General features: G+C 42.5%; 1 protein-coding gene, 1 non-coding gene and 1 pseudogene across 2 annotated transcripts; 2 read left to right on the top strand and 1 right to left on the bottom strand.

Moving 5' to 3' along the window:
- The first annotated feature begins 2,846 nt into the window (after window positions 1–2,846).
- On the top strand, window positions 2,847–2,953 carry LOC115872419. The gene has a single exon (XR_004047825.1). It is a non-coding gene; the product is annotated as a U6 spliceosomal RNA (small nuclear RNA).
- An 8,665-nt stretch (window positions 2,954–11,618) lies between these two features.
- Window positions 11,619–59,716, bottom strand: DESI2 (desumoylating isopeptidase 2). The gene is made up of 5 exons (XM_004699957.4): window positions 59,566–59,716; window positions 34,961–35,033; window positions 31,859–31,952; window positions 29,513–29,654; window positions 11,619–15,054 (listed from the first exon to the last, which is right to left on the bottom strand). Exons 1-5 carry the CDS (start codon window positions 59,605–59,607, stop codon window positions 14,821–14,823), a joined length of 585 nt encoding a protein of 194 aa, XP_004700014.1. The 5' UTR covers window positions 59,608–59,716; the 3' UTR covers window positions 11,619–14,820.
- Window positions 32,560–34,577, top strand: LOC115872340 (annotated as a pseudogene).
- Window positions 59,717–72,089: the final 12,373 nt, after the last annotated feature.

The raw sequence follows: 72,089 nt of genomic DNA, 5'->3' as shown, positions 1-72,089 counted from the left end.
CCCCAGGATCCTTCCACCTGGCGGCTGCAGTCAAACTGAGAGCAGGATGGAGGGACTGAATGAGTGGCGTCAGCAGTGGTATTCACTGCCCTTGGGATGTTTTCTTCTTTGATGTGAGATGTGACCCCCTCATCCCACATCAACGTGAGCACCACTGTTTTTATCTTTTGTTTTCAGGCATTTAGGAATCCATGTAACCAAGAGTGGGGTTCGGGAAGTCCAGTGCTGGACTTTAATAGCAAAGGGCGGGTTTTTAAACTTCTTCCTTCTAGTCATTAAAAACCTACTAATGACATTGGCGGTAGAGGGTTATGCTGTGGGCTGCCAACGACAAGATGGGCAGTTAGAAATGCCGAGCAGCTGTCCCGGGGGCAGAGGAGGTTTTCTACTCCGTACGGAGTCACCGTCTAGAAAACCCAGAGGCGCTCTACCTCGTCTTGGAGGTCACTATGAGTTGAAATGGACTCAATGGCAGTGAGCTTGAGTTTGGAATGATACTCTGGCCCCGAAGACTTGTATGGATGAAGGCAAAATCTTAGAACTGGCAGTGCTCGAAGTTCTCCGAAAGCTTTACATACTGAAGCTATTGGTTGCTACCATCTCTGTCTGTACTCAGACCACTCTCCTCTCCTACCTTCTTTCTGACTCCAGCAACACTCAGTGTGCAATAGAGGAAAGGCGGCGCTCAGAGGAATGGGCCTGCACCCCACATGATGGTACTGCAGCTGAGGTGGCTGCAGTGTTCTGGGTGGTCCAGGTGGCAGGGGTCCTCGCTCGGACCTACAGTCAATCTCAAGTATCACAATCCGGCCACTCTACTCATTCTGTTCGTTGTGTTGGCCGGGGAGTGATGCCTGGTTCCCGGGCAGCAGCCTAGGAGATGAGACGAGCAGGAAAAGCAAGACATAGGCCAGAATGCTGCCCCCAGGCAGGATTCTCTGTATCCTGTGACTTATGGTTAAGTGCATGTGGCACTGTTAGAGCCTCTTTATTCGTGCCCTCGCCCACATACCTTCAACTACTCTAGTCTATAGGTCTGTGGTGAAGTGAGGTAAACTTTAGACTGCTAATCTCAAGATCAGCGTCTCAGATGAACCAGTCTTTGCAGGAGAAAGACCAGGCTGTCTGCTCCAGTAGAGAGTCACAGACTCTGAAAACCCTAAGATGTAAGGCAGTTCTCCTGTCTTTTAAAGGACACTATGAATCAGAATCAAATCGGTGGCAGTAGGTTTGGTTTTTTGCACCAGAAAATCCATTAAGCCACATGGCTAGCCAGTCCCATCCTATGCAAACCAATCTGGTTACCTTCCCTACAACTGATTGGGCCTGGAAACCTGTGATGCCTGATTAAAAGTTGTTTTATACAGCACAGGCCAGTTCAATTATTCCTGCATGGAGGTGGAAGCTAAGAGACAGACTCAGGTAAGCGTTGGACTGCTAGCTTCAAAGTCTGTGGTTCAACCCACACTACAGGAGAAGGATGACGCTGTCTGCTCCTGTAAAGATTTACAACCTTGGAAACCCAATATAAAGTCATGGTGATGAAGGTAAACAAGCAGCCATCTAGCTCAGAAGCAACAAAGCCCACATGAAAGAATATATCAGCCTATGTGATCACGAGGTTTCGAAGAGATCACTGAAAACAAATGGGTGCACAAGCAAATGTAGCGAAGAAAGTTGATGGTGCCCGGCTATTAAAAAGTATAGTGTCTGGGGTCTTAAAGGCTTGAAGGTAAACAAGCGGCCAACTAGCTCAGACGCAACAAGGCCCACATGGAAGAAGCACACCAGCCTATGAGATCACGAGGTGTCGAACGGATCAGGTATAAGGCATCATCAGAACAAAAAATCTCCCCTTGCAGAGGGGTCTCAGGGAGGAGACGAGCCAATCAGGGTGCGATGTAACAACGATGAGAAATACAACTTTCCTCTAGTTCCTAAATGTTTCCTCCCCTTGCATGACATAATTTATAAATTATCAAGGGCTCATGGGGGGTGGGGGGAGAATGAGGACCTAATGCTGGGGGCTTAAGTGGAGAGGAAATGTTTTGAGAATGATGAGGGCAATGAATGTATAAATGCGCTTTACACGATTGATGTATGTATGGATTGTGATAAGAGTTGTATGAGCCCTTAATAAAATGATTTAAAAAAAGATGCAAACACTGCCAAAAAAAAAAGAACAAAAAATCATAGTGAATGGTGGGGGGAGTGCGGAGTGGAGACCCAAAGCCCATTAGTAGGCCACTGGAGATCCCCTTGCAGAGGGGCCTCGGGGAGGAGATGAGCCAGTCAGGGCGCGATCTAGCAACGATGAAAAATACAACTTTGCTCTGGTTCCTAAATGATTCCTCCCCGCCCCCACTATCATGATTCGAATTCTACCTTGAAAGTCTGGCTAGACCAGAGGATGTACACTGGTACAGATAGGAACTGGAAATACAGGGAATCCAGGGCAGATGATCCCTTCAGGACCAGTGGTGTGAGTGGCGATACTGGGAGGGTAGAGGGAGAGTGGGTTGGAAAGAGGGAACCGATTACAAGGAACTATATGTGACCTCCTCTCTGGGGGATGGACAACAGAAAAGTGGGTGAAGGGAGATGTCGGACAGGGCAAGATATGACAAAATAATTTATAAATTATCACTGGCTCATGAGGGAGGGGGGGAACGGGGAGGGAGGGGAAAAATAACCTAGTGCCAGGGGCTTAAGTGAAGAGCAAATGTTTTGAGAATGATGAGGGCAATGAATGTACAAATGCGCTTTACACAATTGATGTGTGTATGGATTGTGATAAGAGTTGTATGAGCCCCTAATAAAATGATTTAAAAAAAAAGTCACGGTGAGTGCTTGCTTTGGCAGCATATATACTCAAACTGGAACGGTACAGAGAAAATTATCATGGCCCCGGTACAAGGATGATATGCAAATTTGTGAAGCATTCCCTATTTTTAAAATCCCAAAGGAATTCTTTAAAGAACTGGAAAAACGAATTACTAATTTCATAAGGGCAGGCAAAAGACTTAGGATAAGCAAAGAACTTCTGGAAAAGAACAACTAAGTAGGAGGCCTAGCACTGCCTGACCTAAAAACCTACTGCCTAGTCACAGTAGTCAAAGCAGCCTGGGACTGGTACAACGAGAGAGACACAGACCAACGGATCAGAACAGAAACTCAGACATAAATGCATCAGCCTACGATGATCTAATCTTCGACAAAGGGCCTAGAGAGATTCAATGGGAGAAAGATACCCTCTCCAACAAACGGTGTTGGACAAACTGGATTTCCTTATGCAGACGAAACAAGACCCATACCTTTCCCCATGCACAGAAACAAACTCACGATGAATTAAAGACTTAAATGTAAACCCCAAAGCTCCCAGCATCATCAATGAGAAAGCGAACAAATTTAAGGGTCCTATTGCAGGGCATACATAGACTACTAAGTATAATGGAGGAGAGACGCAGCAGAAGACAAGATAGATGATTGGACACGCTGAAATTATATCCCCTATGCACTTTGAAGACTTCACCAGGAGAGTGAAATGAAAGGCCAGATTGGGAAACTTTTTTAACCAACGACTCATCAGGAAAAGGGCTAATTGCTAAAGTCACTGTGGGTTGGAATCATCTCATGGCCGTGAGTTCTAGGAGAATATGAAATAGCTGAAGGCCCCATTGGCACAGTGGTTAAGTATTAGACTGCTAACCACTCGGTCAGCATTTCGAACCCACCAGCCAGAATGCTCCTGAGGGATAAGATGAGGCTGCTTGTAAGCCTGCTCATGATTCACAGTCTCAGGGACCTGAGAAGCAGTCCGACTCGGTCCTATGGGACATTCTCAATTGGAATCTCTACCCTTTACTATCACTATGACTCAAAGTTGGCATGGGCGGTTTTGTGTTTTAAACACTGCACCAAAGGCACTATTGAATAACGTGTAAGAAATTCCAACTATCGATGAGTAATGTTTGCTGGGCTTATTTTTTCATAAAGGTGAGAGCCAAACTAGAGGATAATCACTTATCTTACTGTAACTGTGCTTTTCTGCTTTGACTGGTCATTCCATAGGAGGAGCCCAGCTGGCACAGTGGGCTGCCAGCCTTAAGTTCCGCAGTTAAAAATCACCACTCACTCTTCGGGAGAAAGATGAGGCTTTCTGCTCCTGTGAAGGGTCACAGCCCCGGAAACCCCATCTAGGGTCTCTGTGACTCAGAATCCACTCCTTGGTTTGAGTTTCTGAGACTAAATCTTCACAGGAGTAGACCGCCTCATCCTTACCAGTGTTAGGCAATTTACCTAGTCTATGTCTGCAACACACACACACACACACACACACACACACACACACACACACACACACGTCCTGAAGTGCCAGCTCTGTTTTATAAACATAAGACCATGTAAATGTTTCACTTATTTAAGGACAGGTGGCTGACCTGTGTCCTTTGTCTCCCTTATTTGACTCTTAGATTTCCACCCCAAACCTTATATTTTTGGTAATGCTGTTGTCCTAGGATCTCTGTCTCCTGGCTCTTGATGGCAAAGGACACCTCTCAGGCCAAGGGGTATGGTAGCTGCTGGTGGATTTGTTGGGCAATAAGCTAGTCCATAAACCAAAACCAAACCCATTGCCATAGAGTTGATTCTGATTCATGGTGACCCTACAGAACAAGGTAGAATTATCCCCGTGGGCTGCTGAGATGTAACTCTACATATCTCCTGTGAAAGCCCAATTTCGTGAAAATGTGAGCCTTGGGTGCAGAGATTGGGTGTCTCCCTTCTTCCCTTTAAGCCAAACCCATTTCCATCAAGTGACCCCAACTCATGCTGCCTCTGTGGGACAGAGTAGAACTGCTCCGTAGGGCAGAAATCTTTTCCTAGATTGCCACCTAATTCTTCTGTGGAGCGCTGGTGACCTTTCTGTTAGTCACCAAGCAGCCACCAGGGCTCCTTCCCTCCAGGCTACGGGTTCTGCAATATTCCACATCGATAACTTTTATCTCTGACGTTCCAAGGCTAGGAGAGTAATAGCATGTGCCTTGTTCTTTCCACATCTGTCTTCCTTGAGATAGAGACATGGTTTTTTCAGAAGCAGTGCTTTATTTTCAGTGAAGTGTTTTCTGGTAGAAATATTCCAGAAGCCTGTCTCTCTTTCAGTGGATTGAGTGGGCTGCTTTGTGTCCGCTCCCCCCCAAAGTTATATCGACGTCTTCACCACTGTACCTGTAACTATAAGCTTATTGGGAAACGAGAAGAGCCCTAACAGCACAAGAACTAAGCTCTCAACTGCTAACTGAAAGGTGGATGGGTCAAACTCGCCAACTGCTCTGTGGGAAAAACACGATCGTCTGCTTCCAAGGAAAAGGTCACAGCTTGAAAACCATGGGAAGCATTTCCACTCTGACCTATAGGGACTGGACTAGAAGGCAAAGGGATGGGTTTGGAAATCGGGGGTTCTTTTGTTATGTTTATGGGGCAACATCCCAGTAGGGTGGATCTTAATCTTGTCTTCTGAGTGGCGCCTTATATCAAAAAGCAGAAAACAGTCCCACCCCCCCCACCCCCGTCCCCACACGGAGAAGCCACACGACAATCAAAGCAGATGCATCTGGGAAGAGAAGAAAACAAAAGTCAACAGCAAGAGAACATCAAAGATTGCCCGCAGTTACCAGAAACCAGGAGAGAAACCAGCGGAAATATGGTGAAAGAGGGGCATGTCTCGTTTCATTCTGGACAGTCAGCTGTTGCCACAGGGATCCCACGGGCAACTGCACTCATCGCGCGTGGATACACACTCTTTGGAGCTCAACATTCACTTCACATACTACTTTGTAAGAGAATCCCTCACTTCCCCCCCCACCCCAATCTCAGCCATTGCATCGCGCTTTCAAAAGATCAGTAGGGTCACCCCGTGAGTCAGAGTCATCTCAGTGGCGGCTGACAACAAATGCTGGTGGTAAGGTCAACTTTCTGAAATTTGGGTGTTGTAATAAAATTGGGCTTTTAGAGAAGGAAAGGGGGATAGACGGTGGATAAATAAAGAATGATATTTGTTGCCTTATTGCCATCCAAGCCAGTTTTTTTGTAGCTTGCTTGACAGAGGATTTGGAGCTAAAACCAGGCAATATGGTGCAAAGATAGACTACAAGAGCTCCATGAAATCTGAATGGGTGCACAGCTTGGCCTTCAAAGTCAGGAGACCCCGGGACATTGCAGTCCTGCTGGCAATTGGTTTTTGCTAAGCGGAATCTCACTCCTGGGTCCTCTGACCCACGTGTGGTCGGAGGATGCCCTCACCTATTGGAAGCCTCTGGCAGCAGCAGGACAGCTGTGTGAGTCTGGGTACTTTAGAGAAACAAATCCACAGAAACTCATGTACGAGAGAGTTTTATATAAAGGGTAAGTGCGCATCAAGAAAACATCCCAACCCAGTGCTGCCCAAGCCCACAAGTCCAACATTAACCCCTATGTCCCACACCAGTCCACAAGGTCCTCCTCCATCTCACAAAACTCACGCAATGATGCCAACTGCAGGAGGAAAGTCGAGTCAGTGAACGTGTAAGCATCTCAGCGCTGGCAGGGGTCACCACACGGCTGCTCCAGCCCCCAGGGCTGCATTGGGGTAGGTCATGTGGCTTCTCCTTGGGGATGTCTTGCAGGAAGTCAGCCTTGACAGCTGAAGCAGGGAACTGGCTAAGGCAGCTGCACCCTGGTGCGACCATCACAAAGCAAGAGACCCGAGAACTAGAAAGGCGAGGCTCACTGAGCCATTTATCCCTCAGCCCTTCAATTAACCGCACATGTGTTTATTGGCCAAGTTGCCACAATAAACTACCTCAACAGCCGTGTCAAGCAGGGTACAGAGCTGCCAAGTCTTCCACCTACCAGGCGGTCCCCATTTGGCCTACGGGAAAGTCTCTGCCTCAGATAAATGATAAGTGACGGCTGGGAGATCAAAGAGGACCCAGCCTTAACTGCTGGGGCCCTAGCTGAAATGAGCAGGCCCCCCCAGCCCTCGTAGAGCGAGGCTCACATTCTGCTGGGCACCTTATGAACGGTTTGGCTTTGAAGTTACTCAACCTGCCCAAGTCTCAATCCTTCATCTATCAAATATAGCGATATAACCAGGCTAGTATGAGGATTATGTGAAAAATACAAACAAGGAGACCCGGTCCACTGTAGCTGCTCCGTGAACGTGCTCCTCCTTTTCACACGGAGCCCCAAACGAGAGAAAAAGCAAATGCTTTGAGACGGGCTTGAGTGAAGTCTGCAGGCTCTTTGGTTTACTATGTATTTTGCTAGAAGCTGGGGACTTTTGCACCTCAGAGCGTTCCTTTGTGTCTCAGCTTTGGAGATGCATGCAGTGAATACGGGCACAGAGAAGGGCTCAGCATGCTTTGTTGACTTTCCTTTAAGACTCTCATTACTTGGCCAAAGAACTTGAGCTAAAAGGGCCCCAGCGTGGAGACTTAAACAAGTGCAGAAAGGAAGCCTTCCCGTGTCTGCTGACTTACCCCCTCCTGCTGATGTCTCCCCAAGCCGGGCCACAAGGGCTCTGAAGCTGCTACCGGGTCACTGGGCCTTGCTTGGGGGGAAAAAAGCTGCCCTCCCTCCCTGCACCGTGGCATCGGCCCCTGAAGGAAACTGGGGGTTGAGGGGAAGCACCACCGGAGTTGGGATGTTCTCCTGGAGGGGAGGCAGTATCTGGATCACATAAAAGGGAGCTCCTCCCCACCTGGGGGAGGGCAGCTCTGAGTCAAATGGTCTGGGTTTGGAGGTAAGGGAACAGACTAGATCCACTGAGGGCTGTTTGTCTCTTGCTCTTTGATCATTTTGACTGAAACAAACTTTGAAATTTTCCATTGAGTTCCCTTTCTAGAATGAGTCTGGGGTGCAGTGCATCTTGGCACATCTAGCCACAATCTTTGCAACTCCCACCCAAAGATTTTGTGGAAGCATGTAAATAGGAGGTATGGGATTCTAACATGAGGATTGATTGGTTTTTCCATCCCGTTTGGTTTCAAAATGAGAGGCAGCATGGGGAAATCTCACTATCATTAAGAAAGAAGAGCAGGAGTGGAGCATCTTTCAGGCCTTCCAATCCTTGTGCGGAACCTCTTTGGTCTCGGGAGCAGAGCACTCTGATACCAGAGTTGGGGTGGAAGGGGGGGAAGGAGAGGTGGGGGTGGGACTGGGAGAGGCACAGTGGTTGTGGCAGTAGCTCTTGGTTCAGAAGAGGATTGGAACAAGGGACATCATTGCAAATGTCAGATGGGTGATGGCTGAAAGAACATACCAGATAAAATGTTCAATTTTCTGTCTTGGAAGAAGTACAGCCAGAAAGTTCTTTGGAAGAAAGAATGGCGAGCCTCTGTCTCATGTACATTGCACATGTTGTCAGGAGAGACCAGTCCTTGGAAAAGGACACCAGATTGGGTGTAGAGGGGCAGGGAAAAAGAGGAAGTCCCTCGACAAGAGGGCTGCCAACAATGGGCCCAATCAAACGTTTAAGAATAATTCTGAGGATGGCGGCAGTATTCTGTTCTGTGGGGCATAATGGTTTCACGCTCAAAACTTACTGCCATTGAATCAATTGATTCATAGCCATTTTATAGAATGGCGGAGACTGCCTCTGTGGATTTCAGAGGCTCTAACTCTTTGTGGGAGGAGAAAGCCTGGTGGTTTTGAACTGCTGACTTTGTGCTTAGAGTGGATTCATCTCTTTAGGTGGAAAGGGTAGCACTGGTTGCTGGAGTGGTTCAATGGAATAGAGGGGCTCAATGTCCTCATCTTTTGGATTATCAGCCCATATGTCCCCATCCAAGTTTCAGGGTCCCATTTCTTCCCAACCAATGCCCTTACTACAACATCAGTCACCTTTCAAGGTTGAGAATTGTGCAGGCCAATGGAGTTCTGCTTCTTGTCTGGTAAGACTCATGATTTGGTTTTTAGCAAGATCAATTGTTACTATAAGAGATAAGACTCTCTTAAAAAAAAAGACTCTCTTTCTTGACATTAGTAGCAGCCTTGAGGGTTTTTTTAAATTTTTTAATGGGCACCTAAGCCAGCCTTCGGAAGCTCTTTCTTTCCTTTACCAGTTTGTGTATTTTAAGTAGTATCAACCAACCAGCCAGTGTCCCTATATTATCCTAACAAAATTGTAGAGAGCCTCACTTCTCACCACAATGTCATCCAATAGTGGTGCAAGTTTGGGTATAACTTAGCCACCTCCCACTGTGGATCAATAGCACCCTCTTTACTAATAGTGACAGACCTATTGCATGATCAGACAGTTCCTAGTACCTTTTGGCTTAAGCAGACTTGAGAACAATTTAGAAAACTCCTCTTTATTGTTTGTTTTTCTAGACCCTTGTGGCATCATGGTTCCTTATTGGGCTGCAGTCTGAAAACCCGTGGCAACTCCACGAGAAAGATGAGGGTCTCTACTCCCATACAGTTCGTCTCAGCAACCCACAGGGACAGTTCTACCTGCACCAGAGGGCCCCGAGGAGTCTCAGAATGGAGTAGGCGGCAGGCAGGGAGTTTCGTTTTGAGAGCACCAGTCTTGATACTCGGGTCACTTGGTACTCAAGCGCACGAGAGAAGCAGAACTGGTGCTGCTGCCATTGGGTGGAGTCTATTCGGTTGATTCACAGGGACCCTGACAACCGAACCGAAGTGCTGCCTGGTCCTGTGCCAGCCCCACAAGGGTTTTTCTATTTAAGGCCCCTGTGGCAACCCATTTTGTTGGCTGGGGTGGGGTGGGGGGTGGGGTCGACTTCCTCTTTTTCACTATCCTTCTACTTTCCCCAAACATGCTGCCCTTTTCCAAGGATTGGTCTCTTCTGATATGTATAGCAAGGAATGGCTTGCAGTTGTAGAAGTGGCTACAAACCCGTATTCAGGTCTAAGTTGAAGGCTGATTCCTGTCGTTGCAGGGGCTGACAAACAAGCGGCGGGAGGAGGAAACAGGAAGATTGTAGAATGCCAAGCTGAATGAATCCTATGAATATTTAGCTGAATGAATATATTGGCCAAATACAATCTAGGTCAGCAGTCCACTCTTGACTCCTGGGATTGGCAGGTGATATTAACAGCAGGTCAATGAACCAGAGGCAGGATCCAAATCTAGCAAAAGCTAGCTTATGTATATTGCTAGTCTACACTGAGAGTAGGCCAGACCCCCAATGAAACCACCCATACCATCAAGACGGACCAGATGAACTGCTTGGCTACTTCACAGCTCTCAGCGTGGAGTTGAGGACATTGCTCAATCATGAGAAGCCTGCCCCACCCAAGTTCACATAAAACCTAACCATCACAGCGCTAAGAGCACTGTGGGAAGATCAGCTAGTTCAAATACTTTTCCATGCATCTTTTAAACAAGATCTTAAGACGACTAAGGACCATTTTGTGAAATAAATTGGAAATAGGCCCAAGCTTTGGTTTTACCATTCTGCTCCAGAGAACAATGCTTAATTAATCCACACTGCTTCGTGCTTCGGAGGGGATCTGCTACCTCAAGGCAGGGGTCAGCTCAGGTTACGGCAATTAACTTTTGCAATTCCAAAGTAGTAGATTTGATAATTTCCTCAAGACACGGGAAACAGAACACGGATGCTTATTAGAAAACCATTTTAAGGAAATGTATGAGTACATTGATGAGAAAAAGGCCAGGAAAGTTGTGAGGTATTTCTCGCCACAATGACAAGGCACCTGCTGCTCATTTGAGGGGAGCAGGGCTAGCCTGAGAACTGTTAGGAAAGCTTCTCCTTTGGGGCCCCTACAGCCCTGATCTTGCCTTTCAGTTGTTTTGTTCTGAAACTCATAAAACTAATGAGGAGCTGTCTGAGCCCCTGGAGGCTGCCCCTTTGATGTGGTGCAAATCGAGTGCAAATATTCTTTGGGGAAAGGCTAGAGATGGAAAAACCACTTTCCCAAAGATCTAGATGGAGGATATGTTGAGAAAAAAACCAAAGCTTAACTTTTTGACATACTTAAGAAAAGCTTCTATGATGGGGCAGGACGAGGCACTGTTTTGTTGTTGTGCACTATGGGTGGGAACCAACTTGACGGCACAGAAACGTTATAGCAAAACTGAACACGAGGTTCATACTCATGATGTTATTCTATTAGTGGAGGGACATATTCTTGGTTAGGTAATAACCAGCAACAAGGCCAGTGGAAAAGGCAGGGGGAGAGCAAGTAGGTCACGGTGCTAAGCTGAAGCAGAACACTGCTGGAAAGTGCGGATCGAAAGTGCGGATCCCAGCCACCCAGGCCCCTTCTGCTCCCGTTGTTTCAAAATGGGAGAGAAGGAATTTTCTCCCCTCCCAACTTGCCTTCACTTCCAGAAGCCGAGGCTGCCACTGCTGCCTGTGAAAGGGGTACAGCCATGCTGTCTTTGGCCGACTTTAAGATGTTGACCCATCAGCTGGGAGCTCAGAAGCAGTGCATCTGGGTACACGGTCCTGTGAATGCAGCGTGGTGGCAGGGTCTGGCTGTGTTCCTGTTGTGCAGATGAGATTGTGGGGGGTTAAAAAATACACCTGCTTTGCCTACCACAAATACCCAACAGCTGCAGTCTCCTGGAGATCATTAAACACGAAAAAACATTTCTTATAAAAGTATTATTTTTAATAAATTGATGTATTTCAATGCTGTAACATGATAGCCCAACGCTATTATCAAGGTAGCAAAAAATGAAGATTCTGGTCTTTTTTTATATAAACACTATGAATGACAGCATTCTTGCATTCAATGTCACAAGAAATTATCTTCAGCTTTACGAAGATTCCTTAGCAGTTGATAACACCTTTCAAACAGTGAAGATGTATGTGTATTGACTGGTAGACAATGACAGTCTAATAATTCAGCTGCACTCTAAAACCATACTGAAGAGACGGGCACACAATGGCAGTATAGTTATCTTGCTGAATAAAACAAGTCTCTTAAACATGATTTAAAGAAAATACAGCATGTATCAAAATTACAGCGTATTTTACAGAAAAGGAACCACAGAAATGACAGAGATTAGAACCCTGAAGCAGCAAATGTGTTTCTACCCGTTTTGTGATGGAAGAAGCCATGGATTTAGAGTCCTGTAGTTGTCTGTAGTGTTGAGTCTCCTCCTGCACTGATGTAGTAAATGAACTGCAACCAGAACTCCCTGCTTGGTACAAATGCTGGTGAAGGGTAACTTGCACTATTGCCAGGAGTCGGAGCAATAGCTGGCTGGATTTCAGGCATCGAGTGGAGGCTCTTTACTACAATCCCACAAGCCACACACCTTCCAAAGTGAATGCCAGCAATTTAAGGTTTACGACGAAACAGAAAACAAGGGCATTTACAACAAATGAGCAACCAGCAGTTTCTGTCCAACCCACCATGATAAATATCTCATTTGTTACAACTACAAAGAGGACATCTGACTCCATCACATCACAGTCATTCTGATGACTGAGTTTTTGAGATTTTTCTTAGCAGAGATTTGAGTTGAAAATAAGATTCCATTCTTCCAAAGGCAAAGAAAAGCTGAGTAAATGCTGATTAATTAAATCCATTCTTAATTTTGAACTGTGGAAGAGGATTAGATTTGAATGAGACTTTCTAAAGTTAAATCAACAACAACAACAAAACACTTATTTCCCAACTTAGATATAATTAAATTGCAAGGAACCTTCATGTGTAATTTTCTCTACTGATTGTTGCTAGATAACTGGTCAGAGGCCGCTATTGCTACTAGGAGCCTTTATATGATTTTTAAATTCCAAATGACACAGATGAAAGTAAATACAACAGATCTCATTTGTGTGCTGAGTTGCTGGATTCGGGACAAGGATGGATGAGATGTTGTTATTTACCAAAAAGTGTCTAACTAATGGCTACTCCTTTACATTTGTCAGTAGCCCACCTTTAAATTGTATATAATTGAATTAGAAAAAGATTATAATCCACACATATATGGATTACATATATATATCCCAAGCAAATTGCACCAGATACTTCTTATAAAACCTTGGTTTGGGTGATATGATTTACAAACAAACAAACAAAAAACCAACAACCTTACTGCTGTAGGCTTTTGTGTTTTGTCCTAAATCTCATTTTCAGATCTGAATTAATTCAATTTTTCATAAAGATCACATTTTTTCTTCTACATTTTTAAAACAAGTGTACTGTCCCTTAAAGAGACCACGAGTGATTTGAAAAGGTGTTCCTCTGTGGACACGGACAGTCCAAAGCACTAACTAGGTCACGTGGCTTCGTCTTCCTCAGGCCAGAGATTATAACCCAAGGTTTATTTTCCCCAGGAACAGGGTGTGCTTAAAGTAGATGAAGGAATCAAAATTAGCTTATGAAAAAGTTAAAAATGCAGTTTTCTGAAAGATATGTATATTTAAATAGAGCAAACAATCTAATATAGAAGTTTAAATAAATGTAGATGATTTTAAAACTGACAATATATAAAAAGTTAAAGTCACTGCCTTGGATAGTTTATATACTGCATCCAATAGTTTATATAGGACATTCATTTTTAAGGCAGAAGAATCTAATTTTACATATAATGATTTGATTCTTACATCTAAGGATCAAATTGGGAGCAGACATATTCCTTGATAATAAGCACTTATCTGGGGTGAGAATTTCATTCTTAGTATATATGATAAAGGAGATGCATTTGAGAGAACATAAAAAAAAAGATGAATACTAAGACACACATAATGGTTTTCAATGAGACTAACCATTCTATTTTTGCAGTGAAACTACTCCCATAACCAATGAAAAAACGGATATATTCTTTCTGATATAGTACATTAAAAGTTTGAACTATCAAAGAGTGATCAGTTTGGAGTGTGTTACTTTAGACTCTGGTTTTCAAAACCACTAGTGTAAAGGCAGCCTGAATAGTTAAAAGCAGCTAAATGTCAACTCACACTGCTTTGTGGAAGGCTACCACTTCGGTTATTTCTACTCCATCAACGAAGTTCTGTGCGGGGAAGAAATCAACTTTTTTTTTTGAAAGAACCCCCTCTCCACCATGCCCACATGTGCAAAAATACTCATCAATGATTAGAAAGGATATCCTTAAAGAAAACACATCGTAATTACAGACACAAGAACGTCTCAAGACTACTGGGGCGGACGACTCTGGGATCAACCTGCCTGGTAGACGGGAACCCTGGGAGATGCGCTCACGGAAGGGAGGGCGAAGAACGGCGTGTGGGGACCCACTTCTTGCAGACCAGGGCCTCAGGCCCTCAGGGCTGTGTGTGCTCCTTGCGCCTTCACCTCGGTCAGCGTGGCTCCCTGAATCCTGGCGCCATTATTGTTAAGAACAAGCACAGACAAGAGTCCAAAAGACAATTCTTATGCAGGTAATGGTGACTATTAATGGTGTAAAGTACCATTTTGTGTGCCTGTTATTTACGATGTAGCTCTGGCAATTGTCAGGAGTGTAGAAAGCTAACCTGCCTACTACTGAAGACGTAAAGATGTTCTTCTTTCATGGCGGCAGGAGTCCATGCAAGATCTGTAAACAGCGATACAAAATACTGTAAACATAACAGAGTTTGTATAAAACAGAAGAAAATCCAAATTTACAAGTGGGTAAAAAAACAGAGGGTGGCTTCATACAGAGTTCTCCCTCTTGCGCCAAGTGATATTTTGATTACAAATATAATCCTGAGCTGAAAACTGGGATTGGGGGAGAACCATCTTTGCATACAAAATAGCCAAAAGATGCTTTACTTTTTGTTTTCCTCTAGTGATATCCAACTGCCAGAGACAGTTCTGAATGTGTGACTTTGGAGACATTTATAGTTTAGTGTGGTGGCCGGGTCTGGGGCCTGCCACGCTGCTAGCCATGGCTGACGACGTGGCAGCCTCCTCCGCTTCTTCCAGCTCCTCCTGGAGCTCCTGGCTGACGCTGGACTGGAGGGCCGCAGGGGTCAACCACTCCTTTGGGAGGCAACTCTGTAGAAAGGGTATACAGGAGCTGAAGTAGGCGAGTCGGTTGATCCAGCGAGGAATCTCTTTCCCACAAAGAATCTACAGAGGAAGAAAAAAAGTTTTGGTTTTACCGTGTAAGAGAAGTAAGGTCATTTGGTCTACTACCAGAAAATAAAGGAGATGGGTATTCAGAAAAACCTCTAGCTTCAGGCCTTTGATTCTAAGTCACCATTCTGCGTAGGCACAGTTCCTGGAGTCTCTGGAGCCTGGGATAGCTACTGTCTGCCTGCTCCTTTCTGAGCTTTCTGAACAACCTTTGTCAAGTTGGTCGCTTTTGGGTTTATTAAATGAACCTAATTCTCTTGGTTCCTTTCTTTCTTTGATCCGTGCAATTGCTTTGAGACACATGTAAAAAGACGGAGCAGTGCAGAAGGCATTCTGAGCAGAGTAACTGAAGCTCTTGGCAGTTACAGCATTCAAATCTGGGTGATTTCCTACCTGCAATTTTCCCTCTTCAAAGACTCATTTTCTATGTCCCCCAGTCTGCGTGTTCCTGTTCCCCGGCCTGCACCGCACCACATTACCCCACCTGGACCCGCTTTTCCCAAGGAGCCCACAGTGCTCCAGAAGGAAAGCCCTGTCTACAAGGGGCCTGCTGGTCCATGACTCCAGTGCACAAGTGGGGCAGTGGATAATCTTTCCAGCCTGTATCTGGGAAAGATCAAAATGGATGATCTACTGTGTTCTCCATTCACACCGATGCTGTCAGTAGGGCACTGGAGCACTCTGTCGGATTTCACATAGTAAGCACTGGCTCTTTCTGGATCCAACTTTACTTTCTTTGAGCCTCTCTTCTGGGAACGAGACTGCCCCTGCTTTGTGCTTTTGCCCCACCCATGCCGAACCTACCACCACATGGTCTAGAGTGCCATCTCAGTTGATGACTTTAGAAAGAGGTTTTAAACTGTTCTTTGTCCAAAATTTACCTAATATTTCAATAAAGTGGCTTCTAAATTCACAATGTAATCCCCTTAAAGGTTTACCCCTTAATACTCATCACTACATTTACTGTAAGTCTAAGAGGGTTTCAGAAAGTTCTTAGAAAAAGAAGTTGAAAGATGATGTAAGTTTTGGACCCCCCTTTGAGGTCTCTGTTTTCCTTTTAGGAAAAGTGCCGTGGGTTGGCTCACTTTGAAGATTTTAATTACGTTGTTTACTGAGAACTTACCACATTCCTAGGGGCACGGAGAAGTACAGACAGACAAGACCATGTAAGTAGGTGAACAAGGTCCAGGAGAAAGGAGAGCTAGGCCTACACACTCAGAGACAGCTCTGTGCCTAAGAAGCAGGCCTGTGCCCCGTGGATGAACTACTTTGATGGCAGAGTGCAGACTGACCACAGCACGATCTCAAAGATGTGCATGCTACAACAACTAGCCAGGCAGGACGGTGCTTCAGTGAGACCCTTGGGAGGAGGACACTGTGAGCGCAATGAAAGCCACTGAAATGTCCACCTAAAGTGCGTTCAAATGGCAAATGCTATGCCAGAAGTACTGTAGCACAATTAAAATACAACCCGCAAAAAATCCCCAAACATGAAAGTATGTACCACCATGCCACCTTGAGCTTACCCTACAGGAAAAGGTATTATTTCTTTTTTAAAGTCATTTTATGGGGGGCTCATATAACTCTTAATACAATCCATACATCCATCCATGTGTTGAGCACATTTGTTGCCATTATTAGTCTTTCAATGAAAAATATTTACCTGAGAGTTAAGTCCCTCTAGCCATTCTTTTAGTATCACCTAAGAAGTGAGCATGATCTAAGAATACTTTCAAGGGGTAATAAAAGCAGAAGCAAGAGTTGTGGCAAAAGCATCCAGTGGCCCGGCTATCAAGACATTTAGCGTCTGGGGTCTTAAAGGTTTGAACTCAAACAAGTGGCCGTCTAGCAGGGAAGCAAATAAGCCCACATGGAAGAAGCACACCAGCTTGTGGGATCATGAGGTGTCGACTGGATCAGGCATCAAAAGATCCAAAACAAACTATACTGATGCAAAAGAGGGGGGTTGGAGAGGAGACCCAAAGCCCATCTGTAGGCAATTGGATATCGCCCACAGAAGTGGTATAAGGAAGGGATGATTCAACCAGGGTGCAGTATAGCACTGATGAAACACACATCATTCCTCTAGTTCCGGAATGCTTCATCCCCCACGACCATTTCTGGCTAGAATACATATTGATACTGATAAGAGCTCTCAACACATGGAATTCAGGACAGATAACCCCCCAGGAACAGTAACAGGAGCAGTGATATTATGAGGGAGTGGATGGTCAGGAAGGGGAAAGGGTAAGAAAGGGGAACCTATCACAAGACTGGATATATAGTAACCCCCCAACCCCTGAAGGGGACGAATAACAGAAATGTGGGTGAAGGGAGACAACGGACAGTGTAAGATGCGAAATAACAGTAACAATATATAATTGATCAAGGATACACAATAGGGGGAGAGGGAAAAAAGAAGAGCTTATACTAAGGGCTCAAGTAGAAAGAAAATGTTTTAGAAATGATGACAACTTATGTACAAATCTGCTTGATGCAATTGATGTATGAGATGTTTTAAGAGCTGTAAGAGCCCCCAATAAAATGATTTTTAAAAAAGAGCGTGGCAAAGCAGAGCAAGGCTTGGCTCATATTGACTGAGGACGTTGGAGAGTTTTACATAGGAATAAAGATCTCAGTTTGCCCTTAATACATAGCTGTTTTCCAGAAGAGGAATACAGTCAGATAATGAACATCCCCGTATTTCTTAACCAGAGTGTTTAAAGTGGTTCTTAATCAGGAGTATTTAAGTGACAGAAGGCACAATGTGTTTGTCAGTTACAGAAAGTGCATGCCCAGGACCTACCCCTGAAGACTCTGATTCAGAAGCTAGGAGTATAGAGGTCTTGGCTACGATGTTTCACAATTTTGATTTTTAATGAAATAAAATAATATTTGTTTTCTAACATCATGTTATCTAGGTATAGAAATGCACCAATTAAACCCACTGTTGGCAAGTCAATTTCTTTTTTTTTAAACATTTTATTAGGGGCTCATACAACTGTTATCCCAATCCATACACACATCAATTGTGTAAAGCGCATTTGTACATCATTCTCAAAACATTTTCTCTCCACTTAAACCCCCGACATTAAGTCCTCAATTTTCCCCTCCCTCCCCGCTCCCCCCTCCCTCATGAGCCTAGATAGTTCATAAATTGTTATTTTGTCATATCTTGCCCTGTCCGACGTCTCCCTTCACCCACTTTTCTGTTGTCCGTCCCCCAGGGAGGAGGTCACATATAGTTCCTAGCAAGTCAATTTCTAATGACAGTAACCCTACAGGACACAGGACTGCTCATGAATGGTTTCCAAGATGCTAACTTTTCCAGAAGCAGGCTGCCACATCTTTCTCCCTGCAACGGCTGATGAGTTTGATATGATGCCCATTTGATTAGTATAAATGGACTTAAAAACTTCTTAAAGAGTTGCTGCTTTCAGTTCTTTTGAGTATATGAGGGAAGTGAAAAACAAAAAACAAAAATACCGTTGTTAGGATTCTAGCTTATGCACACACAAGTGTATTCCAACTCGAATGCGCTTAAATACTTGTCTGCCACTCGTGGGTGATGGACTGCAGACAAGTTCTATCAATGATAACATTTGTCATAGTCTTGTGAAGGGTACCTTCACATAAAGAAAAGGTTTTGTGCTGTGGTTAAAAAAAAGTGAGTTTGAGATCAGGGTCAGCATCAGAATTTTAAAACAAAACTCAAATGTACATTTTTCTCAAATCACTGAAGCTTTGCAACAAATCACTGAAGTTTATGGGAATGCTGCCCCACAGGAAACAATAGTTTTCAGATGGATCCAATGTTAAGAAAGGTGGGGAAGATGACTTCAAAGATGAGCCAAGAGAAGAAAGATCTATTTTCCCCCCTTTTTATATCATTTTATTGGGGGCTCATACAACTCTTATATCCATCCATCCATCCATCCATCCATCCATCCATCCATCCATCCATCCGTGTTAAGCACTTTTGTACATTTGTTGCCATCATCATAAGAAAGACCATCTTAATGAATGAAGAAAACGTGACCTAAGTCCAGAAACTGGTGAAAGAAGACGCCAAAACACTGGCTCCCAACCCTGTGGGTCGTGACCCCTTTGGGGGTTGAACGACCCTTTCACAGGGGTTGCTGAAGACCATTGCAAAACACATATTTCCGATGGTCTTAGGAACCTAGACACCACTTCTCTATCCGTCTCCAGGTGGGCCCACCAGCCCACATGCAGATAACGCCCACATACAAGTACCCAGCATAAAGACTGTTACCCATGCTACACCATGCTTCAAGACAAAATTTCATTGATTTGTCATTAGAAATAAATATTTCACAATATATAATTACATACTGTTTTGTGATTAATCACCATGTTTTAATTATGTTCAATTTATAACCATGAAAATACATTCTGCATATCAGATACACACATTACGATTCAGTAGCAAAATTACAGCCAAGAAGTAGCAATGACAATAATTTTATGGTTGGGGTCACCACAACATGAGGAACTGCATGAAAGGGTCATGGTATGAGGATGGTTGAGAACCGCTGCCCTAAAATTACCTCTGTTGTAATAACTACTGAAGTCAGGATCTCACATGATTTGGCTTTTTTTAAAAATTATTTTATTGGGGGCTTGTATAAATCTTACCACAATCCGTACATACATCCATCGTGTCAAGCACGTATGTTGCCATCATCATTCTCAAAACATTTGCTTTCTACATTGAGCCCTAGTTATCCCTCCCGGTATCGCCACTCTCACCACTGGTCCTGACTGGCTTTTCTCCTCCCTGCAATGCTTCTGAAAGGGGATGTCCACTTGCCTACAGATGGGTTTTGAGTCCCCAATTTGCACTCCCCCTCATTCACAATGATATGATTTTTTGTTCTTTGATGCCTGATACCTGATCCCTTCGACACCTCGTGATCACACAGGCTGATGTGCTTCTTCCATGTGGGCTTTGTTGCTTCTGAGCTAGATGGCTGCTTGTTTACCTTCAAGCCTTTAAGACCCCAGACACTTTATCTTTTGATAGCCGGGCACCATCAGCTTTCTTCACCACATTTGCTTATGCACCCACAAAATGATACTTTTATTGAGCACAAGCAATATGGAAATAAAGAGTTATTTCCAAATTACCTAATCAAAATAAACAACCAACAAAAAACTATTGGAATATTTGATTTTGTAAGAAAGAAAATAAAACCCCGAAAGAGATACAGAAATCAAATAGCAAATGAAACCTCAACAAACTGATTCAAAAAAAGAAATAGACCAGATAATTAAAAACTCCCAACTAAAACAAGTCCAGGGCCAGATGGCTTTACCAGAGAATTTTACCAAGCATTCAGACAGGAGATGACACCCATTCTACACAAACTATTCCAGAAGGGAAAAGGGCAGCATATTCCCAAACTCATTTTATGAAGAAAGCATTATTAACCTCATACCCAAACGAGGAAAAGGCATCATCAAGATAGAAAACAAAGACCAACATCCCTCATGGAACACACATGCAGAAATCCTCAAAACAAAAAACACCCACTTGCTAATAGAATCCAATAATAATATACCATGATTATGTGGGATTCATACCAGAAAAGATCAGTATTAGAAAAACAATGTAATTTACCACACATTAACAAAAGAAAAGAACCGTGCCGTCATATTAATCAATGCAGAAAAGGCACTTGAAATATCTGAAGTCTCTTCCTGACAAAGACAGCAAAATAGGAAGAGAAAGGAATTTTCTCAACATAATAAAGGCAATGTATGCAAAGCCAACACCAATATCTTGCTCAAGGAAGAGAAATTGAAAGTATTCCTTGTGAATGGGAACACGATAAAGGTGCCTCTTTTGTCACTATTCTTATTTAACATTGTGCTAGAAATCTTATCCAGAGCTTTTAGACGATGATGACAACAACGAAAGAAAACAGGTTGGAAAAACGTAAAACTATTGGCTTGAGTGGAAAGCAGATGTTTTGAGAATAATGATGGCACCAAATGTGCAAATGTGCTTGACACAATGGATGTATGTATGGTTAAGCGATGTACGAGCCAATGATTTAAAAAAAGAGCGAAACTATTTGCACAGATATTATGATTTTATATGTAGAAAATCTCAAAGACCTGCTTACAAAATGTTGGACATAACTGAGAGATGGCAGGATATAAGATGAACAGACGAAAATCAATCAGATTCCTGTATACTTACGAAAAGAGCTCTAAAACCCCCAAGCCCACAATGACTTACAAAAGCCATACAAACAATGAAATACTTATGGATAAACCTGACCAAAGAAACAAGACTTGTAGGAAGAAAACTATAGAACACCATGCAAGAAACCAAGAAAGATCTACATAAATGGAAGAAGATTCCATGCTCATGTGAAAATGTCAGTATTACCCAAAGTAATCTATAAATACAATATAATTCTGATCCAGATCCCAACTTTGTTCTTAAAGAGCACCAATTCTCCTTATTCACTGTCCAGCGTTTACATGCACATGCAAATGAAAATACTTTTGCTTGGATTAGGCACATATTAGCCCTCAAAATGATTCAGTGAGACTATTAAATAAGGTGCTGTGGCCCATGAAGAGAACTGTTTGCTAATGATGCAAATGGAGTGCAAGGAACCTTTCTGAGGGGCAGGATCAAGGATCATGCAAAAATCACATATGAAACCCTAACAAGAAGACCAGTCAGTTTCACTATCCTACTAGGCTTAAAATGGGCAGGTAAAAGGAGCCCTGCTGGTGCTGTCAGGTAGGCCAATTTTGGAATGCTAAACTAAGGTTCTTGGTTCAAACCCACCAGCAGCTCCATGGGAAAAAAATAAGGCTATTTACTCCCCAAAAGATTTACAGTCTCAGAAACCCTGCGGAAGGTTGCTATGAGCCAAACTAACTCAATAGCAGTGGGTTTGGTTTACCCACAAAAAGAGATGGGAGTAGAATGTGTCCTTTGGACACAAGATCCCTGTGGTGGGAACTTCCTAGACCCAAGACACAAAGACTTATTGTTGCAGCAGGGCACCTCTGTGGATGTTAAGTGGAGCTTTTAAACACTTGTCTGAGCAGGTCAGAGGCTGGACTGACTCGAGCGGCCCGAGTCTGCTACAAGTTAGGAATAGCAAGCAAGTGGAGAATCGAGAATCCCCTTGTTTAAAAGCAGAAGCCCACCTGCACAGATTACTTAGCGCACAAACTACTCCCACTATTCTCCATGACTACATTCCCCTGGGTGAGAAACCGTTAAATACTCTAGGAAATGTTCCCTTCAGGAGCAAGAAGCCAACCACAGCTGTCCTTCAGAGGCAACTGGCCACAACTGAACTTCAGGCATGTGCAGGAGATACGACCTTGTCCTCTCACTGCCCAGAACAATGGAATCAAATAATCGAAAATTGCCATGACTGCATCACCTGGTGCTGCAAAATGGTATCATTTGCAAAGTGAAGGGTCTGAGGTCACATCCATGCAAGACGCAGCACAGCACCTCCTGAATAACGCATGACTCCTTATGAATGTGTAGTTCTTGCCCCAAGTTCTTACAAATAGAATTTGTAAATGTTTACAAGTGTAACTTTTTTGTTCTCAACTTTCCCAAAACGTCACCGTGTATGAGCAGTGTCTTTTGCTGAGAAGAAATTCTCAGTGGTTCCTTGCTAACAAAACATAAATCTGCCCGTGCCTGCTTTTAACAATCACAGTGTTGTCTCTCTCTATTGTTATCAAAGACAGGCAAGGACCTTTCCAGTCTGTAGGCACCCCCAAAGGGGGTGCCCCTACTTGGTAACAAGTCTAAGAGGTCAAGGAGCAGCAAGAGGCTGCCAGAAGGCATGGCTAAGAAGAGGCGGTTCAGATCCTGAGTGAGTTTTTCCTGATCACGAACCGTAACCTGTTACTTACCTAATAAAGCTCATAATTATAAGTATTGTTTGAGAGTTCTGTGTGACCACTGCAATAAATTATCGAACTCCACAGAGGCACTAGCGAGTGCTGAGCGGCAAGGCTGGTGTCCGAGGGGTAAAGAATTGGACTGTGGAGGATATCTGATCTACGATGCCTCGGTGAAATCCGTTTCAGGTTGCTGACTGTGACGCTCCTTCTCCATTGTGAAATCAGAGGTGGTCACATTCCACTGCTGAATGAGTTTTTACAGAATACACACAGCAAAAAATGCACCATTTCAAGGGCTTTCACATGTACACTTAATGACAGTGATTACACTTAAACAGGTCCAGTAGATTCCTTTGGAAGCCACTGTTTTGTGGAATCTTGTTTGGGAAGGCATCTTAATGAAAATGAGACAGGCATATCTCGAAGAGAACTATGTACTGATTGGACAGAACTGTTTGAACAGTCTTTTTGGAATAAAGCTGTTCATGTGTGAACTAGAGAGACTGCAATATTTTTTGACTTAACCATCACAAGCACATTAAAATTTGAGTACTGATATAGAAAGAGACTAATATGAATTTTAAAATTTGATTTCTGAAACAAATTTTAAAATTTGATTTATGGAGTACAAATTCAATAAATGTTACTGGAGTTATTAGGTTTTGATAAAAACAAAAACAAAATATGTGGATTAAAGATCAAACCATTAAGAGCAAAATGTGAAAACCTTTGGAATACTGGATAGAAAAATCTCTTTATGACCTGAGTGGGGAAGAAATTTCTCTTCAATTAAGTCACATAAGAACAAACTGTAGAGGAAAAGATTTTACCACATCTGAAAATATTTAAGCTGTGCAGTTAAAAGACACCACTATGATGTAAAAAGATAGGTGACTGAAATAGAAACAACAGAATTAATATATAAAATATACAATCAACTTCTAAAAAGTTAATTTAAAATGTAATTAATCTCAGAGGAATTATGGGCAATAAATACTGTCCTAAGTAAGCAACCCACTATGAGGTCTCTCAGGACTCAGCATATAATCATATGAAATAGTTTATTGTGCCAGCCTGGCTGATAAATACAAGTGGGATTAACTGAAGGGCAGAGAGATAAATGGTTTGGTGAGTCTCGCCTTTCTTGTCTCTCGCTCTTTGATCATCGGGCCAGTGTGCGGCTGCCTTGCTTGTCCTGTGTCTCAATTTAAAGGCTACACTACCCGTGGGACCCCTAGCCTGTGGACTGTGTAAGTTGAGGTCCCTTTAAGACATCTCTGGAGCTGGGGGCTGGCAGTTGGTGACCTGGCTGGCAGTTGGTGACCTGCCTTCTGATTGGCTGCTGTGCTGACATAGCCTAGCTCTCTCTATAAATAGAGGAAGATCTGGCAGCAGATCGGACTGGAAGGACTGCTAGTCTCTCACTTCTCTCTCACGGCAGTGAATTGAATTGAGCCATTTGTAGTGCTTTATAATTTAACTGTTTCTTTCTTGTATTATATATTTAACTGTATATGATTTAACAGTTCATTTCTTTTTATATATCTACTTATCTTTATAAATAAATATATTAAATTATCAGCAGTTTGGTTTTATCTCTCGAGAGAACCCTAACACATCATACTTACAGCTATGATTTACTATAGTGAAAAGATACAAAGCAAATTGTACAAAGAAGAAAGAGACATAGGACAATATTCAGAGAAAACTAGACATACGCTATTGCTTCTGCCTTCTTCTTCTAACATGTAAGACAAAAGGTGTGTATCCCAAAGGAATCAGGGAATACTCTCAATTCTTCTAGCAACGAGCTATGAAACACATGTGAAACTGTCTTCTAACAGGGAAGGTCCATGGTCTAAATGCTCAAGGTTTTTCTTGGGATCTGGTCACATAGGCACTAAAAAGCTAGACTCTCAGAAGGCCATGTAGTAGTTAGCAATAAACCGTGCTGTTTGCACAGTTCAGCTGTGAGTCACTTTTACCAGTTCTAAGAATAGTGAGAATCTGTCATAACCAATGTCCCTCCTACTAACCAAGAGCCAACCACCACGTAAGCAAGCCTTTCTAAGGACAGTAGTCATGTACCTATTGTGTTAACTCATTTTTGCATATAAACCAATTTATTTTTTGAACACTGGCAAGTAAAAGGAAAGACTCAAGTATTTATCCTCCTTTCCTCTAAAGATTATGAGGCGGCACCAAAAAGTGTGTAGTAAAATTGGAATTAAAAGATAATGGAGTTATCTCCCACACTTTCTGACCCAAACCATATTCACTGCCACTGAGTCAATGCTGACTCACAGCAACTCTATAGACAGGGTAGAATTGCCCCTGCAGGTGTCCGAGATTGTTTACTGGAGTAGAAAGTCCCGACTTTCTCCCACGGAGCTGGCCAATGGTTTGAACTGCTGACCTGGCGAACTGCAGCACAACACATAACTACGTTGTAGCACTTCCTGAAGCCCTCATGTATATCTTAAGATAAGCTAGCTTATGAGTTTTCTTGAAGTCTTGATTCATATACGCTATTACAAAATTATGAAACAATCAAGGAAACTCGAACATTGTACATTTGGATAATAATAAGGAATTAATGTTACAAAATAACCTGGTATTCAAATGGTGTGTGGTGATGTCTGATCTTCTCTACCTTCACAAGGAGGGGAAAGAGAACCATCAGTATTAATCATGCCAGGCTGACTCCTAGGCGGATGTCAGCAGTGTTTCTACCCTCTAACCTTTTCCAAGTCTGATACCAACCATCTCACCAATGACACTATTTCTCTGCTAGGATCAGTAATTCATTGGAATAGCCACAGAGAACTCAGATAATACATTTATGGAGTTTATTGTGGAAGTTCAGGCTACAACTCAAGATCAGAAACAACTGGGATACAATTCTTCAATTAGGACAGCCTCTTCTCAGCCACATCCATAGGCAGGCCCTTCTCTGGAAAGGCTGGTGGATTTAACATGCGTAACCTAACCCACCACACCACCAGGGCTCCTGGAGAATAGTCACAGATAACACACAAGTGACTGTGATTGTTTCAAGCAGACCTCTAATACCATTAACATTGGAGTTTCATATAATTTACAGGTATTAGCATATATTTAAAAATCTCCTCCCCACGCACTTAAAAATGTAAAAAACATTTTCAGTTTGAAGACCATGCAATCATAGGTGGAGGGGGCTCCCGTGGGCTCACAGACTAGCATTTTATCTACCCTGTAGAAGAGGAAGCACCTCACATGACGACGGCATGATGTTAAATGATGATTTTCCGGAAGTTTAGCACATGCTGAACAAGAAAGCATGTGCCAATAATCAACTATAATTAGATAGGATTTTGCCTGTTTGCAAATGATTACATATATACACTTCTGAACAATGCTGTCACTGATGTAAACTTGCTGTCAGGTGTCACAGAAGTAATGTTGACTTACACAGACCCCTTCGACAGAGTAGAGCTGCCTCATGGGGACTTCTTGCTAATAAATATTTACAAAAGCAAGTCATGTAGCTTTCTTGTGTGAAGCCACTGCGTGGGCTTGAACTGCCGGCCTTGGGTAGCAGCCAAGTGTTTAACCAGTGTGCCAATAGGGCTCTTTAGGCTTACTAGGCAAGTTTAAAAACTTCTTATTGTGATTTGCGCGAAAGTTCAGAGAGCATATCAGACTTCCATTTAACAAGACATACACATATTGTTGTATGCCACTGACGACAATCCCTCATCTCACTTCCTGCATGTCTCCATTTGCCCTTCTGTATGCCCTCTGAACTTGGTCTTTGGGAAACTACTACTCTTTTTAATCTTGAATGGTTGGTTGTTCTAACCTCCCTGCTGTTACTGTTGATTTTAGAGGCAAATTGATTTTTGGACTAAGAATTGACCCATAGGGCTGAGTTCAGTTTCCAGTTATAAGGGGATTAAAGATTAAGGGCCAAGGTCTTAGGGATTCCAATGACAAGACTCTTTTCTAATTAGTGAGTTTTGTTCCATACTTCTCTTCTACCATATTCAGAACCTTTACTGTGATCCCTTTCAGGAGACATTAGTGACAGCTTAATATCATATAGTTCTTTAGGAGCCCTAGTGGCATAGCGCTGGGGTGCTCACCTCAAGATCAGCAGTTCAAAACTACCAGCTGCTCCAAGGGAGAAAGATGAGGCTTTCTACTCCCACAAAGTTACAGTCTCAGAAACCCAAGGGGCAGTTCTAACCTATTTAGGGTCACTGTGAGTCAGAATCAACTCGAGAGCAGTGAGGGGATTTTTGTTCTTGTTTTCACGTAGCTTGAAGGCAGAGGTTAGGTGGTTTATTACTTCTCTGGACTAACTTTTTTTCTATGCAACTTTAAGTTTCTTCATTCTTTGCTCTGATAGAATATTCCACCTTATTTAGTTACTTCACTAAGGCAGGATGCAGACTATTTTCTTTGTAGGGTATATTATGCCAAACGACCTCAGTGTTCTCTGAAAACAGGATCCTGAGCCCCAGGTCCACCCAGTGACCTATTACCTCATGGTTTTCATAACTTTGCCCCTGCATGCTCTACTATACTCTGAGTAGCAAATGTAAATACCTATGTGGAATTATCCTGTCAAACCTAAGTATATCCATGGGTGCAGTTCCATTTGCTTTCCCATACCTATTCACTTACATGCCTATGCATGTATCTACTTGTAGATTAGTCATTACTGTTATTACAAGATAGTGTATGTAACCATTATTTCCCACGGTTGCATTTAACGCTTGTGTTCCTCCCAGTCCTCCCTTGATCATTTTGTGCTGACCTCATTATGGTATGTGGCTGTACCCTCCACCCAAGTTAGCATACTCAAATGTCTACCCTCTAGACCCTGCTTTACCAACTTCCTTTTCGTCCTGGGTAACCACAAAAACGTTTCCTTCTGTGAAAAATTTTTGACTCTTAGAAATTTGTCCTTTAGTGATTAAGAAATTTCACTCAGCATAATTTCCTCCAGGTCCATCCACATTATGGATTAAGCTTATCTCACAAATTCCTAAGTAATACCGAGATACTGCTAATCCACCACTGCATTTGAAAGCCATGTTGCACAAGTTGAGGGAAGTAAAAAGGGTCAGGCATTTGTGGTGCAGCAAGTTACTTGATAAGCTTCTTTTAGCTAGTCTTTGTAACTCTTACCAGAATGACTGGGTAGGACCATGCAAATAGGGTATATGAATCTCTAACGTGGAAAGTTGGTCAGTTTTGTTACCCCACTTTAAAATGAGCCACCTCAAAAGCAGGAGTGGAGGGCTCTCACTACTATCAAGAAAGGAGCACAGGAGCATGTTATTTGGGCCCCGAGATCACTGCATGCTCAGTCTCCTCTGTTCAGGAAACAGGGCTGTGACCCTAGGGAAGTGGTGAAGAAGTGTGGGAGTAAAGCCAACAGCACCAAGAGTGCGAGATTGGCCTAAGGGTCAAGAAAGCTGACTATATTCAGGCAGGAGCCTCGCTTGCAGAATAGGTTGTCTCTAGGCACTTAATTGGGGGAACCAGATTTGGTGACCCAGAGCTAGAGCTGAGCATCCTCTGGCTGATGATGATGGCAGAGTGGAATGCCCTTTGGGTATTTATTGGTAGCACTAAAAGAGCTGGGCAGAGGCCAAGGTGCTACAGGGCCGAGAGGCTGAGTCATGCCTGCAGGAATGACTGAGAAAATGGTGTCCTGACTGAAGAATTATATCCTGAGCATTTCTGATCCTGAATTGTAACTTGTTAACTTCCCTAATAAACCCCTTAATACAAGGTATTGTCTATGAATTCTGTGTATCAAACCTAGCAAGTAAGTAGAGAGCCTGGGGAAGGACAACTGGTATCAGATTTGGTAAAGAAGGATGGAGGATGGAGGCGTGTCTGACTTCCTGGTAGGAATCAGCCATGGACTGATGCTGAATTTGATGCCCTATTTCCCTGTGAAGCCAGAGATCAGACGCTGCCTCCAAGCCATTCTTACAGTACCTATGATGCCAGCATAGGTCTTTGGAAACCTTGATACTGTCACCGCAACCATCTACTAGGAGTCAGAAAGCAGACAAGCTGTTTGATTAAGCACTGTTTTTATACCTTTTGATTCCTTTCCCTATTTTCTTTTTTAGTCCAGTTTTGCTCTCTTTTATTTGGGATTCAAGAACTGAGAAGGCAAATGCATGCCTGTGTATACAGGTTACAAAATAAAATTTCGAGATACTAGACTCGTTAATAAGTAAAAGCTGGGGGGAAAAATCAGGGTGGACTCTAAAATTTAGCAAAAGCGAATCTTAGTGGTTTACAAGTATCGTAGGTGTTTCTTTTTTCTTTCTTAAGTGAAAGTTTCAAGCTATTTTTGAAAAAAAGTGAAGAAACACAATACTAAATTTTACATACTGTAAAAAAATCCGGGTGAAAAAAGTTAAGACTGAATATAGCAGTATAAGTAATACACTTCCGTATTTAGTTGCCATCAATTAATATCCAGTATTTATTTGCAAAACATTTAGGATGAAATTTAATTTACCTCTGATAAAGCTGAAGAAAAGTGATTGCAGTTTTTGTGCATCAAATGATATGCATTGCCTTTGTATTCTTTTCCCAGTTCTTCTACAATTTTTTCTATATCATCTTCTAGGAAGTCCGTACTTCCTAAAACAACAGCTTCTCTTAAAAAAACAAAGGAAAAAAGAGAACAATGCTGTGTGAGCGTTGAGCATTTATAATTATGTTTCAAAGAATATTAAAATTGCTTAACAAAGCAGGGTTAATGTAATAAGTAAAGGAGATACATTTTTCCACTTCAATTAGTTTCGTTTCTGCTTTGTTGAGGGCAGTGTGCGAAGGAAAAGTCCTTAAGCACACTACTGGTAACATCAGTTAGTTTCACAACGGTTACAGTATTTTGGTCACATTAACAGACAGTCAGACCTATGATGCAAATATCCCAGCTTAACCATGCTCATTATCAAGGGACTGGCCATCATTCTGTTAGAAATAACATTTTTAAGTTATCTGCTTCTGTGCAGCAGGAAGCTGAAATGGTCAGATTGGACTAATTTCTTTTTAAAGCATTATCAAAGAAACAAAGAACATGAAAACTACCTTGGAAACGTAACAGGCATTATTCAATAAAAAGTGGAAGCTTAGTTAGATACAAGTTAGGTATACAAGGACACAGAAAGTACTGAGAAAATAATTTTCTCTAGTAGTCTAGCTAAAAAGACCTAAGAAGTGAATTCAGGATAGAGTTACAGTACTCCAGTGTGCAATTTCAGTGGTATAATAAGAGAACCAGGGACTAAAATGTTAAAAATCGGTAGCTCTCTACTGAATTCAATTGTATAACCGTACCTTTAATTTTTCACAACAGTTTTTAAAAAAAAATTAATTATTTTATCGGTGCGGGGCTCTTATAGCTCTTAAAACAATCCATACAGCAATTGTATCAAGCACATTGTTCATATGTTGCCATCATTTTCAAAACATTTTCTTTCTACTTGAGCCCATGGTATCAGCTCCTTTTCTTTCCCTCCTTGCCCCATCCTCATGAACCCTTGATACATCATACATTATTGTTATTTCCATATCTTACACCATCCCGTCTTCCTTCACCCACGTTTCTGTTGTTCTGTCCTGCGTGAGGGAGCGTGGTTGGGGGTGGGGTGGGTGTCACATCATTGCGATCGGTTCCCTTTCTCCCTCTTCTCCCCCTACTTCCCCCCTACTCTCATATCACTACTCCCATTACAATTCCTGGGGGCTTATCTGTACTGGATTCCATGTGTTGAGCGCTCTTATCTGTACCAGTGTACATGCTCTAGTCTAGCTGGGTTTGTAAGGTAGAACTGGGGTCATGATAGTGGGGTGGGGGTGGAGAAGCATTAAAGAACTAGAGGAAAGTTGTATGTTTCATTGGTGCTATATTGCACTTTAGCGGACTCGCCCTTTCCTTGTGACCCTTCTGTGAGGGGAGATGTCCAATTATCTACAGATGGGCTTTGGGTCTCCACTCTGAGCCCACTCATTCGCATGGCTGTGATTGTATGGGGTCTTCTGATGCCTGATATCTGATCCTGTTGACATCTCATGATCACACAGACTGGTGTGCTTGTTCCATGTGGGCTTTGTTGCTTCCCTGCTAGATGGTTGCTTAACTTCAAGCGTTTAAGACCCCAGATGTTACATCTTTTGATAGCCGGGTACCATCAGCTTTCTTCACCAAATTGCTTATGCACCTATTTTTTTCTTCAGTGATCACGTCAGGAAAGTGAGCATCACAGAGTGACATGGCAGGTTCTTAATGATTATTACCCCAAAAGTTCCTTTAAACCTTGTTCAAACTAAGATTGTATAGATCAATTTGGATTTAAATCTTAATTAAGAAAATATGATTATTAGTATTCATCTTCTGGGTGTTATTTTCTACTGATAAAGTTTCAAAAGACCCTCAGATCTACACACTTTAGGTTTGCTTATAGTTGTACCATGACATTGGCAGACTATAATAAAACTTTCCTCCTCCTCCCTCTAAATAGGAGTGTTGGAAGGGGAAGAGAGCCTTATAAAACAAGTCTTCTGGAGAAGGTAAAACACTTTAAAAGCACACAAACCACCGTATAACAGGGTCTTGAATGAAAGCAACAGACCAGATTATTTCAATCACTTTATTTGGCTGATGCTTATCTTTATAAAATAACAAGCTTAATTTTAAAATAAATTTTGATTTTAAAATACAGTGTCAGCAACAAAAACAGCATTTACAAAGCATTTCAACTTGCTGTAATATTTAAAAAAACTAAAGGATTAATGTTATATGCCTGAAAATAAGCTTTAGCATCTTAGTGCAATAGAAATTCTCCACCCTACTTACTTAAATTTAAATGTTTCTCCTAGTTCAGAAGCATTTCCTGGGGAAATTTCAAATATTCCAGAAAAAGGGTAAGGGTGGCCACCATAAGCAAATTCTGAAACGAGAAACTCATGATTTTTAGTATGTAACGTACACTTCCAACACAATGCCAATTAGCTTTACTAAATGAGGACAATAATATCACCTAAATAGGATTCCGTTTACAAAAATGTGCTCCCAAACTTCTCATTTCCCTGTTCCTGGTATAAAACAATGAGGCAAAAGACCTGAAAGTCAAATCCTGAAAGAGCCTCCAAGGTAATCTTGACAGCCCTACATTCTCTATGGTCACACTGCCAACAGGCGGGTGAGTGGCACATAGAGGCGAATGCAGTCTCTCTGCAGACCTACGTCAAATTAGGTAGGTGGTCACTGTTCAAGTTATAGTGATCTAATGTCAAACTCAAACTTTACTGGGGAAAATTACCTAAGAGCAGTTGAGCTTTTGTGGTTTCTGAGATGAAGAGTCTTGAATTATCTTTGGAATTCATTAGCAAACACAGTGAAATGAACTACATTTCCTTCACTCCAGAAAAAGGGAGCTTCTAAATGAATATACTCATATACAGTCACCCACATACAGACCCTCTGTCCCACCTAGCCAATCTTTTCAGCAAGGAGGGAACTTACTGGTGGTAAGGATTCGAAGGCTCTGGGAAGGCATGGGTTCACTAAACACTCTCAAACAGAACAAAAATGGAGAAAGCTTCCAAGTCAGGAAGAATGAAAATTCTGGCCCTAATCCTGGCACCTCACTGATACGTAGAAGTGGCTAAGAAGAATGGGCAGTTATAAAGAATTCAAACATTCAATTAACCTCATCACCTAAGATTTATTAAGCATAGAATAAGACAGCAAAAATAAGGCAGATAAGTTTAGGAGGCGCGGCTACCACAGATGCCAGAACCACCGCTAGATTCCAGGCACGCAGAATCATCAGCGAGCCAATTGCTGCTGCTACTGCTTATGGCTTAGACAACAAGGTTGGTGCTGAAAGACATGTACTGCTTTCTGACTTAGGAGGTGGCATTTCTGATTTGTCAGTCCTCCCTATGTCAGATAAGGTCTTCGAGGTATAATCTGTAGATCGAGGCACCCATTTAGGTGGAAAATGTTTATGAGTAAACTGTCGACCATTTTACTGCTGAGTTCAAGCACAAGCATAAAAAAGACATCCGTGAGGATGAGAGCTGTACTTTGCCTACAAACTGCTTTAACATGTGGAGTGTGTACACTCTCTTTCAATACTCAGCTAATACTGAGATTCTCTATAGGAGGCAATCGACTTCTATACCTCCATTACTCATGCCTGATGTGAAGACCTGAATGATGCCTTTTCAGTGGCATTCTGACCCGGTGGAAACAAGCCTCCAGGTCAGACAAGTCCCAGATCAATAACATGACATTCTTTTGGTGGGTGCCTCTACCTGAATTTCCAAGACTCAGAAACTTTTCTTCAATGGAAAAGAATTAAACAAGAGCATCAACCTATTGGGATTGTTGCTTTCAGTACGGCTGTCCAGGCAGCCATCTTACTGGGAGACAGATCTGAAAATATTCGAGATTTGCTGCCCTTCGATGTCACTCCTTTTTCTCTTTGTATTGAAGCTGCTGGAGGAGTCATACATGTTCTCATCAAGTATAGTATTACCATTCTTACTGTGGTAGTTATATAATCTCGTGTTAACTTGAAGGTATAAGAGTGAAGGCGTGGAGTTTAGCTTGTCAATCAGGTCAGCCTGTTAACGCCTCCTTGTGGGCGTGGCTTCTCATAAGGAGGGTCCTGGGAATCTCCCCTTTCTCTCTGCTTCACCCTTGCTGTTGATGAGCCACATGGAGATTTGCCAGAGCAACGCTGAGACCTGTGAGAGCCCTGTAATATTTTCACTGCCACTGGATCCACAAGACTTTGCACCCACCAGCCTGTGATGCTACTGCATTCTGCATCTGCATTGTTGCACATGACTGCACTGAATCTGAAGAGGGACTTATGGACTACCATTGCAGTTATGGACTTGATCTGGACTGGGCCGGGATGTTTGCTTGATATAGAATTACTTCTTTAACACAAAGCTCTCTTACACATACATGTATCACTGAATTCGATTCTTTAGCCAACTCAGCCTAATACACCTACCAAGAATGCACAGAACTTCACAACCGACGCTGACAACCAGCCCAGTGTACCGATTCAGTTTATGAAGGTGAATGTGCCATGAGGACAACAACCTGGTTGGCAAGTTTGAGCTCACTGGCCTACCTCTTCTTGCACCCTGTGGTGTTCAGTGTTCATCAGATTGAAGTGCCTTTTGATATTGATGTTATTGGCATTCACAATGTCTCTGTTGTAAAGATAACATGATTGCCATAATTAATGACAAAGGTCACTTGAGTAAAGAAGATTCTGAATATATGGCCCAGGAGCTGAGAAGTAAAAAAGCAGAAGTTGAGAAATAGTGGGATAAGACTTCCTTTGAATCTTATGTATTTAGCATGAAAGTACCAGTTGGAAGTTGAAATGCTTCAAGGCAAGATCAACAATGAAGACAAACAGAATATTCTTGGTACGTGTAACGAAATTATCAAGTGGCCTGGTAAGAATCGGGTGGCAGAAGAGCCTTTGATCATCAGCAGGAAGAGCTGGCGGAAATCTGCACCCACTGTTAGCAAGTTGTACTAGAGTGCTGGAGGCACGCCGGGAGGAAAGCTTGAGGGGCTTCCCTTTTGGACCCACCATTGAAGAGGAGGATTAGGCCAATAAATGAGAATAGATGCTTCGCATTGTTCCACAGGAAGATTTTGAAGGACCCACATTTATAGCACATTGAGTAGCAAATTTTAAAAGGTTTAAGTTGCTATACCAAATTTCTGGGTATTCTCAATCCTTGAGGATGGAATATGTACACAGGGAAAAGAAGTAAAGTACTTACATAATTAGTAATGTATTATAAGTGCAAAATGCAATGTGTTAAAATATAGCTGTATTTTTAAAAAAAGGTTATAGAGTCATGGCTTTTTCCCCCTTCCTTAAAAGAGGGGGGGGGGGGGGCTGTGTATACATACCTCTTCCATATACTTCAATTCCTGAATGGAAAACTCCAATTCCAATGGATGAGGTGTATTCGTTCATCCAGTACTAAGAGAAAAAAAGGAGGAAAGGACTCAGAATACCTGCTCAATTATAACTCCCCAAATTTCACTGTCATTTCACCATTTTCAAACCCATTTCTTGGTATTTTTCATTACTGCTCTGAAACTCCAATGGTAATGGAGAGCACCTATCTCTGATTTTGCTTATACCACACCTATTTGGAATGCTGTTCTTGGTCTAAATGAATGTCTCAATTAGTATACAAACATAGTACTAAGGGTTTGGAGTATAAGCCATAAAATCTAAACTGGGTTAGATACTGGGGGGAAAATTTTTATTTAACCCAAGCATGATACACAGGTTAGAGCAATTTTCTTATTCTCTGGGAAAGATATTAGCACAAGTGGTTCTTTAGTATCAAATAGAATTTTCCTCAGCGAGAAAAGTGACCTTTTGGTAGGGTGTGTGTGTATGTTGTGTGTGTGTAAGGAATACAGAAGGAAGATAAAGCACACAGGCAATGGAATTATGGAAGATAATTAAAGGATAAAATTAATATAATTAAACCTAGAAGAAAGTAAACTAGTTAACAGTTCATAAAACACATAGGTAACACAATAGTGTTACAAATCTATTAGATTTCTCCTGGGTTGGGAGGTAAAAAAACCCTATTGCAAAGCAGTCTATTCTGACTTATCAAACCCAATATAGAGTTTGTATGGCTGTAAATATTTTTTTTTAATTAAATAATTTTATTGGGGGCTTGTACAACTCTTATCACAATCTACACAAGCATCCATTGTGTCAAGCACTCCTGTTTCCCTCATCATTCTCAAAACATTTGCTTTCCATTTGAGCTCCAGGTATCTGCTCATTTTTCCCCTCCCCCATGAGCCCTTGATAATTTATACATTATTATTATTTTGTCATATCTCACACCATCCGATGTCCCCCCCTTGTCCCACTTCTCTGTCTGTCCCTCAGGAAGGAGGTTATATGTAGATCCTTGTAATCTGTTCCCCCCCTTCTCCCCAACCTTCTCTCTACCCTCCCGGTATCGCCATTTTCACCACCGGTCATGAGGGGATCATCTGTCCTGGATTCCTTTGTGTTTCCAGTTCCTATCTGTACCAGTGTATATCCTCCGGGCCAGCGGATTTGTAAAGTAGGATTGGGAACATGATTTTGGGGGGGAGGGAGAGAAAGCACTAAAAACTAGAGGAAAGTTGTGTCTCATCATTGCTACACTGCACTCTGACTGGCCCTTCTCCTCCCTGTGACCCCTCTGTAAGAGGATGTCCAGTTGCCAAGGCTGTAAATCTTAACAGGAACAGATAGCATCATCGTTCTCCCCCAGAGTAGCGGGTGGGTTTGAAGTGTTGACCTTGCGCAGTCCAATGTTTGTAACCCTGCTAGAGTTCCTTTCTCCTAAATTAGAGGGTGGATAATTTCTTTTTATTTTTTCTAAGTCTATTCAAGTCTTAATCTAGGTTCTAAACCCTTAACCAGTCTTCCCAAGGTTCAAACTTCCTCAGGCATGGAAAAATGCACATTCTCATACATGGCTGAAGGAAGTATTAATGGGCAAGGTGCCTTTCTCCTAAAGTTTACCTGGAACAAAATTTAAGCAGTAATCAACATGAAACATCAACAGATATTGGACATAAACATTGACACATTTTTATTATATTAAACTATATACTGCTGTTGCTGTGTGCTCTCCAATGCATTCGGACTCCAGAGTAACCCCAAAGCGGGGCAGCAGCAGACCTGTCCCACAGGGTTTCTACGGTTGCCATCTTTGTAAGAGCAGATCACCAGGCCTCTTTTGCTCAAAGAACTTCTGGGATGAGCTGTCAACCTGAGCACTTTGTACAACAGGGATCTCTCCATACTTTACATAAATGAGACCAGACGTAGTAACACAGGGAGGAAAAAGCCCCAGTCATACAGTCAAGATCAGTATGACAATACACATACACACACAAACACACACACACAGCCTTGCTATCTGAATCTTTTAGGCTCTTGAGTTTGGACAGACAGAATTTGGATGGCAAGTCGGAAAAGTAAAGGAAACTTCATTGGAATCAATATGACTTGTTCATAGTGCTCTTAGTGTAATGATTGTGAAATTATTTTCTATATTTTACAAGACAGAACAAACGAGTAAGTGTGCTTATGCTGTCGAGTCCCAGCGTTAACAATGGGTGAGGAAAAAGTGAGGAAAAGCCCTGTGGTACTGGATCGTAATTGCAGGCCTTTGTGTGAATTCAAGATTTAAAAAAGAAAAAATATAGTTCTCCCCACTGGAGTAGAAGCAATTAACATACTAATTGTCCAGAGGGTTAAGCACTGGGCTGCTAACAGTAAGGTTAACAGTTCAAACACACCAGTCGCTCACTGTGAAAAACATGAAAGCCCTAAGTAGTACACTCTGTGCCTACAGGGTCATTTTGAGTGGGAATTGACTTGATAGCAGTGAATTTGTTATTTGCTCCCTCAATATACTCTCTAGTAAAAGGACTCCTTGGAGATCTAGCTGATTCCAGGTGGTAAGTATAAAAGAATGGAGACATGAAAAAATTGGACAAGATTTGGACACTTTGAACATAAAAAACCCAACCAAACCAAAACAATGGACAAACAGTAATGGATTGTAGAAAATGGAATAATGATCAAATAAAAAACCCCCAAAACCTTTGAGTTTATAGCAATACTAAGTGGGGGGGGGGGAATATTTCCCAGAATGGCAGCTAATAAATACATACACGATGGCAGTTTAGATAATCATCATTTTGCAGCCCCCAGTTGATTTAAGCAAGGATCACCAATGGGTGCTGTAATGGAGTACATATTCACATGGTCTCAAAGTATCACCCCATATTTTACCCACTGCCAGCTACTTCACTCCAACTCATAGAGACCCCATATAGAATTTCTGAGGCTTCGTGAATCTTTATACGGGCAGATAAGCTCATCTTTCTTGCTCAGAAAGCTGGAGGGTTTGAGCCACGGGTCTTGTGGTTAGCAGTCGAACACTTAAACCACAGTGCAACTGCTTCCCCTGAATTACAAGGGTAAACGATAGCTTTGACAATGAAAATAATGAGAGAGAAAGTAAATCTAATAGATCAAACTGAGTACCATCAATGGTTGGAAATATGAAATATAAATCTCAGGAAATAGATAAATCTGCATTGCAGGGCTTTCTATAAGGAAAGTTGTCTCGTCTCAAAAATGCCAATGTCATGAGTTCAGAAAAAGAAATAAAGAAAAAAGGCCAAGAAGAGCGGCTTTATTTTAAGAAGCAACGAAAAGGCAATGAGTGAAATGACTGCTTTTGGACTTTTCACAAGGCACAGAGAACGTTATTGGGACAACTGGAAAAAAATCAAAGATTATGGACTATATGCTTGATATTCCTATACTAATTTAAAGTTTCTTGGGTGGGTGCAAAATAGAACTATGGTTAGGCCGAGATGGTATTGGGAAACATGCTGAAATATTTAGAGATGATATGAGTACTGCTTGTAATATATTTTCTAATGCGCACAGGAGTGGGTGTGAGGAAGCAAATGTGGCAAAATGTTAGCAACTGGTGAATTTAGGTAAAGGGTTTGTATAAATTATACTCTTCTTTCAAATCTTTTCAAGGTTAAAAAAAATCCACAGTAAACAATTACAGAGGAACTCTGTACAGGGAACTACAGAGGATGGGTTAGTCCTTGTTTTCTTACACCCGAAAAGACAGAGGAAAAAATATCATCATAAGTGATTTTTTTTCTTTTCTTTTTTCCCTAACCCTAATCCTAACCCATCATAAGTGATTAACCTGCAAAAAAAATTCTGCTGGTCTTTTTCCACTCAGTGATTTCAATGGCAGCCAACTTGTAGGAATTAAATTGCTTTTTCAATTGAGAAACCCCATTGTCTGTTCTGTTTGCAACCAATAATTTGGTCTGTATATTGCTGATTTTCTTAGCAACAGCAAAACAAGTGTTTTTGTTCTGGAAGAAGACAGCTCTATTTAAAGTAGTCTTTTCTCTTTTTACAGCATGAGCTCCAACTCCTCCCAAAGATAACATTTATTTAACTTAACATGCCATGTCATTTAATTTTCACAATACCCATCTCTTTTAGTTGATCAGTAAACAGCCCTCTGGAAGTACTTTATAATAAATTTCCATAATTTAAATCCAAATGTTTTACTAGAACACAGAAAAGGTTTCCATGAAAATAAGGCTTATAATGACTTTTGACCAAAGGGTTAAGAAAACAGGATAAGGATATACTTGTTAGAATGAGAATTCTAAATTCAAAATTCTTATTCTTTCTCCTGTGAGAAAAGAAAATACTTTCTTCTATGTTTATGGGGTCTATGGTTGCAGCTGTATTTTGCTTAAGTAGTTGTGTTAGGAAGGGTTCTCTACAGAAACAAAACCAGACACACACACACACACACACACACACACACACAGTGAGAAGGAATGTAACAGCTAATTGGTCCACACAGCAGTACAGAGGGTTCAGTTTAACTTTCTTCCATGGAACAGTTAATATACTGAAGCCCCAACTCATGTGGGCTGTGGCTGCTGGGTTCAAGGTCAAGAAAGCAGGCAGCCGAGTCTTCCCTTGGACAAGGCAAGCAGTCTACCCACAGGCAGCAAACAGCAGGGTGGCTCACCAACAGTCAGTAGCTCGGGAGTTTAGCGAAACAGGCCCCGATAGGATATCAAACTCAAGCAATGCAAGGCGATAGGCTCTACCAGCCTCAAGCTTGAGTGATGTACATACCAGCAGCGTGGTGAAGCAGGTCTCAAAGGAGCCACTAGCTCTAGTGACAAGATACATGGATTGGCTTGGCCCACAGGTAGTGTAGATCACAGGTTAAAGCAGAGAACTAGCTAAAGCAGCAGCACGGTGGTCCAGTCACCAGAAGTAAGAGAGAGGGGTAGGGACCTTGAAGAACCATTTACCTCTCTGACCTCCAATCAAACTGCGACCTGATTAATCCCACATGTTCCTATTGGCCTGGTTGGCACAATAAACCTACCTATCACAGTGGTACACTTCTTCATTCTGATGTTGCCTTATATTCAAGATTTTACATTCTTAAAAAAGGAGGCGAGGGGATGTTTTGGCACATTTTAAGAAGTGGAGAATGGGAAAAGAGAGAAGCTTAAAATAAGAAATGTACTATCTAAGAATTTAGCTAGTCCTTTGGAGTTCACGTGACTGAGTTCAACCATATATAATGGGCTCAAACAACACAACGATGACGAGGATGGCACAGGACCAGGCAACACTTCCTTCTCTTGTACCAGGGCCATTATGAGTCAGACCCAAGCCTATGTACCTAATGACAATGCCATACTCGTAGGAGTTTTGACCTACCCCTGTATCACGATGGCAAAGGAATGAAGCTGGACAGTGACTATGAAAGAGCCTCTTTTTACAGGGAGTGACATGATGAAAATGTTTGAAAATTGACTGTGGTGATTGTTGCACAACTCTGAGGATACTGAAACTCACTAAATTTTTCTACACTCTCAAGTGGGTAAATTGTATGCTATGAGAGTTATATTTCAATAAAGTTGCTTTTTAAAATGTGCTATAAAATAGAAGCAAAGGATCTAATAAATAGCACCAAATGGCAGAAAGGTATAGTGTTCATATCAATTTTAATAAGAATGAAAATAAAATCTATAAAGTATGGGTGTGAAACTCTTAGCCAAAAAGAAAAAGTTGAAACACCAGCAGGCCAAAAACATTAAAAAAAAATTCTTAATGATACAAAAGAAGGTCCAATTAGATTCTACAACTTAATCCCAATTAAAGATCTTGAAATGGGTTACTTAAAGTCAAGAACTGCATTCTGAATTTCAGCCAGCTGTCTTGGAAAATGTGCTTTCAGTTACAAAGGAAGCAGGATATATAAAGGTAACACATCACGCAAAGCAGAAAAACACCGCTAAGCATTTCTAATTTGGTCAGCTGTGGCCTCTTCCTGTATGTACGAACACCAGTGCACCAGGGAGGTTGGTGGGTTTGAAATGCTGACATTGCTGTGAGCAGTCCAATGCTTACCTGACAGCGCCAGCAGGGTTCACACTGGTTTTAGTTGGGGTTTATTTGGTACAGTCAATAAGACATAGCGATAAGAACCCAACCAAAAATAAAACCAGCTGTTGAACTAGATATGATTAAACTTAGAAGACTTCTGCTGGATGTTGTTAGGTGCCATCGAGTCAGCTCTGACCCAGAGACAGTATGCCCAATAGAAGGAAACACTGCATGCACACCCCCGCACCATTCTCAGGGGTCCCTCTACGTCGTGGGCTCACTGATGCAGCCGCTGGGTCAATCCATTTCATTGAGGACTTTCCTTTTCTCGGTCCCCACCCCCCACCCTGCTTTAACTAAACATGATGTCTTTCCTCCAGGGACTGGTCTTTCCTGACAGCATGGGCACCGTATGTTAGACAAAAGGCTTGCTGTCCCTGCCTCTAAGGAACACTCTGGCCTTACTTCTTCCAACACAGATCAGTTTGGTCTTTTAGCAGTGCCTGGTACTTTCAATAGTCTTCTCCAGCACAATTCAAATGCATCGATTCCTCTATGGTCTTTCTTATTCAATGTCCAACTTTCACATGCATATGAGACTGCCATGGCTTGGGTAAGGCACACCTTAGTCCTCAAAGAAACATGCTTGTTCTTCAATAGTCTAAAGGGGTCTTGTGCAGCAGTTTTACCTAATGAAATGTCTTTTGATCTCTTGACTGCAGGTTCCATGAGCACTGATTGTGGATATAAGCAAAACCGAATCTTTGACACACTTTAACTTTCTCTCCATTTATCATGTTACCTATTGGTCCATTATGTGAGGATTCTGGTCTTTTTTAATTTATTAATAAATCATTTTATTGGGGCCCTTACAGCTCTTATAACAATCCATATATCCACTGTATCAAAATCATTTGTACATATGTTGCCATCATCATTTAAAAAATATTTTCTTTCTGCTTGAGCCCTTGGTATTAGTTTCTCTTTTTTCCCTCCCACCCTCCACCTCATGAACCCCTGATAATTTATAATTATTATTTTCATATCTCACACCGGCCACTGTGTCCACCACCTTTCCGTTTGTCCTCCTGGGTGCGTGTGTGTGTTACATGTTGATCATTGTAGATGGTTCCGTTTCCCCCCCATCTTCCCCTTACCCTCATGGTTTCGTTACTCCCCTTGCTACTCCTAAGGGGTTTAATCTTAATCTGTCCTGGATTCTGTGTCGAGAGCTCTTCTCTTTACCAGTGTACATGTTCCAGTCTAGCCGGATTTCTAAGATAGAACTGTGGTCATGATAGTGGGGGTGGCAGCGAGGAGGGGGAAGCATTAAAGAACTAGAGGGATGTGTGTGTTCCCTTGGTGCTATGCTGCACCTTGGCTGACTTGCTTCTTCCTTGTGACCCTTCTGTGAGGGGATGTCCAAATCTAGACAGATAGGCTTGGGTCTCTTCTCTGACCCCCATCATTTGCATCAATATATTTGTTTGTTTGGGGTCTTCTGATGCCTGATACCTGATCCCATTGACACCTCATGATCACACAGGCTGGTGTGCTTCTTCCATGTGTGCTTGCTATTTCTCTGCTAGATGGCTGCTTGTTTAACTTCAAACCTTTAAGACACCCCCCCCCCCACTTTATCTTTTAATAGCCAGAACCATCAGCTTTCTTCACTACATTTGCTATGCACCCATTGTCTTCAGTGATAGTGTAGGGAAGGTAAGCACCACAGAATGCCAGGTTATTAGAACAAAGTGTTCTTACCTTGAGGGAGTACTTGAGACCCATCCCTATTAATATATATATTTACATATGTGCATGCCTGTATTTGTACCTCTACACGTCTTTTACCTCCTGCTTCTTTCCTCTATTTTTTTTTTTAACTTTCCTTCTGTCCCACTATCATTTTCGCGCTTCATTCAACTCTCAGTACTTTCTCTTAGCTACATTGCATTTGATCAACCCCACCAGGCATTCTACCCAGTCCTCACCATTGATTTTTACATCTCTTATTGATCCCCTGTCTCTGGGTTTGTTGGCTCCCCACTCCCTTTCTCCACGTCTCTCTCTCCTATGTACCCCCGGAGACATTGGCCCTGTTGTTTTCTCTTTGGGATTGGTTGTCCTGCCTGTTATATGGATAGACATGATTTTGGTCTCTTGACATTGAGTTGTAATCCTCACTGAAGGCTGCAATCCCTGATCTTCATCAGCAAGTGCTTCAATTCCTCTTCAATTTCAGCAAGCAAGGCTGTGTCATCTGCATGTTACAGGTTGTTACTAAGCCTTCTTCCAATCCGGATGCCCCACTCTTCTTAATACAAGCCAGCCTTCTCTGATGATTTGCTCAGCATACAGAATGAATAAGTATAGTGAGAGGATACAACCTATTGCACACTTTTCTTAATTTTAAACCATTCCCCAGTTTTGTTTCCATTACTTCCTCTTGATGCATGTATACGTTCTGCATGAACACAACAAAGTGTTCAGGAATTCCCATGCTTTTCAAGGTTATCTATAGTTCGTTAGGATCCACACAGTGGAATGCCTGGGCCTAGTCAATAAAAAGGTCAAGTACAGCCTCGTGTTGCTTGTCTTAGCCCTGACTCTTTTTTAAAAAAAATCATTTTATTGGGGGCTCGTATAGCTCTTATCACCATCCATCCATCCATCCATCCATCCATCCATCCATCCATCCATCCATCCATCCGTGTCTAGCACATTCTGACTCTTTCTTTCAATGCCGCTCTTCCATAGACACATGTGTTAACTGAACCAGTATGGATGATTTAGGTCTCTATCTGCCACTGACAGAAAGTTAAACCCAAAACCCCACATTCAATGTGACCTGATAGGACAGAGAACTGCCCCCTAGAGTTTTGAAGACTGTAATCTTTATGGACGTGGACTGCCATATCTTTCTCCTGTGGAGCAGCTGGGGGTTGAACTGCTGATCTTTGTGGTTAACAGCCAGTGATACTTAACCATCAACCATACCACCTAGGTCAGCGGCCAAGTAGAAGGCTAAATAAAGCACACAAAAGCCATTGCTGGTGCTCAGTAGCATGTTTCTATTTCACACTTTTGAAAAAAGGCAAAACAAAGAAACAAACAAAAAGCCCCAAACCCCACCAAACTCACTGCCATCAAGTTGATATTGACTCACAGCAACCCTATCGCAGTAATGAACACAGAGGAACATACATATGAATTGATACAGGATGACAAGTTTGAAGCGGCTATAGGGGTGCATGACAATCATTTACAGTAACTACTCTGTCTATGGGGATGAAAAGAAGAGTAAGATACTGCGACTGCCCTCAAGTTCACTGTAGAGTGAGGGATTTACTGAATGAAACCAACAGGTGAAAGAGCAACAAGTCAGATCAAATGTGGATTGAAATGTGATCATTATTTCCTTTCTAGTTAGTTTTTTAAAAGCAATAAACTTCTAGGAGCCCCGGTACAATGGTTAGATACTTGGCTGTTAACTGAGAGGCTGGCAGTGTGCACTCATCCAGCAACTCTGTAGGTGAATATTTTGGACATTTGTATTATACCCATGCCAACGCTGTAAGGCAGTTCAACTGTCACATGGGGTAACTGAGCTGAAACCAGCTCTCCATCACCTAACTGCCTATATGCAGATGGAAGGAGTGAGAGAAAGAGATATATGAGTAAATTAAAAACGACACACTTGAAAGCATGGCATCAAATGGTGAATGGCAGAAGTATTTTACTAATTCGCCGGAAGCTTAGAAGGGAGACATTGTAGCATACTCATGTGCTACCTGGAATGAAGCAGTAAAGGGGGAGCAAACTGAGGAGGCAGAAGAAAAAGCGTTTTTTGCATAGTTTAAGAAACAGTGCAGTGTAGGGCTGGACATCAGCTTGGGGCCGGGGCAGACAGCTCCTTATGTGTTATAAGGGGTAAGGTACTATACAGGGTGGAACTGGTGTTAGGATGAGAAATTTTCCTTCTAATTGCTTCTCATCAGTTGATAGCAAAAGCTGATGAAACTATGAAATATTGTAGTTGTCTTAGAAAGTGGGAAAGGCAACAGAGCCAGAGAGCATTTAGTGTCCTCCTGCAGTTTGTGGTCACAATTTTAAAGTAAGAGTAGTCAGCATGACTTTTCCAGCACATTCAGCAACTGTGGTATGAAGTAGACGGAGAGATGAATTAAACTAGGGCTGCAAGCTAAATACAGGCAGTGCCCAAATTATGAACGATGCTGCTTTAGAGCTGAATTTTTAATTAAAACCAGAACAGTTAGGTATAATTTGTATCTAAAATACCAGGGGGCTACAAACTGTTTGGGGCCAAAGCACATGAAATTGTAAAGAGACGGTCTTTGTAACAGGTGGTGCTGCCAAAACTGGATATTCATGTACAGAATGAACATACTGTATATAAAAATGCAATCAAAATGGATCAAAGATCTAAATGTAAAGCCTAGATCTGTAAAGATCATCAACGAAAAAAATATGCAACAACTTTAGGGGTACTGATGCATGGTACACGCACACTATTAAGCAAAATGAAAAACACAAAGTACAAGACAAATTAGATGGCTGGGATGTCCTAAAAATTGGACAATGTGTATAAGAAGAGTTCACCAAAAATGAAAACAAACAAACAAAAACCCAGACCAGGGGAAAATTTTGGTAATGACACATTGGCCAAGGAACTAATTTCTACAATTTATTTAAAACGTCAACACCTCACCAAGAAAAAAGATAAATACTCCAACTTAAAAATTGACAGAGAGCATGAACAGACCAACAAAAAGACATTCGAGCAGTCAATAAACAAGAAGAAATATTCATGATCATTAGCCATTTGAGAGGTGTATCTCCAAGCAACAATGAGTTTCATCTCACCCCAGCATTAATAGCAAAGTTGAAAAAAGGAAACCAGAAAACAGTAAGTACTGGTGTGGGTGTACAAGGACTAGGCCCCTCAGATCCTGGAGCTGGGACTGTAACATGGTGCAACCACCGTGGACAACAGGATGGCACTTCCTCACAAAGTTAGGAATAGAAATGTTGTCCAACCCAGTAATACCTCTACGTGGTATATACCCTAGAGAAACAAGAGCCACAATACAACAGACAGACGCATAGCCATGGTCATTGTAGCACTATTCACAATAACACAATTGCTAGAAACAACCTAACTGCTCAGAAGTGGAAGAATGGACAAATAAAATTTTGTTGCACACACAGTAGATACTACCTGTGATAGTTAGGTTTGGTGTAAAATTGGTGTAAGTTGGCATAAGGTGCAGGTCACAGCGTGATGTGTCTCCTTGAGGACGGGGCCTATTTCACATCTATAAAGTAATGCTGTGGAGAGCTGGCTCCTCTTCGTCCTGCTGGCCTGAATCCCGCATCTGGTTTCCTGGGACTTGGGACTGATGGTCCCACGTGAGCCTGCTGACCCTTGGAGCTGTTGGCAGACTGCCATGTTGCCTGCTTTGGATTCCCTAGACTCTGCAGCCTTCCTACCTCTTGCCCAACGCTAAGAATCGCAAGTCAGGAAGGGCACCTGTCCCACAGACTAGGGCTTGACTGGGCCTACTGCTCTGCGGCTATATGGGCCACTTTCGCATTATAAATGTCTTTCTTGCACACATAAATGTTACAGGCTTTGTGGCTCTAGAAAACCCAGTCTAACACTCTCCCAAACCAAACTCATCACCATCAAGTCCATGTTGACTCATATGAATCCTATGGGACAGGGTAAAACTGCCCCTATTGAGTTTCTGAGACTAACTCCTCACGAGAGCAGAAAGCCCCGTGTTTCTCTCATGGCATGGCTGGTCGTTTAAAAATGCTGACCTTGCAGTAAGCAGTCTAACACATAACCACTACATCACCAGAGCCCAGGGTGTACCAAATCAAATGTTTGAAAACCCAGGACTGCCTAACCAGGACGGGAGTCTCACAGATCCAGAAGGAGAATATGTAAAGAACAAAGGAAGCAGTACGTAAGAGCGGTTGGCCTCACAAAAACTCCCTGGAGGACTATTGGGTTCAAACACTTATCGGACAATACTAGTGGAATGAACTTGGAAGTTAGGTAGTATGCTTTACCTGAAATCAACAGTGTTAGAGGGACCTTCCAGATCTGGAATATGACAATGAGGGTGTGTGGAAAACAAGAAAATTTCACATGAGGAAGTCAAGGAACTGTGACAGGTAATTAAAATAAACAAAACAACCCCTCCCCCAAGCCCTAAGTGCCATCAAGTAAATTCCAACTCATAGCAACCCTATAAGACAGGGTAGATAGGACGGCCTCTGTGGATTTCGCTATTTATCATGATGTTACCTATTGTCCAGTTATGAGGATTTTCATCTTCTTTACATAAAGGTGTAATCTATACTTAAGCCTGTAATCCTTGATCTTCATCAGCAAGTGCTTCAATTCCTCACTGTAGCAAGCAAGGTTGAGTCATCTGCATATTGCAGGTTAATAAGCCTTCCTCCAGTCTTGATGCTGCATTCTTTCTCATACAATCCACCTTCTCTAAGAATTTGCTTAAATAAGTATGGTGGGAGGATACAATCCTGACACACACCTTTCTTGTACTGCTCCTGGATCCATGTACAGGTTCCACACAAGCACAATGAAGTATTCTGGAATTCCCAATCTTCATAAGGATATCCATCATTTGTTAAGATCCACACAGTTGATCACTACCACTAAATACACTCCTGATAGCATGCACAAAGTACATGAAGCAGTCTCACATCCTTGCTTCCAAGAAGCATTTTGGCCTGTACTTCTACAAATATAGATTTGATTTTTTTTTTCCTACTGGGAGGTACACGGTAGTCTTTAAAGTTACATCTTTAATTTGCAACACTTTAAAGAGGTCTTTAGCAGCAGATTTGCCCAATGCAATAAACCTCCTTTGGTTTCTTGACTGCTGCTTTCAGGGTCCCTCCCGAGAAGCCCTGGTAGTGGAGTAATTACACAATGGGCTGCTTGCCTTGACTGTGGGTCCACGTAAAATGAAATTGTTGACAACTTAGACATTTTCTCGTTATCATGATGTGTCTATTAGTTGTTGTGAAGATTTTTGAAATCTACACCGAAGGATGTAGACTGATCTTCATCAGTAGTGTCAAGTCCTCTTGACTTTAAGCAAGCATTATCTGCATAACAGACTGTCAGTGAGCTTCCCTCCAATCCTGCCGATGCATTCTTCTTCAGGTAGTGCAGCTTTCAGCTTAGAGATCAAATATGCACACTGAAAGGATACAACCCTCATGGCATACCTTTCCTGATTTTACTATATCTATATTCCTTGTTCTGTTCAAATAACTGCCTCTTGGTTTACGTACAGGTTCCACATGAGCACAATGAAGTGTTCTGCAAGTCCCATTCTTCCCAATGTTATCCAGGGTTTATAATCTACATAGTTGAATGCCTTTGCATAGCCAATGAAATACAAGTAGACATCTTTTTGGTATTCTCCTCTTTTAGCCAAAAACCATCTAATGTCAGCAATGATAGCTCTCATCCTCTTCTGAATCAGCTTGATTTTCTGGCAGCTCCTGTCAATGTACTGCTGCAATCGTTTTTAAATAATCTTCAGAATTTTACTTGCAGGTGATATTAATGACATTGTTCAATAATCCCTACATTCTCTCATGTCACCTTTCTTTGAAGTGGACACAATATGGATTTCTTCCAGTCATTTGGCCAGGTAGCTGTTCTTCTAAATATTATGGAACAGACTGAGTTCTTACAGCATTGCATCAGTTTGTTGAAGCACTTCAGTTGGTATTTGGTCACCTACCAGAAGCCTTGTTTTTTGCCAATGACTTCAGTGCAACTTGGATTTTGCTCAAAACTATTAGTTCTTGACATGTTACTACTAGAAGTGGCTAAATGCGGAACAATTCTTCTTCATAGTGACTGTGTATTCTTTCCACCTTCTTTGATACTTCCTGCAGAGTTCAATATTTTGCCCATAGAATCCTTCAACATTGAGACTTATTTTTTTCTTCTTTCAGTTTGAGATATGTTGAATGTGTTCTTTCCTTTCGGTGTTTTAACGTCCAGTCTTTGCACATTTCATTATAATGCTTTTGTCTTCTCAAGCTGCCCTTTGATGTTTTCTAATCAGTTCTTTCACTTTCATTCTTCCATCCACTTTAGTTATTTTATGTCCAAAATCAAGTGCCAGATTCTTCTGATATCTATTTAATGAATGTTTGCTTTTTTTCTGTATATTTTTTATTTTATTCCATGTTCCACTAGTCTGATCTTCAGGCATAAGTGTTCAATGCAACAGATCTGTTCTTACGAAGATTTCTAAGACCAGGTGGGATGTACTTATGATCGTGTTTTGTTTTACTTTTCTTCAGGTTCAACCTGAATGTGCTTATTGAGCAAGTTTGTTCCACAGTTGGTCCCTGGCCCGGTTTTGGTTGACAATATTGAAAGTAAATCCACTGTCTCTTCCCATTGATGTAGTCTCTTCCCATAGAAGCAGACTGCCATTTCTTTTCCTGGCAAATCGCCTGATGCATATGAATAGCTAACACTATGGTTAACAGCCAAGTGCTTAATGAGCATTGCACCATTTGTGCTCCTGCATACCGGCTTTACCATGTCAAAAGTAAACAGACGCTACTCATTCACATAAAGGGGCCTTGTATTTGCAGAAAATAAACAAATGAAAAATTAGAATAAAATAACGTATTTCCTACTTGAACATGATTAGATTTTGTTTCTGCTGTTAGTTGCTGTAGAATCAATTCTAACTCCACTCAGGTCACTCCATATGTTCAGAGCAGAACTGCTTCATAGTTTTCAAGGCCACGACCTTTCAAAAATAAATCACCAGGTTCATCTTCCAAGATACTTCCAGGTAGATTTGAACCACCATGGAGTTACTAGTTTGTGCATTTGTTTCCATCACCCAAAGAGTTCTTCATAAATAAACAAATGAGCAATAACACACTAATATACTCAACATGAAAGTGCTTGGACATGACTAGACTAGAAGACTAAGCGAAGTAGCTAGATCTTTGTGCCAACTTTTAACAAGATTTGACATTAAGTGAAGAATAGTCAAACAAACACCATATATAAGAATTCCTGGTGGTACAGTGGGTTAAGCATTGGGCTGCTAACCAGTAGGTAGGTGGTTCAAACCCAACAGCTACTCTGCAGGAGAAAGATAAAGCTGTCTGCTCCAGTAAAGATTTAATGTCTCAGAAACCCAGGAGTAGTTCTACTCTGCTCTACAGGACCACTGCGTCAGAATCAACTCAATGGTTGAGTGCTTACTTTAGATTTACCATTTTTGAAGTAAGTCTATGGTGGCCAGCCTCCAAGATGTTCACCCTCAATTCCACCGTGAGCTCTACCTTTCAGTCTTCGTGGGGTTAGTATTCATCTGCTGGTACTGTGCCGGGGTTGGTCTGTGAAGTATCCCGAGAAGTGATAGTACGTCACTTCTAAGACAGACTTACAAAAGATTGCAATTGTCATCTTGGGCATTCTTCTCCCTTTCTCTCTCAGATCACTTGCTCATGAGAAGCAAGGTGCCATGTTGTGAACACCTCTATGCAGAAGACGGCACAGTGAAGACACAAACCCTCTGGCTAACAGTCACCAAAGCGGACCCAAAACGCTGTGACCTCTAGGTCCAATCAGCCCTGACATCACAACAGAACCAGCTTGGCTGGCACCTTAAGAGAAACCTTGGATCAAAACCACCTAACTAAGCTACTCCCAGATTCCTGACCACCAGAAATGATGTTAGAAAATAATTGTTGGTTGTGGAATACTTTCTTAAACAGCAAAATTACAAATACATGGTTACATAACCCTATCTAGGGTGTCAGTCACAAATGCATACTTAAAAAGTGTTTTATACTGGTGACACAAATACAAATACCAGGAGTAGTAGGGCCATAAGTCACTTGATTTCCCAAAATGGTATAAACATTTCATAAAGTTCCAAATCAAAAACTAAAAAAGGAATCTTACAATGTTCTAAAAGCTTGCATTCTGAAAAGTTCATGAATAATAAGGCCAAGCAAAAACTAACTTTTGGCTAATACACTGAAAAACAATGAAGGGCACCGTCATTGAGGCCATTCCAACTCACAGTGTCCCCCTATAAGGGGTTTCTGAGGCTATAAATCTTTTAGGGAGCAGACAGACTCATCTTTCTCCTGAAGAGCAGCTGGTGGTTTTGAATCCCTGACTTAACAATGCCACCATCACTTCTAGGGTAAAAAGCCAGTAGAAGCCCACCACTATCACGATGGCCACACTTTCCAAAATCACCTCCCTCTGGGAAGCAAGTTGCTATGTCTCCCATGAGTGGCGGGTGGATTAGAACCGCCAGCCTTGAGGTTACCAGTCCAATCCTTCCCCAACAGTGCCACCAGTGAGGTCCAAACTTCTATCTACAACAATAAAAGATGTCCAGATGGCTTATGGCTTATTTCCAACTACTTGAGACTGTCTTTGGCTGTTCAATTGGGATGTTAGCTTCAGGCAGTCTACTCATTGCAGGTAAATCATTCTTTTGCTGGAAATAATTTAGTCATCTATGATTTAAAATCATACCTGCAGAGTACTTTTCAGAACTCAATCTCCTTAGTATTTTAAAACTGCTTAATTTACATGTTTCAAATATTAGTTTGTTAACTTTGTAATTATCACAAATGTAGCCTTGGAAGTGATAGACAAAAAAGCAATGATAGTTTTATAGCAATGATAGTCATCAACATGCAAGCACACCATTAACATGAAAGCAGTGATGTTTCTTGAAAACTTCACAAAACTTGAAAATTTTCCATTTTAAGTTACTAGATTAATATTTATCCCATGCTATAGTATGGTGCCATAGTTGTCATGCATTGGGCTGCTAACTGCAAGGTCAACAGTTTGAAACCACCATCCCCTCCTTGAGAGAAAGATGGGGCTTTCTACACCTGTAAAGAGTTACTGCCTCAGAAACTTGTAAGGGCAGTTCAACCCTGTGCTACAGAGTGGCTATGAGTCAGCATCCACTCAGTGACTGTGAGTTTTCTCGTTTCCAGGACGGTGAGTTACTTAGTATAGCCCTTCTACCCATAATCTTTGTAACTCCCACCAAATGACTGAGTGGGACTATGTAAATATGAGGTGCTTGTGAACTTCAGTGGGACTGGACAGCTTGTTAATAATGTAAATAAGAGGTATAGCACTCTTGTGAGGGTGAGGCCATGAAAATGAAGTATCCGGAGCCCTAATAAAGGGATTGGTTAGAACTATCCCTAGAAATGAGGATCTTACCACCATCAAGAAAGAAGAGCCAGGAGTGGAGTCTGTTCTTTGGATCTGAAAGACACCTTACCTGAAAGAACCTACTTCATTCAGGAGACGGCTGTGACATTGCAGCGAGAAGCAGTAGCAGAGAAACAGCAGGGGCAGAGGCAACAGAAACAAGAGACTGGCATGAGACAGGAGTTGGTTTCTCAGCCCACAGAGAGCGAGCACTAAGTGTCTTCAGGCAGGAGGCTTGCTTGTGGAGAGTTGTGCCTCTAGGCTCTTAATTTGAAAAACTAAAATTGCTTTTTAACACTTACCAAAGCAGGGCAGAAGTTGTGTGGCTAAAGACCAGAACACGGCTGAGAAGTCCTGACCAAAGAATTGTATCCTGAGCATTTTTGAGCCTGAATTGTAACTTCCTATTTCCCTTATCAACTCCATAATCACGAGTACTATCTGTAAATCTGGGGTGGCCATTGCAGCAAACTATCAAACCTCAAAGAAAAGAAGGTGCTGTGGTGGAAGGGACAGGTGGAGTCAGAATTGGTTAAAAAATAAAGAGAGTGCAAGCATATCTATTATCTGTCTTATAGGAATCATTTTTTACATTCCTTCCAGTGAAGTTAAAGGAGATCTGATGCTGCCACCATACCATTTTTACACATGGTTCAGTAGGCAGAATGATCCCCCAAAGATGTCCACATCTCAGTCCCTGAAATTCTTAGAATAAGTTATGTTAGTTACATGGCAAAGGGGACTTCACAGATGTAAGGTTATGGGCCATAAAACAGGAAGACTTCTGGAATCTCTGTGTGGGCCCCATTTAATTACACGAGCACTTAAAAAGCAGACCAGTTTCCTCTAGAGGGAGAAAAGATGTGGTAGAGGGGGAGCCAGAGATCTCTGAAGTGTAAGAAAATCTCCCTGTACCATTTCCTGTCATCAATGGAGAATACCGCTGAGGAATGTAGTTAGCATTAAGGAGCTGAAAGGGACTCTTCCATAACAGCCAGCAAGAAACGGAACTCAAGTCTACATCTACGAAAAACGGAATTCTGCTAATAATCTCAACAAGCTTGCGGGGAGGCAGATTTGATCACAGAGCCTCCAGACAAGAGTCCAGGCTGCCTGAGCTTGGATGTCCATGGTGTAAAAGACCAGCCTGACCTTTCTGGATTTCTGATCTACACCACTGTGAGATTTAAAAACTGTATGCTGTTTTAAACTGCTAAGTACACGGCAATTTGTTACAGCAACAACAGAAGAGGAATACATATGGAGATTTTTTTTCTTCATATATACTCAACAAAGAGGAAAAAGCGCTCTTATCATGTCTACAGAAACCCGGTGGCACAGTGTTTAGGCACTCAGCTGATAATCAAGAGGTTGTCAGTTTGAACCCACTAGGAGTACACGGTGGCAGTTTGTATTTGTCAAGATTTACAGCCCTGGAATACTATGGGGAGATCTACATAGCTGACCTTCAGGGCAGCTATGAATTGGAATCGACTCAACAAGTTTACAAAGGATAATATCCATAGAAGGGCAGATTTATGATTGGCCATTTTGTTTAGCTCAACTCACGAAACTGTTTCTCTGTCAGGTGGTGAAAGCAGCACAGGCCCAATAAGCAAACTTGGAATAAGAAAATTAAGGCTGAGCTCCTACTAACTAGCTAACCTACATTAAAATTCAGGAACTGCCAATGTTTTTTAAAAGATTATTTGCCAAGGAGTGGATCAGATCCAGCTTCAAGAAGCAGACGAAAAGCATTATCTCAGTTTCGTTCCAGAGTGTTTTTTAACCAACACAAGTGCATCAGAAAATCTTGGATTTTTTTCCTAGTCCATTCCCAGCATTCCTTCCCATATTCAGTTGGTCACATTTCAGGAGCGAGAGATAAAAGCCAACAATGTACTAAGTAAACATACAGGAAAAGGCAAAAACACCACCACCATAACACACAGAAATAGGTATAATATCATGCACAAAGATAAAGGGGTCCAGGTGACCTTTCCACGGTACCAGAACTCTCCTAAAAAACTGCCTAGTAAAGGCATCAATTCTGTACATTTACAAAATACTTTCCAGTGATGTCCTTGTTCTGGACACTGGTGAACATGTGAAGCTATCAAGAAGCTGACACAGTTTAATGGGAAACACAGATTGTAGAGCACACGTAATAACTGAGACATGGAAAAGGTACAGAAGTCTCTCAAGTCTGAAGACAGCTAAGCCACAGCCGGAAAGAGGTTGCAGGTGGTCACTGTTGAAACAGGGCATTCCAAACAAAAGCATTCACATGTATAAAGATGCTGAGGTAGGGAAAAATACGTAAGGATGCTGAGGTGTGAACTAGTCGGATACAACCTGTTCAAATAACTTCAACATTTCATGTGTGAGCACAGTGTGTGCATGGACAGAGGGCAAGGGAGTAGGATGCAGTAGGTGATTGGTGGTTGTGTGCTTTCAACAATCAGGTAGGGAAACATCATAAAGGGCCTGAGATCTTACCTTGTATGTGAATTTTAAGCAGAGAAATGGCAATCACTTATGTTTTAGAAAGATCACATTGGTATTAGAATGGAAGATGGATTAAAATGAATTTCCAGGTTTCTGGCCTGGGAAACGAAGTCGATGAGATACTATTTACTAAGAGAATTATAACAAGAGGATGTTTGCTTTGCTTTGGGGGTGGGTAGGTAGGTAACAATAAATTAGGGACAGGAGGGAAGGGAGGAGAATTTGTTCATGGACATGTTGATCTAGAGATATTATGTAGCCATATAGGTGAAGAGATGCACTAATATTCAAATGCATGAATATGGAAACCAGTCAAGAAGTCTGCGTTATACCTACAGATACAAGGGAAGTCTGAGCTGACCCAGCCTGCTCAACTTCACAATCTTGAAGGACTGGAAGCAAACGGCCTCATCTATCTCCCTAGGAATGGCTGGTAGCTTTAAACCTTCAGTTAGCATTCCAGCACTTAACTCACTATGTTATCAGGACTACTCTCACGAACTTATGAAATAAGAGGATCAAAAGAAAGGCCCAGATTTTTTTTAATCCCTTATTTGAAGAGTCCTAGAAAGTTTTTTTCTTTATTAAGACTCTAAAATTAATTAGCAGTCAAGATAATTTCAAAAGTATGAAATCTGAATCTATGAAAAATGAAGACCTATGAAGATATTACACTTTTGCTAAAATGACTACACCAAGAATTTGTCATAGGAATTCAATGAATTTGAATCATGTGCTTTGCTATGCAGGCCAGTAATTAAGAATATCAAAAAACTTAGGAAACAAATCCAGGACATGGTGTTTTTGTTGACACATGATCTCAAATTACAAAAACTTGATTCCATCTACTAGCAACCCTATATAGGTGGTTCCATGTATATATATAGCCCTATAAAATATATATAGCCCTATATATAAATAAACCTATAAATAAATCTTTACCGCTGGTGGGTTTGAACAATCAATCTATGGTTAAGGGCCCAATGCTCACCAGACAGTGCCACCAAGGATCCTTCCTCCCCAAAGTACAAAGAGAAAAATAATCACTAGAAGGCAGCAAGCAATAATTGAGCAGCACTGTACATGAGTGGGAGGAGCCCTGGTGCTCTAATGTATGTTGAGCTGCTAACTTCAAGGTCAACAGTCAAAACCATTAGCTGCTCTGCAGGAGAAAGATGGGACGACTTCTACTCCTGCAAAGTTACAGCCTTGGAAACTCAGGGGCAGTTCCACCCTATCCTACACGGTTGGTATGAGTTAGCATTGCTTCAACTGCAGTAAGTTTGGTTTGGTTATACATGAATGAGCTAAAAACCTGGTGACATAGTGGTTACCCAATGGGTTGCTAACCACAAGGTCAATAGTTCAAAGCTAAGAGCCACACTTTCAAGCAAACCTAGACTCCACTCTCTGCTGGCCAGACATCTGCCATGCTGCTGCCCCTGTAGGCAGATGCCAGGCCTTGTCCTCCAGCATGTGAAGCTCCCCCATAGCCCTGCACATCATCAATAGCCTTCCAACACTGAGGGTGGTGGCGGGGTGGGGGTGCTACAGTTTGGGAAACACACGGAAGTACTACTACCCTATCCCATAGGGTCACTATGAGTTGGCATCAACTTAACAGTAGTGCGTTTGGTTTTCAGTTTTGAATACGAGTGGGCCAGGAGCCACGGTGGTGTAATGGGTTGCTCATTGGGCTAGCCTCAAGGTTAGCAGTCTGAACCTGCTAGCTACTTCTCAAGATAAAAGGTTTCGGCTTCCACATAGATTTACATCCTCTGATACCAAAAGGGGAAGTTCTACCCTGTCTTATAGAGTCCCTAGGATTCAGAATCAACTCTGGGTCAGTGAATTTGGTTTGTTTGTTTTAATGCATAATTGGAAGCAGCTCTTGTAGCACTGTTGGGTAAGCAGTGGCTCAAACCCACCAGGTACTCTGAAGAAGAAAGATGAAGCTAAGTGCTCCTATAAAGAACTATAACCTCAGAAACACTACGTAGGATCATTATGAGTCAGAATTAAGTCAATGACAGTGGTATGCAGAATACGATTGGAGCACTGGTGGTATAATGAGTGGCTTACACATTGGGCTGCTATCTGCAAAGTTGTGATTCAAACCCACCAGGTGCTTCTTGGGAAGAAGATGAGGCTTTATGTTCCTGTACAGATTTAAAGCCCAAAGGGGCAGTTTTATTCCACCCTCTAGGCCTGCTTTAAGTCAGAATCGACTAAGTGGCACTAAGTTATACACGACTGGAAGGAGCCTCCCCCATCCTCCTAGTCCTTCATGAAAAGCTCCCGTGGAATGAAGTTCTAATCAGACCTTTTGTTTTCTCCCATGTATCTCCTTGTACTCGACCAGCTGATATTATCCAAATCCACCGTATGCTTTTCTGTGCCAGGAATTATGCTTCTGTTCCCAGTCTCTAGAGGTCTTATCAGTTCTCTGAGGTTTCACACCATGATCTTTTCCAGCATTTCTTGATCCTACATGTTGTCCTCTTTGCATCCTTTTCTTGGCTCTTATCAGAATGATTCTATGGTCTTCATTTGTTACTTAAAAAAAAAAATTCCCATACCATATTCTAAATTCTGTAGCAAAAGAAAGGATAACTCATACATGTGACTTACAGAGTCAAAGTTAAATTAATAATTCAATTTTAAGATTCCTGGAAGGGGGACCAAAAACAGATTGAAAGCCCTCAAAAGAATGTACAAGGGCAAAGGCTTTAGAAACCTTAAATCCAACTATTTATCATTCTGATTACCATCCAGAAATGTTAGGAAGAAGTCATATGGAAGAAATAAAGGTGGAAATCATTCACAAGAGAAGATAAAGAATCAAATTGTAGTCTAGAAATTATAGATTCTATTTTTAGTTCTCTGGGCAGGTCTTGTCTTTACCTGCTTTCCCACTAAGAACCTATTTTGCCAAAGTGATATGAGGATATCTTTGGTAAGTGTCTTATCAAATATTTTAATTGGTTTTAAAGCACTCCTCCCTTTAAAATAAACTGGCGTACATGTCATCACTAGCCTTTCCCATGTTTATAATTAGCAATAATTTCCCTGATTTATAGTACATCTGTACCTAAAAAACAAAACCAAACCCAATTTCTCTCTTCCATAACCCTCATTCTTTTAAAGCCAGAAACTGTGGCCTCTGGCCACTGCCTATTCTTACAGGGGTAAGAATATATATAATATGTGTGTGTGTGAGTGTAAATAATCTAGAAGAAAAAGTATTCTAACCTGTGCTCTTTTGAAGTATGGTTTGTAAGAGACTTCATAAAAAAAAGTAATTATACTCATCACTCTGGAAGTTAGGGGAGGCGCAGGAACAGTATAAAGGTAATAATAAAGTCTTGAACACAAAATGTTTGAATCTAGAGAATTATTTCTCAATTCATGACATAGGCCAAGGACCTTATGAAATATCACACTTTTCTAGCATCTTTAGTTTCAGATGCTTTTCTGTAAATTATTCGATCATGTTCATCAGTCTCCTAACATCTTTTCACCTTCACACTCACACCACAACTCAAATAAAGCTTTATTTAATTTCAGGAAGTCCCTAGCCCTCCTGATACAGTTCCCAGGTCTACCATGGAGACACTACACTGTATATTTAGAAATGTATAAACAATACAGAGGAAGCAAGAGCTTAGTTTGGAAACATTTGGTGTATTTCAGATATGTTAATGAGCATCAGTAATGCTGGCCTGTAGCGTTTCTGCATCTTTACGCCAACGAAAATGATTCGTAGTTTTTCATTTGACAATTCATTAACAAAAACTTTAAAACCTCGTTGGGAGAGTAACCATTTTACAAAACCAAAACTACTCAGCCCAGAGCAAAGTAACACAACCACACATCTAACTGCAACCATATCCTACTGGTGCTTTGGCTTAGAATATCTCACTTGCAATGTTAAGGCAGCTCAGTAAGGTAGATGGCATAATCGTCAAGTTTTCCCCATCCCTCTCCTGCTGTCACGTCATCTACCTGTTGCATCACCTGGAAAGCGGTCTTCAGAATCTAGGAAAAGAGCACCATCACAATCTCTTAAGTAATTCAGCAGGGCTAGTTTCTTGGTGAATTTTAGCCTCGTTCATTGTAATAAGGTTGCTTTAGAAGCAAGAGTGTACTGACCCTTGTTCACCTTTAAAGAGATTCTAGAATAAGACGGCTGACTTTCTGGACTTGCGGTGGGGGGGGGGCGACGGGACGGGGGGAGGGGGTTGAGAGCGTTTTAAAGACCGTGGAGGGAAGAGAGATCGTGGGTTCAGAAGAAGCGCTCTAACGGGGAGGGAAGGCTGGCCAGGAAAGTGGGGCCGCCCCGGGTGAAGGTAGTGGGGGTGGGGAGCACAGCGGAAGCTTTGCCGAAAGGGCATCGCTGCTCTGCCCAGGGGTCGGGCCCAGGGGTCGGGCCCAGAGCCGGGGTCCGGGCCACGCTGAGGCCGTGGGACAGGGTCAAACCCACTGGATCCTTGGCCCAAGTCCTCGGGCTCACTGGGATGATCCAAGAGGAGCACCGACGGCGGCGACGATTAAATCATACTACTACTACTTCCCCTCCCCCCGCCCCTCCCGCGGACTCAACTGGAGACGGGGCCGCCCGGCAGGAAGCGCGAGGGGTCGCGTCCGAGGCTGCCCCGTGACAGGACGCCGGCCGGGGTCCGGGGCCGCACTCACCATGTCGTACACGTTGAGCACCACTAACTGGTTAGCCCCCATCCTCCTCCCCGCGGCCGCCGCCTCGTCCTCAAGCTCCGTCTCCACGGGGCCGGAGGCCGCTCCCAGCCCCGCCGGGGCTTCCGAAGGCCCGAACCCGGCACGAAGCAGATAGCCCGGCCGCGGCAGCCGACGCTAGGGCATCGGGCAGCCGGGCCGTCCCGGGGGCCACCGACTGGACCCTCAGCGCCGACCGGGCCGGACCGCTGGCGGCCCGCACCGGCTCAAGCACCTCCCCTAGGCAGCAGACACGTGGGGAAAGGCGGGGCTTAGGCGAGGGGCGGGCGCTAGGCGCCCCGTGGGCGGGGCCTGCCTGGCGCGGAGAGCTTCCCGCCTGCGCTCTGGTTCCCGGCCGCCGCGCCTCAGGCCGGCTGGGAGTTAAGATGGCGGTGGTGTCACCGCCCTTCCACCGCAGAGGAGCCAGGTATTCAAAGAGTGACAGTTCCTTCTGGCTTGCCGTGCGGATGCTCCCGCTCGCTTCTTGAACCGCGGAGGCGGGGGCTCAACGACTGTGGTGCTTCGTAGCTGCATTTTCTCAGCCGTCGACCACCGCTGCCAGCGTACTGCCGTGATCCGGCCCGACCAGGCCTCTCCGGGGACTACAACTCCCAGAATGCAGTGCTGTGGACCTGCCGCTAGAGCCATTGCAGCTTGCCCTTGGCTGGCAGCTCAGGCTAACTCCGACCTCCCTTCTCAGCTGCTGCTTTTGCTGAGGAAGCCAACGAAATTTGGCAAAAGACCATACATAGTAACGATCCTAAAATTTCCAAATCGCTTCTTCACGAATGTTTCCAAGGGTAAGGTTAGAAATTATTGGAAGGATGGTTACAGAAGGGTTGGGGTACAACTTGCATCTTGCTAATTCACAGTATGGAATTTTACAATCTTTGGAAGTATCTTACTGAGATAGAGAGTAGAACCCTCACAGATGGGAACAAACCTAGAACATCGTAGGCGCTTTTGGAGTCATTCAACAAATAATTGTGTCATATGTCAATTATATGTCAGACGATGTACTTCCTGATGATGCAGTGATAAACCTGGGTAACAAACTAAATAGCGGGTGTATGAGCTTTGCAGAAAATTAAGTTAGGGTCAAACGACGGAGATTAAGTTTAGATTGGCAACACCAGGAATGTCTGATGACGTGAGGTTTCAAATGAGAAACTTATAACAAAAACCCAGACTTGCACATGGGATAAGTATTACAGCCCAAAGAGGCAGCAAGTACAGCTTGAGGAAGGAAGGAAGGAAGGCTCTTACTGAAGTCAATGAGACAATAGATCTCTTTGGCTGGAGCATAATGGCCAACAGTGAGATGGTATTAGATAACTTAGGCAGACTGGCAGAACCCAGACCATACAAAGCTCTCGGTGTTGTTCAGTGCCCCGTCAGTTCAATTCATAGCCACTCTAGTCTAACAGAAAAAAACACAGCCCGATCCTGCACCATCCTCACAATTGTTAAATTTGAGCCCATTGTTGTCGACACTGTGTCAATCCATTCCCTTTGTCTAACCCTCTACCAGGCATGAGATCCTTCTTCAGGGACTGGTCCTTTGTGGTAATAAGTCCAAACTCTTTAGCCTAGTTTCTAAGAAGAACTCTGACTGTACTTCTTCCAATACAAATTTTTTCATTCTTCTGGCAGTCCATAATGTATTTAATACTCATCAACATCATAATTAAAAAACAAAACACCTCCCTGCCATCATGTCATTTCACCCTGTAGGACAGGATAGAACTGCCCCTGTTGGTTTCTGAGACTAACTCTTCATGAGAGAAAGAGCAAAAAGCAGCAGCTGGTGTTTTCTAACTGCTGACCTTGTGGTTAGCAGCCCAACTTGTAACCATTACACCACCAGGGCTCCATAATTAGAGACATCAAATCTTTAATTTTTCTTATTCATTATTTAGCTTTTACATGCATGTGTGGAGATTGAAAATACCATGACTTGGGTCAGGTGCATTTTATGCCTCAAAGGGACACCCTTCCTATTGAGCACATTAAACAGGCATTTTGGCCCAGATTTTCCCATTGTAATATGTCATTTGATTTGACTGCTGCTTCCATGACTGTTGATGGTGGACCAAGTAAAATGAAATCTTTGATAGCTTCAGTCTTTTCTCCATTATGCGTATTCGTTGGTCTAGTTGTGATTTATTTTCTTTATATTATAGTGTTATTTATTCATTCTGAAGGCCATTGTCTTTCATTTTCATTGGTAAATATACCCAGTCCACTTGACTTACAGCAAACATATGTGTGATGTACATATCATGGATTGTTAATGAGCCTTGCTCCCATCATAATGCTTCCTCCAATCATAATGATCTTGGATTATTTGCTCAGCAAACAGATTGAATACATATGGTGAAAGGATGCAACCATGACACACATCTTGATTTTAAGTCCTGCATTATCACCTTGTTCTATTCAAACAACTGTTTCTTGGATTTTGTACAGGTTCTACATGCTATGATTAAGTGCTCTGCGATTCCCATTCTTCACAATGTTGTCTATACTATGTTATGGTCCACATAGTTGATTGCTTTTACAAAATCAACAAAACACAAAGTAACATCATTCTGATATTCTCTGCATTCAGCCAAAATCTATTTGACATCAACAATGTTCTATATTCTTTTCTGAATCTGGCTTGAGTTTCTGGCAGATCCTAATTGAGGTATTGCTGCAACCATTGTAAAATCATCTTCAGGAGGGGTAAATGAGGACCTAATGCCGGGGGCTTAAGTGGAGAGAAAATGTTTTGAGAATGATGAGGGCAATGAATGTACAATTGTGCTTTACACAATTGATGTGTGTATGGATTGTGATGAGTTGTATGAGCCCCTAATAAAATAATTAAAAAAAAATCATCTTCAGTAAACATTTACTTGCTTGTGATAGTAATGCTATTGTTTGATAATTTCCACATTCTGTTGGATCACCTTTGTTTGGAATGGGCACAAATACGGATCTCTTATAGTAATTTGGGCAGATAAATGCCTTCCAAGTTTCTTGGCATAGACTAATGAATGCTTACAGTGCTGCATCAATTTATTGAAATATTTCCATTGGTATTTTTTCAATCAATTCCTTAAGCCTTGTACTTGCTAATTTGCCTTCACTGAAGTTTGGCCTTCTTGCTTTAACACCGTGGGTTCTTAATGCTGCCTCTTGAATGGTTGACTGCAGAACAATTCTTCCTGGTACAGTGACGGTGTCCTTCCACCTTCATTTGATGCTTCCTGCATCGTCCGGTATTTTGCCCATAGAATCTTTCAGAATTGCAGCTCAAGGCTTCCATTTTTTTCTCCCCTTCTTTCAACTTAAAAAATGCTGAGTGAAAAAAAAAAATGCTGAGTGTGCTCTCCCCCCCCCCTTTTTTTTAAACTCCAGGTCGTTTCACATTTGATTATATTGCCTTTTCCTCTTAAGCTTCCCTTAATTTTTTTCTGTTAAGTTCTTTTACTTCTTCATATCCTCCATCCACTTTAGTTTCAGAGTCTCTTCAGACACCCACTTTAGTCTCTTGTTTTTGTCTTTTGAAGGACATTTTGCTTTCGTCATGTACGAGATCCTTGGTGTCATACCACAACTCTTCTGGTCTTTGTCATTAGTGTTCAATACATCAAACTTCTTATTGAAATGTCTCAATTTTAGGTGGCTATACTCCAGGTCATATTTTGGCTCCCACAGAGTTCTTTAAATATTCTTCAACTTCAACCTAAACTTGCAGAAAAACAATGGATGTTCTGTTTCACAGTTGACCCTTGGCCTTATTCTGGCTAAAATTGAGCTTCTCCCTGGTCTCTTCCCACAGATGAAGCTAATTTGATAACTATGTATTCCATTTGAAGAGATCCATGTGTGTGGTTCCCACTTATGTTGTTGAAAAAGGTCTTTGTAATAAGTCATTGCTCTTGCAAAATTCTATCATGTGATCACCACCATTTCTATCCACAAACCACAAACCCAAACCAAACTCACTACCACAGTCAATACTGACTCATAGTGACCCGATAAGAAAGGATAGATGTGAGCTTTTGAGACTATAACGGTTTACAGGAGTAGAAAGCCCCATCTTTCTCCCATGGAGCTGCTGGTGGTTTCTAACTGCTGACCTTGCAGATTGGAACATGGTACATAACCACTAGGCCAGCCATTGATCTTTTCTTTTTGTTTCTAATATTCACATTCTAATCCCTAGTAATTATTAATGTATCTTGATTGTAAGAGCAATTTCAGATTGAAGAAGTTGGTAGAATTCTTCAACTTCTTTCTCACTAGATTTAGTGGTTGGTGCATAAATTTGAGTAACTTCTTGAGAGCATTTAGATATTATTACAGACAGCATTGTGCTTGAAGTTAAATCTTGCAATGTTCTTTTGGAGGAAGAATTCAAAGCCATTCCTCTAACATTTATCATTCCCAGAATAGTAAACCATGTGATTTGTCTGGTTCAAAATGGCCAATACCAGTCTATTTCAGTTCATATCACAATGCCTAGGATATTGATTTTTATGTGTTCCATTTCATTTTTGACTTCTGATTTCCTTGGATTCATACTTCATACATTCCATTTTCCAATTATTAATGGAGTTTTTCAGCTGTTTCTTCTCATTTTGAGTAGTCCTATTAACAGATCGAAAAGTCAAACTTACTGCCATTGAGGTGATGGCGACACAAAGCAACCTTCTTATCAGAGGAAGCCCTAATTCTGGTATCCTCAGTTCTTGTCATACTAGGGGGAGTGAATTCAGGTGAGGAATAGTGAAATCCATCGACTTTTTTTTTTTTTTAATTAAAGAAAGATATACTTTCGGCACAATACAGGAGCAGCAGATCAGCTAGTCTTAATATTCTGCCTGCTCTGAGCTTTTGGAGATTTTATGCCCTCAATGACAAGTTTTCAATCCTCCTTTGCCAATATCAGATAAATACATTGAGTTCCCAGACTTCCCATTTTGTGTCTTTTCCCATAACAGTTGAGGCATCTGGTCTTTATTCTGTGGATAGTGGTGTCTTTTGTTGGTGGTGTCCCCTCCACCCACTCTTCCTGACCAAACCTGGGGTTGTGTGGGGTTAAGGGGAAGAGGGAACCCCACAAAACATCACAGGTTCGGTAGGCGCAATTGTACAGCGATAATAAGTAGAGATTATAGTAAAGTTATAGAGAGCATGAGAGTTAAAGGATGGAGTCAAGTAATGGAGTCAGACGCAATTCATGGTAGCATAGCTCACCTCAGCCCAGCTTGGTGGTCCTCGTGGAGGGGGCTCAGTTGTCAGAGAAGAAGCCGCTGCTTCATCCTCCTTAGCCACCTTCTCCAGCCACCCTCCCGAGAACCAGGGAGCCTCCTTATTTATTGCTAACCACGCATCATATCACTTTAGGGGGACCTGATTACAGAGTCATACATCACAGAAAGGGGCAATACATTTCATTCTTGAACAAGTTTGATCATTCTGGTGTCTCATACAATAAAGCAGACAATTACTATTCTGGGAGGCATGCAAGTCGCCTGATAGCAGACAATAACCTGAGTCACTGGGATGGGTAGCGACATAGGCAATACAATCAATAGGAGGGGGATGACCTAGGGGTGTGCCCGCATTTGTTGTGGGATAAACAGTGGTGTCTGCTTGATCTAGACAGCTGATAATGGCTACCTAACCTTGGTCATCCTTGGGCGGGTTTGCCCTCTCTGGTATCTCCTGCAAGTAAACAGACCACCACTATCCTTATCAGAAGGGAGTGGGTCTTATTTAGGGTGAGTCAGACTAATAGTCTAGCCACTATAGTTGGCTGATGTTAAGGAGAATAACCTCTGACCTACTTTCGCTGCCTAAAGAACAGTCATTCTCAAGCAGCTAAGTCTGGTATATATTTTGGGGAGACAACTTAAGAGAAATTCTTCTGTTCCTCACAGGGTTGGGGTCAGGAGAGGTGCTATCTGCCCTGCCTAACAGTGCCAAACCAGCACCCAAAGGCCCTGAAAGTTCTCCATTCATGCAATTAATGTCAACTCTCCTTTGAAGCAGCAGCTCTTCTCCAGTCACATTCAGAGTTCATTCCAATCTGAGGAATTCCTCTTCTGTCACTTTCAGATAATGTCAGTGGTGGTGATAGGTATGGAGATTAGGGATAGATGGGGGTGTCTCCACCGAATGCCTACACGAAACCAAAACCAGCTGGCCATGCCACAACAAAGGGGTTGGGAAGAAATCAGGCACACGTTAGACATTTGTGGGGACCATCCAAAACTGGGGATGCTCGACCAAGGTCGCCTAGGCACAGATGAAGGTCAGCCTGCACACGCACACTAGACACCAGCAACATTACATCACACATACTCCTGAACTCAGCCACTAAGATGTGCCAATACCCTAAACTATGCTCCCCCCACAATGGGGATAGGAGGGGATAAATAGCACAGACTGAGGGCAGGTGTCTCATTTCTCCCCTTACCTTCCACCTACCCTCATAGGATCACTACTCCCATTATTATTCCTGAGGGGTTTATCTGTCCTGGATTCCATGTGTCCAGAGCTCTTCTCTGTACCCGTGTACATGCTCTAGTCTGGCCAGATTGGTAAGGTAGAACTGGGGTCATGATAGTGGAGGGAGGAAGCATTAAAGAACTAGAGGAATGTTGTGTGTTTAGTCGGTGCTATGCTGCACCCTGGCTGACTTGTTCCTTCCTTGTGACCCTTCTGTGAGGGGATGTCCAATTGTCTACAGATGGACTTTGGATCTCCACTTCGACCCCCATTATTTGCATTGATATAATTATTTGTTTTGGGGTGTTCTGATGCCTGATACCTGATCCTGTTGACACCTCATGATCACACAGTCTGGTGTGTGTCTTCCGTGTGGCTTTTGTTGCTTCCCTGCTAGATGGCCACTTGCTTAACTTAAAAGCCTTTAAGACCCCAGATGCTCTATCTTGTAATAAGTGGGCACCATCAGCTTTCTTCACCACATTTGCTTATGCACCCATTTTGTCTCCAGCGATCGTGCCAGGAAGGTGAGCATCACAGAATGCTAGGTTATTAGAACAAAGTGTTCTTGCATTGAGGGAGGACTTGAGACCCAATGACTGTGGACCCCTCTTACTGGCCCTTTTTCCACGAGGGTTCTTTGTGCTCTTCGGAAGTGGCCATTTTTGATCACAAACTTTCCCACGGCCCCCACCTTGTGGTCTTGCACGCTTTCCAGAGAAGGCGGGTACTCTCTGAGACTGTACTACCCGAAACCTCCCTTCCCCTCAGAAACGTTACTTGGATTTACAAAAGTGCTTCCGCCCCATGAATTCTTTCAGTGTGGAGAAGTAAGAACCAAGGCAACCATCCCAGAAACCTAACAGTTGATTTTTCAGAAGTGATGCACCTGCTCCTCCTTCTTAGTTTGTCTTCGTGTAGAAGCTCTGCTGAAGCTAGCCCACCAGGTGTGACCTGGGTAGTCTTTGAAATACTGGTGGCATGGCTTTCAGCATCAGACAGACAGACAGACACACACACACACACACACACACACACACTCAAATAATGTTAGGTCTTGGAAAATAAGTGAAGTCATAGGAAGATTTGAGGCCAGGGAGTGAAATGATTTTGTACTGTGTTTACAAGATTACTCCGCCTACTAAGTAGAGAATGGATTTTAGAGGACTAAAGATAGAAATTGGAAGATCAGTATGGCAGGTGAATATTATGTATAAATGCTTAAAATCTCACACACGTAGTCTATGGAAAGCAGTGGTGTACAGGGGAAAGCACTACCTCCATTTCGACTCTTGATCCAAGTTCAGACATCATCTGCGTTCTTTAGGTCACGTCCCCCATGTTTGCTGGCCTTTAACCCAACAATGTGAATATGATTAGACAAGTCTGGGGCAAGCCCAGGGAAAGGCAGTTTGCCTCCAGAAAAATGTGGTTGGAATCAGATTAGCAAGTGTGCAGAAAGGTGTTCACACAAACAAGTAGGGAATTCCCTGGGCATGTCCTTAAAAAGTTACCAAAAATACTCAAGCAGACACATGTTTTCTCATTTAAGTTAAACGTTGCAAAACAAACACAGAAGGAAACATGGAGCCAACCAACTCATAGTGATCCTAGAGTGTAACAGCAGAATTGTGACGCAGGAATGGCCAAGTGGCACTCTTGGAGAACTTGAAAGAGGGATAATTTCTTAGCCGGGGACCCAGAGGAACTAGCATTTCAGAAGATCTGGGCCCTAAATGTCAGGTGGGCATTGCTTTTATACTTTATCTTTACAAGCAAGTTCACAAAAGAGGGCAAGGTCACAGAAGCAGAATAGGCAGAGATTTCTAGTGCAGACAGGTTGTTAGTAAAAGGGGGGGTGGTGGTCCTGGGATGGGTGTGTTCTGGGAATGAGGAAGTACATGGGGTGTGGCAGTGCACTGGGTTTCCTTTCTGAAGGTTAAAATTCCCAATTAGAATTTTCCTTATAATACCATTTCAGAAGCGCATGCCAGAAGGTGAATTGAATGCTGGTGGCAGTGGTTTTTTTTAAAAAAACTCACTGCCATTGAGTCGATGCCAACTCATTGTAACCCTACAGTGGAAGGTAGTCCTGCCTTTGTGAGTTTATGAGACTGAAAATTGTTGATGGGAGTAGAAAGCCTCGTCTTTCTCCTGAGGACAAGTTGGTAGTTTTGAACTGATGACCTTGCAGTTATCAGCCCAATGCATAACCACTATGCCACCAGGACAGTGGTAGAAACTAAAAGAGTTAGATTTGGGATATTTTGGAGGAAGAGTCCTATAGACTTTATTGAATGTATAGACTTTCTTATTCAAAATATTAAATCTGTTAGAGAGGGAGAATTCAAGGATAACTACTAGATTTTTGACTTGAATGACTAGGTGGATGGTCATATCATTGACAGGATGTGCAACATTGGGGGAAGAATCCTTTTTAAAGGAGGAAATCAGGAGGTGTGATCTGGGCAAGCCTTTAGGCATCCCTGAGATCTCAACAAGGCAAACCGATGAAGCCGTTATTTAAAGTCACAGTACCTTTTGTTGTACGTTGGAGGCTTAGATGTTGCTGTCATACTGGAAGCTGTATTAGAACTTAAACACTGAGCACCCTCGTTTGCAGAAGGGTGGGTACAGCCCCAAATCTATTTGCAAAGTTCCCACACAGATTGAGCCTCCATTGAATGCTTTTTGGTCTTTTAAAAAGGTGGTGAATAATCTTGCCTTCTTGTGGATTGTGGATTGCCTTCACCCTTTCCAGTCACCCAAGGAGGAGCAGTCTCTCTTAGGGGCTTGCCTAGGTGTGTCCTTCATAGTGGTCACCATGCTGGGGATGGTGACATAGTTATGATCAGTCCCACCCTGACTGCCTTGGTCAGAAGGAACAATCTTATAAGCAAGCCCTTTGTGTTAGTCCGGGTAGACTAGAGTAACAAATTCATAGACACTCATATGTGTATAAAAAAGAGCTTTATATAAAAGAGCAATTGTATATTGAGAAAACATCCCAGCCCAGTCCAGATCAAGCACATAAGTCCTATACTAGCCCATATGTCCGATACCAATCTATAAATACCTCTTCAGACTCATGCAACACATGCAATGACGCCACATGCAGAAAAATCACAGGCCAGTGGGTGGAAACTCTTGTGGATCTAGTGGCAGTGGAAGCATCTCAGCTCTGGCAGGGGTCTCTATGTGACTCCTCCAGCTCTAGGGCTCCAACTTAGCTCCATGTATCTTGTCAGCAGGAAGACAAAGCAGAGAATCTATTTGTATCTGACTTCCAGTGAACTATTTAGTTCTGTGGCGCCTCCAAATGAGGTCATCAAGCTGCAACCTGATTGACAGGCTAGACTCCACCCCTTAGCAAGTTGACACCAGATTATGTAACTACCATAGACCACCCCTTGTCAACTTGACACTTTCACAAAACTCTTTAGCCATACATAATTTTTTTTTAGCCATACATAATTTTTAACAAAGCAATAATAAAATCCTATTTGTACCTAACAGGATACAACTAAAATGTGTGCAACTCAATATGTGCCAAAGCCTCATTTAAACATAATATTCTATAAGTGAACCACACAAAATACAACATCTGTCTGCAAGAGGTTGGGAAATCAACCCAACAGAGATTCAGACACCATCCACCTCAATAAAATTTCGAGGGGTCTGTGGTGTGGGGCATGTGGAGACATTCCTACTAAAGCGAAGAATAAGCTATTGCATCTGGGCCCCCCAATAACTAAACAGGAGGCACAACAGGTAGTGGGCCTCTTCAGATTTTGGAGGCAACATATCCCTCATTTGGGTGTTCTTCTTCGACCTGTTTATCAAGTGACATGAAAGGCCTCCAATTTTTGAGTGGGGCCCAGAACAAGAAAAGGCTCTGCAACCAACAGGTTCAGGCTGCCGTGCAAGCTGCTTTGCCGTTGGGACCATATGATCCAGCTGAATCAATGGTGCTAAAGGTGTCAGTCATAGATAGAGATGCAGTGTGGAGTCTTTGGCAGGCCCCTATTGGTGAATCACAGTGTAGACTCTTGGGATTTTGAAATAAAGTCCTGCCATCCTCTGCAGACAACTACTCCCCTTTTGAAAAAATAGCTGTTGGCCTGTTACTGGGGCTTAGTGTAGACTGAATTCCTTGCTATGGGCCACCACGTCACCATGAGGTCTGAGCTGCCCATCATGAACTGGGTATTGTCTGACCCACAGAGTCATAAAGTTGGACGTGTGCAGCAACGCTCCATTGTTAAATGGAAGTGGTATATATGAGATCAGGCTAAAGCAGAACTTGAAGGGACAAGTAAGCTGCATGAAGAAGTGGCCCAAATGCCCACAGTCTCCACTCCTGTCACATTACCTTCTTCCTCCCAGTCTGCACATATGGCCTCCTGTGGAGTTCCTTATGATAAGTTAACTGAAGAGCAGAATGAAAAAGAAAAAGAAAAGAGCAGAGTGATAAGTTAACTGAAGAGCAGAAAATTCATGCTTGGTTTACTGATGGCTCTGCACATATGCGGGTGCCACTTGTAAATGGATAGGGCAGCTCTACAGCCCCTTTCTGGGATCTCCCTGAAGGCCAGTGGTGAAGGGCAATCCTTCCAATGGGTAGAACTTCGAGCAGTGCACCTGGCTGTTCAGTTTGCCTGCAAGGAAAAATGGCCAAATGTGATATTGTATACTGATTCATGGGCTGTGGCTAATGGCTTGGCTGGATGGTCAGGGAATTGGAAGGAACATGACTGGAAAAATGGTGACAAGGAGGTGTGGGGAAGAGTTATGTGGATAGACCTCTTTGAATGGGCCAAGAAAGTAAAGATAATTGTATCTCACGTCAATGCTCACCAAAGGATTACCTCTCAGGAGGAGGTCTTTAATAATCAAGTGGATAAGATGACACGCGCTGTGGAGACTGGTCCTCCTCTTTCCTCTGCCACTCCTGTGATTGCCCAATGGGCACATGAACAAAGTGGACATGGTGGCGGGGAGGGAGGTTATGCATGGGCACAGCAACATGGACTTCCACTCACCAAGGCTGACTTGGCCACTGCCACTGTTGAATGCCTCATCTGCCAGCAGCAGAAGCCGACATTGAGTCCAAGATATGGGACCATTCCTTGGGGAGATCAATCGGCAACTTGGTGGCAGGTTGATTACATAGGGCTATTTCAGTCATAGAGGGGACAGCGTTTTGTTCTTACTGGAATAGACACCTACTCTGGATATGGATTTGCCTTCCTTGCACACAATGCTTCTGCCAAAACTACTATTCGTGGACTTACAGAATGCCTCAACCACCGGCATGGCATCCCACAAAGCATTGCTTCAGATCAAGGAACTCACTTCACAGCAAATGCAGGGTGGCAATGGGCCCATACCAATGGAATCCATTGGCCATATCATGATCCTCATCATCGTGAAGCATCCGGTTTGATAGAATAATAGAATGGCCTCCTAAAGACATAATTACGGCACCAACTAGGTGGCAACAACAACTTGCGGTGCTGGGGTAATTGTTCTCCAGGAGGCTGTATATGCTGTAAACCAGCACCCAATATGTGTCTCCAATAGCCAGGATTCGTGGTGCTATGTCTCCAATAGTCAGGATTCATGGGTCCAGGAACCAAGGTGTGGAAGCTGGAGTGGCACCACTCATTATTAATCCTAGTGATCCACTTGCAACATTTTTACTTCCTGTACCAGCAACCCTATGCGCTTCAGGACTGGAGGATCTAGCCCCGAAGGAAGGTACTCTCTCACCTGGAAACACAGCACTGATTCCACTGAACTGGCAGATGAGAATGCCCCCTGACCACTTTGGGCTATTCATGCCTTTGGATCAACAGGCCAGGAAGGGTGTCACTGTACTGAGTGGTGTGATTGATGCTGATTACCAAGGAATAATTGGACTGTTGTTATGTAATGGAGGTAAAGAAGAATATGCCTGTAATCCAGGAGATCTCATAGGC

The sequence above is a fragment of the Echinops telfairi genome, unplaced genomic scaffold, assembly GCF_000313985.2.
Source record: "Echinops telfairi isolate 266 unplaced genomic scaffold, ASM31398v2 ScPeMD7_7424;HRSCAF=8462, whole genome shotgun sequence".
Taxonomy (NCBI): Eukaryota; Metazoa; Chordata; class Mammalia; order Afrosoricida; family Tenrecidae; genus Echinops; species Echinops telfairi.
The sequence above is the reverse complement of the archived record's forward strand: the minus strand, read 5'-3'. Positions and strand labels throughout refer to the sequence as shown.

Excerpts from the sequence above, each read along its gene's own strand:
- DESI2 (XM_004699957.4), bottom strand. The coding sequence starts at position 59,607 with ATGGGGGCTAACCAGTTAGTGGTGCTCAACGTGTACGACATG. Across the intron at positions 31,953-34,960 it reads AATTGAAGTATATGGAAGAG|AATTTGCTTATGGTGGCCAC; the intron begins GTATGTATACAC and ends TTCTCGTTTCAG. Across the intron at positions 29,655-31,858 it reads GGAGAAACATTTAAATTTAA|AGAAGCTGTTGTTTTAGGAA; the intron begins GTAAGTAGGGTG and ends TGTTTTTTTAAG.